The following is a 50,635-nucleotide window of genomic DNA, read 5'->3' as shown; positions in this document are numbered from 1 at the left end:
CCATCCTGCGATCCTCAGTTCTTCCTGAATCCTACAAACCCCACCCCGGAAAGCCCTCGGGAGCCGTGCGGGCGACCCCACGCATGCGCAGTAGCACCACGCACGGGGACGACGGAGGGCAAGGCTTTTTCCGTAACCTAAAGCAACATCCTTCTGAGTCTCCATAAAAAAGGCGGGAACTAGCCAGCAGGCTGGGGAGTGATGGGACGCGCGCCTCCGCACGTCCCGCCCATTTCAGCCTCTGATTGGTGAGTGTACTGGGCTCGTGGCGGAGGGGCCTGCCACATAGGTTGTCAGTCTCCCGGGGGCGGATCCGGGACGCCGGTCCTGCTCCCTCCTCCCACAGCCCCGGCTGCCGACGTGGGGAGGGCGGCAGCAGGCCGTTAGGGCCGGGGTGTGGGTGCCGGGAGGGAAGGAGGGGGATGGGGGCCCTGCGGCTGCTGGCGGTGGCCCTCACTTGCTGCTGGTGGCCGCCGGGCAGCCAGGGTAAGACCCTGCGGGGCAGCTTCAGCAGCGCCGCGGCCCGAGACGCTGAGGGCCAGAGCGTCGGCCACTTCGAGTTCCACGGTAGGTGCGGGGGCGGGGAGCGGGATGCAGGCGCGTGGGCCCATCCCGCGGGCCGCACCTCTCCGCCTCGCTGGGGGAGGCCTGGAGCCGGCGGCGGCGACGCGGGGGACTGACCCCAGCCCCACCTGCACTTCCCGCGTCGCCGGCGGCCCACCCCCGACCGCAGCTGCGGGAATCGAGGGATGCATTAATGCCAACCCTGCTGTTGCTGCTCCCCACTCCCTGGTCAGCACCCTCCCGTCCGATTAGTGATTGTATTCTGCACTTGAAACACCATTTCCCCCACCTTCCGCACACGAACGAAAGTACGGAGGACTTCCTCTGCTGCATCTTTCGAGATCCTTCCCTCAAGGGAGCATCGTTTGCTCACTCCTGTCTCAGCCTGATTATATACACTAAGGCACTGTACTTAACGTGTGCATTTAAGCTCCAGAACTTAGATTTACTGGGTTTAGTCTTTGTTTTTAAGATAATTTGCTAAAACCTACTTGAAGCAGAGAGGTTTTGGAAACCAAATAAAATACCTGCTAATCTAGTGGTCACAATTGCTAGGACAGTTTGGTTACTCCACTACTAAAGGAGTAGATTTACCATGGACCAGGAGGCCTACCATTCACTTGACAGAAATGCATGTAGGTGTGTCCTGGAAGCTTCATCATTTGTATCTGGCCCTTCCGAAAGGAGAACTGCATTTGATTCTTACTTCCTGGTCTCCCTCAAAAATCAGTAAGTCTTAAAAAATGAATGAATTCGCAATTCATTCTAATTTTTGCTTTATTTGCACTCTCGAAATTTAAGTGATTTTCTTGGTACATACTTTTGGTACTGAATTTGACTGGTATTGTATTGCAAATAATTATTTGCCTTGATGAGGTTGGTATCCTTAATACAGTTTTTAGCATTAAAAGATGCACTGTCAGATTGTTGTCCCAGGGAGGATTCTTAAGAGAAGATAATAGAAACAAGAAACTATTTTGGTGTAGGAAAGGAATTTAAGGTATTGCAAAATTACAGAATTGGTGGTGTAAAGGGAGGGGAACCTGAAATTTTTTTTAAAAATCAAAGTGTTTAAAATAGTTCAGTAAAGTTTTCCAAAATCCAGTGTGGCACAGACCTTGGGTGAAGAAGAAACTCTAGAAACTTTATTATTTTTTAGGTCACATTTTTAGTTTTCTTAAATCAGCTGTCTGTAACTGTACTTTGAATATTGACAGTGATAGCAAAGACAGTACAATAAATGGCACGAGCTGGACAGTGCTGGAAATCCAGATATCTCAAGGAAGATTGAGGAATTGAGTGTTCCAAGTATATTAACACACATACGTGCTCTTTCTATGTGTGTGTGTATATATATATTTTTTATTATTACCAGTCTTCAGTGAATTTGAATTCAGTAAAATAATTAAATTATACTGAAATAATTAACTCAGAATGCGATTTAAGATGTTAAGCCTTCGAGTCACTTCTAAAATTTTGGATAATTTATAATGTAATCAATTTATGTAGGAGACTTGGACATTCCTTGATACATACTATACATTTAAATTTATTTAAAATGTTTAACAAAATGGTAATTATAATAACAAACATGACAACAGCACAGAAGAGATCTTAAAATGAAAACAGTCTCCTGCTTTACTTCTCCTCACCCAGAATCCCTTTCCCTAGAGGCAACTACTTTTTGCCATTTCTGTTCAGGGCCTTAAATGTACTCAGTGTGTGCAACCAGGCTCATTCTATAATGTCTCACACCATCTATTGTTCTGCAAGTTCTTTTGTAAAAGTCACAGATGTCAAATTTTTTATCAGGTGTAAAATGTCTATCCCCAAACTAATTTGTTTAAACTTTCTCGCTATTAGCTATGCCAATTTTTTACATTAAAAGTATAATATTAACACACATGTTATATTAGAAAACAAGAAAAACTTTGGTGGGAAATTTCTATAGATAGTTTATGAACAAATATTAAAGACGTGGAGTGGTGGTAAAATGAGGCAAAAAATCTGTTACAGTGAATGTCCAGATACAGCAGAAGTTGCCGTTTATTCAGTGAAATGGCATCACTCTTCATTGGAAGTGTAAGGAGATACCACACATTAATTTGGATAATTAATATGAATAGTCTTTTGATTTGCACCTGAATGGGATGCTCATTCCAGTATGATCTACCTAGTTAAGTGAGATTTAAGAAAAACTGTGTTCTGGGGCGCCTGGGTGGCTCAGTCGTTAAGCGTCTGCCTTCGGCTCAGGTCATGATCCCAGGGTCCTGGGATCGAGCCCCGCATCGGGCTCCCTGCTCCGCGGGAAGCCTGCTTCTCCCTCTCCCCCTCCGCCTGCTTGTGTTCCCTCTCTCGCTGTGTCTCTGTCAAATAAATAAATAAAATCTTAAGAAAAACTGTGTTCTTGGGTATTCTGTAAGACTGATAAATCACTGAGCTCTACCTCTGAAATTAATAATACACTATATGTTAATTAACTGAATTTAAATTTAAAAAATTAAAAAAGAAAAACTCTGTGCTCTTTAAATTCCTATTTTGATAGAGGTGTTGAATTGTCTTACCGTGTCAGTTCCATACAAGACCAAACTAGTTAATAATTTTTGTTTTAATGTCAAGGTGACCATGCTCTTCTGTGTGTCAGAATCAACAATATAGCAGTAGCTGTTGGAAAAGAAGCTAAACTCTACCTGTTCCAAGCCCAGGAATGGCTAAAGCTAAAGGACAGCAGTCATGGTTATAGTTGTGGTGAAAAATTATCCAAAGCTCAGTTGACAAGTGAGTATATCCTTTTTTCTTTGATCATTAGATACTTTTTTTTTCCCCTCCTGAATGTTGAAATCTTTGTTTTCATACCAAGATGTTTCATGACACATCACACTGTGATGACATTTTGTCTAGTACATTTTAAGCTGAAATTTTCCTTGATCAAGGGATAGAATGCCTCTCCCCTCCCCTTCTCATTAAAAATTTTTGAAAAATGTCCAGATAGTGTATAAAGGCATACTTTATCTCATTCGGACTTCTTACCAGTAAGTCACATAATTCATACCAGTATGGCAAATATATTTTGGCCCAGTGGCAGCATGGAATGAACAATAGCATTGGTTGAATGCTTATTATCTGCTAGCACTGAGCTAAGCACTAAATATGCATTATCTCATTAATTGTATGATTTAGCCCAAGTGATGCTGTTTTGCAACATGTTATTGGAACATGGGACCTAGTCATGGTGACAGAGTGTGTCATTTTAGGATGTACCAGCACCACATCATTTGTAAACTTCCAGATTTGTTTCTGGAGAAGCTCTAATTTTATTATCCTAGTTGCCTGTATCCTTGAACCCTTCCATTCTCATCAACACTATCCCAAGTATTAGGGTGCACTATCCAGAATTAGTGAAACTCTTTTTAATTTCTGTAGAAATGAAGGGCATATACTATGCTACCCATTTTACCCCTTGGAAGTTAATTGGTTGTAGGCGATACTAGAAGTGTGAAGCATCCATGAGAAAAAGTAGGAATTATCTCTCTCCTCTCTTTTCCCCCTATTTCACCCCCTTTTCCCCTACCATATTCTGCATATCAGTGACTTTTAATCTTCTTTTAATGTAGTCAAGTAAAACATTGCCATTTTCTGAACTTTTAGTCTTCCTAGTCTCATCAGCTCTCTGGGTCCCTCATAAGGCAGCTAGCTGAATAGGGATAAGAGTGGAAGCCCCTAGGGTGTGGGGTGCCTGGGTGCTCAGTTGGTTGAGCATCTGACTCTTGATTTCGGCTCAGGTCATGATCTCAGGATTGTAAGAGCGAGCCCCACATTGGGCTCTACACTTAGCCTGGAGTCTGCTTGAGATTCTCTCTATCCCTCTCCCACCCCCATCCCCCGGATCATGTTCTCTCTCTCAAATAAATAAATAAATAGTTTAAAAAAAAAGAGTAGAAGCCCCCCAATCCTTGCCACCTCTTGTGGGGAACTCTTATCTAGATTAATGAGATGACATTGACAGTATGCTGAAGAAGTCTTGAATGACTAGATTCAGACATCAAAGAGATAGTTACATAAACTCGTTTTTCCCTTCCCCTGATTTTCAGAACTTACCTGGGAAATTCGTTTTGTTTGTTTGTTTTTTTACCTGGGAAATTTGTGCAAATGTTCATTATCAATTATCTTTTCCTTTCCATACCAATTTGGTCATCTAAATGTTCCATATACGGATAAAAAGTTCTAACCTTCCATTCCCACTCCTTATAATGTCCAAAACCAGTTCATCATCTTGCCCATCCAAACCTGGTCCTCTTCCTCTTCCAGCATTCCTTGTTCAGGACCTGGCGCCACCATCTGTCCAATAAACAAGCTAGAATCCAGGGAGTCTTCCAACACTCCCTCTTTGACCTCTCCATCCTCTTCCAGTTTGTCAGTAAGTGACTTCTGAATATCTCTGGAATTCATCTATTTTTTTTGTCTCTGCCCCCACCCTGTTATTCTAGGCTGCCATAATCTTTTGCCTGTTGCAGTAGTCTCCTCTCCGGCTACTGCAGCCATGCTCGTGCCCCCTGTAACCAGAGTGATCTTTCTAAACAGCGGATTTGATCATGTCACGTTCACTTCCTCACCACACCTTGAAATATTCCAGTCATTTTCTTTTGCTGTTAGGACAAGACAGATCTCCTTAACCTGATCAGCAAAGCCATCAGGGTCTAGCCATTGTTACCCCCCAGTTCCATCTCACAGCACTGTCCCCTCCTCCCTCATTTTATTTGTAGGCTTGTTTTATTTCAGTGCTATCCTGGGCCTTTGCACAGACTTTGTTTGTTCTTCACTTCCTCTTTGGCCCTTCCAATACTAAGTTGACACTTGAGTTTTTATAGCTTGTTTTCTCCCACAGCACATATTATAGTTACCACTTTACATCGTATGTATTTGTTATGAAATCAGTCAGAGCAGCAGGGCTCTTTTGGTCTACTCATTCACTCATTCACTGAGCACTTCCATTGTTTCATATACTAGGCAAGGCACCTGTGATAAATCAGGGACCAAAATATACTCTTAAGGTTAGTGGGGGTGACAAATGAATCTGATCAATGGAATAAATGTGAAATTGCAATTGTGATAAGTACTATGAATGTTAGTTACATGGTAGTATGAGAATGAAAATTTACCATACCCTAGTGCTTAGTTTACTAAGTGTTTGTAGAATGAATTGTCATAGAGCTTAGGGTTGAAGGGCTTTCATTTTTGTTTTTTTACTTTAATTCCAGTATAGTTAATACAGTGTTATATTAGTTTCAGGTGTATAATATAGTTATTAAACAACTCTGTACATTGCTCAGTGCTCATCATGATAAATGTTCTCTTAATCCCCTTCATCTTTTTCACCCATCCCTCCACCCATCTACCCTCTGGTAACCATCAGTTTGTTCTCTGTAGTTAAGAGTCTTTTTTTGGTCTTTTTTTTTCTTTGTTAGTTTGTTTTGTTTCTTAAATTCCACATATGAATGAAATCATATGGTATTTGTCTTTCTCTGACTGACTTATTTCATTTAGCAGTATACTCTCTAGATACAGCCAGGTTTTTGCAAATGGAAGATTTCATTTTTTAATGACATTTTGTGTGTGTGTGTGTGTGTATCACCTCTTCTTTATCCATTCATCTACTAGTGGACACTTGGGCCGCTTCCATGTTTTGGCTGTTGTAAATAATGCTGCAGTAAACATAGGGGTGTGTATATCTTTTCAAATTAATGTTTTTGTATTCTTTGGGTAAATACACCATAGTGGAATTACTGGATTATATGGTATTTCTATTTTTAATTTTTTGCGGAACCTCCATACTGTTTTACACAGTGGCTGCACCAGTTTGCATTCCCACCAACAGTGCATTGAGGGTTCCTCTTTCTCCAGATTCTCGCCAACAGTTGTTATTTCTTTTTTTTTTTTTTAAGATTTTTATTTATTGGGGCGCCTGGGTGGCTCAGTCGTTAAGCGTGTGCCTTCGGCTCAGGTCATGATCCCAGGGTCCTGGGATCAAGCCCCGCATCGGGCTCCCTGCTCCGCGGGAAGCCTGCTTCTCTCTCTCCCACTCCCCCTGCTTGTGTTCCCTCTCTCGCTGTCTCTCTCTCTCTGTCAAATAAATAAAATCTTTAAAAAAAAAAAAAGATTTTTGTTTATTTATTTGACAGAGAGAGAGCGAGAGCAGGAACACAAGCAGGGGGAGTGGGAGAGGGAAAAGCAGTATACTTTATAAATGCATCCAAGTTTTTGCAAATGGAAGATTTCATTTTTTATGACATTGTGTGTGTGTGAGAGAGAGAGAGAGAGAGAGAGAGAGCAGGGAGCCTGATGTGGGGCTCAATCCCAGGACTCGAGGATCATGACCCGAGCCGAAGGCACACGCTTAACGACTGAGCCACCCAGGCACCCAACAGTTGTTATTTCTTGTGTTTTTGATTTTAACCATTCTCACAGGTGCAAGGTGATATCTCATTGTTTTTGATTTGCATTTCCCTGATGGTGCATAATGTTGAGCATCTTTTGATGTGTCTGTTGGCCATCTGTATGTCTTCTTTGGAAAAATGTTCATGTCTTCTGCCCATTTTTTAATGGATTATTTGTGGTTTTTTGGTGTGTTGAGTTGTATAAGTTCTTTATATATTTTGGATACTAACCCTTTATCAGATATGTCATTTGCAAGTATCTTCTCCAATGTTGTCTTTTTGTTTTGTTGATTGTTTCCTTCACTGTGCAGAAGCTTTTTATTTTGATGTAGTCCCAATAATTTATTTTTGCTTTTATTTCCCTTGCTTCAGGAGACGTATCTAGAAAAATGTTGCTACAGCTGAGATCAGAGAAATTACTGCCCGTGCTCTCTTCAAGGACTTTTATGGTTTCAGGTCTCACACTTAGGTCTTTAATCCATTTTATTTTTGTGTATGGTGTAAGAGAGTGGTCCAGTTTCATTCTTTTGGTTGTAGCTGTCCAATTTTCCCAACACCATTTGTGGAAGAGATTGAGGGGTTTTTTTGGTTGCTAGGTTGATTGCTTTGTATTTGGTACCTTTCATATCTGGTTGGTAGGTTGATTGCTTTGTATTTGGTCTTTTTCTTCCAGTAAAAACTTAGCAGGCAATTTAAAGCTTTGAGCTGTAGGAATTTAGTTTTTTATATTATGTTGTTAATGTTATACTATATACTATGTACACTTGCAAAAACATAAATTTTGTATCAGTCATATACCTTCAGTCACAGACCTTATGTGTGCAGGGAGAGAGCACAGTGCAGTGGAAAGACTGCTAAACTGAGAATCAGTGCCTGTTTTCTTTGAGCCTCACTTTACCTATCTGTACAACCAGAAAGTTGGATAAGTTTTCATTAAGGTTCCTGAAAGTCCATTTTAATTATAACTCTTTAGGATGGAGTTGCATATATATACAAGGCTGCAGCTTCCAAAAACCTCTTGCAGTTGTTTCTTAGGCTATTTTTCCTTCTTCTCTATTCTTCTGTTGAGTGCGAGGGTATTCTTTGGAATTATTGGAATGGAAGATCTCAGGAAATAGGAATTTGTGAGGAATGAAGATTGTTAAATTTTGGGACCTGGAAAAAATTAAATACTGGTGATATATATATTGCTTTCTGCAAATTTCATCAACTCTTTTCCCAGCAACAAAAGCCAAGTCTTAAGAAATATTCTCTAACTTTTATATATTAGCTGCCATATTTATAGTATGTTATTATTCAGGAGCTTTGGTGCATTGAAACAAAAAGCATATCCTTAAATTCATGACAATGTAGTAGTACCACATATTTTTAAATAATTTCTTGTAGAAATAATTCTCATTTCCTGGCCATTAATGAGACTTTTAGGAATTAGTAGCCATGGGACGCCTGGGTGGCTCAGTCGGTTAAGCGGCTGCCTTCGGCCCAAGTCATGATCCCGGGGTCCTGGGGTCGAGTCCCACATCGGGCTCCTTGCTCAGCAGGGAACCTGCTTCTCCCTCTCTCTCCCTCTGCTTGTGCTCTCTCTGTCAAATAAATAAAATCTTTAAAAAAAAAAAAAGAATTAGTAGCCTTTCACCTAGTTGGTAATGAGTTCATTAACTATGCCAAACTCCTATGTAAAATCTTACTGCTGCTGTGAACTATGAAAAGACTAGCAGATTTGAAAAATTCTGTAGTGTCGAATGTTGCTTGTGTGTATACATTCCCCCAAATTAATGTTTGAGAAATTATTTTTCAGTCTTCCTTTTTCCTCTTTCAGTAAAGTCATAAAACATCAGATTTTTTAAAAATGACAAAAGCTATTTTGTAGGTTTTTAAAGAAAGCAAATGAGACATTTAAAAGCACTGAAAATTATGACTTTATGTAAAAAAATTTAACAAGGAGGTTCAGGTTACAAGAGCTAAATATTTTGCTTACAAAACATTTTCAGTATTTTTATATCACACATAATAATTCCTTTTGTACATTTGGTATATTTTATAAATCATTGAAAGCTGTTAGCATTTTATTATTCTGTGCATTTTCTTTTATAACATGATTGGGCAGCTAGCCATGTGACACCATTCTCTGCAATTCAAGTTTTGTTAATATGTGAGATACTAATTACATCAGCATGGACTACGTATGCTGTGTGGTAGTGTTTTGTCTCAAAAACAATGAACATACAGTTTTGTCAAGATGCTTGTTTCCCAGGCTTGCTAAAAAAGGCCACAAGACAAATAACTGAAGGCCAGTATCACTTTTTAAAGCACACTTTTGTTTTTATTTTATGTAAATCTGCATAATTGAAAATGAAACATTAAAAAGTATATTGGTGAAAAATGTAATGGTTAATTTTTATGTTGTTTTATCTAAGAAAAAAGTGCAAGTGATAAAACGGCAACATATCAGAACCTTTCTATTAGAAAGTTCGGATTATGTAATTGTGAGCTGCACATTTCAAAAGCCTAATTTCTGAGCCACTATTGCTCATATATTGAGTTCTTATTAAAGGTCTTCAAATATTTAACAGAAACTAGAGTCTTTGCTACATTTTTCAAGAAGCTATACAGTAAAAAAATAAACCAAAAACAGTAGGATAAATATCAGCTAAATTAATATAGCCCCCCCCAAAATGCTGTGGCATTGTTAATAAAAATCATCTTGTCCCCTTTAACTACTGTTAATGAAATTCCCAGTTGTAAAGTCTAAGTCCTCAAAATTTGAATCCTGACTAGATAAATCCGTATCTCATTTATAAAGACAACTTAAAAATAGTGTTTTTTAACATTTTATTCAGGAAGTTTTCAATCATACAGGTAAGTTGAAAGTGTAGTACAACTAATATCAGTATATCCTTTGCTTAGATTCAATAATTGTTACTATTTTGCTTCATTTGCTTTACATTTGTGTGTGTGATTTTTGTTTTTAATCAAGGCATGGGAAAATAAGCTGTAGGTGTCATGAGCAATTCTCCATAATAACAGTACCATCATGACACCTAAGAAAATGAATAAATTCATAATGCCCCAATGCAGAGCCCCACGTTTATCTCAGAAAGTGTCTTTTGTTTATTAAAAAGCATTTTTCTGCAATTGAGAAAAAGATCAAGACTAACTGGCATGCTATGGGGGCAATCTAGAATTGGGAATAATCTTATATTTTAAGAATACTCTACTTTGTATAGAATTAAGCTCTTCATGTAGGATTTTCAGATACTGTCTCATTTGCTCCTCACAAGAACTCTGTGTTAAACAGGTCGGGTATCTTAATTTTACTACTGAAGAAACAGATTTCGAGAGGTTAAGCAATTTATTTGCTGAGCTGCAAGGTTATTAAGTAATAGCACCAAGACTTCCTCTTTTAACTCTTCTACTCTTTGTATTATACATAGCATTTGAGACACTATTCTCCTACTACTTCGTGGTAGTGTTAGTGAGTGCCTCAGAATCATAGTTTCAGATTTGGAAGGCATCGTAGACATCATTAAGTGTTTCTCAGAGGGGGTACTATTGGCATTTTGGGTGGAACAGGTCTTTATTGTATGAAACTTTACCTTGGATTGCATGAAGTTTAGCACAGCCTCCCTCCAAGGACCTTCTTAACTATTGTGACAACAGAACTGTCCCTACACATTTTCAAATGCACTGGAGGGGAGCACAATTACCCTGGATTGAGAACCATTTATTATGCTCAACGTCACTACCCATCAGGGAAATACAAATCAAAACCACAGTGAGATACCACCTTACACCAGTTAGAACGGCAAAAATTAACAAAACAGGAAACAACAAATGTTGGCAAGGATGTGGAGAAAGAGGAACCCTCTTACACTGTTGGTGGGAATGCAAGCTGGTACAGCCACTCTGGAAAACAGTATGGAGGTTCCTCAGGATGTTAAAAATAGAGCTACCCTACGACCCAGCAATTGCACTACTAGGTATTTACCCCAAAGATACAGACGCAGTGAAAAGAAGGGGCACATGCACCCCAGTGTTGATAGCAGTAATGTCCACAATAGCCAAACTGTGGAAGGAGCCAAGATACCCTTCAACAGATGAATGGATAAAGAAGATGTGGTACATATATATACAATGGAATATTCAGCCATCAGAAAGGATGAATACCCACCATTTGCATCGACATGGATGGAATTGGAGGGGATTATGCTAAGTGAAATAAATGAATCGGAGAAAGACAATTATCATATGGTTTCACTCATATGTGGAGCATAAGGAGGACCATAGGGGAAGGGAGGGAAAACTGAAGGGGGAGAAATCAGAGAGGGAGACAAACCATGAAAGACTCTGGACTCCGGGAAACAAACTGAGGGTTTCAGAGGGGAGGGGGGAGGGGAGATGGGGTAACAGGGTGATGGGTATTAAGGAGGGCATGTGTTGTGATGAGCACTGGGTGTTATACACAACTAATGAATCATTGAACACTATATCAAAAACAAATGATGTGCTATACAGTGGGTAACTGAACATAATAAAAAAAAAAGAACCATTTATTAGTATAACTACCTTGTTTCAAAGAAAGGAAAAGGAGAATTAACCTTCATTCGGCAATTACTATAGGACAGGTATTGTGGTAAATGACTCATGTAACTTAGTCCTTCCACCAACTCTTTGCTCTAAGTACTATCTTCATTTTACAGATGAAGAAAGTGTCATTACTTACATAACTTGCCCAAGTTTACACAGAAGGCAAGTAAGTATTGGAGCCAGGATTCAAACACAGATCTGTGTAATGCCAACATTCATGAGCCTCCCCATCCCCCCACTGTGTAGACCTGACCCAGTAGAACAACTCTTATATTCTGGTAATTTCTACTTTTCTCCTTTCAGTACCTTTGTAAAGAATAATCAATGAGAAAAAGATTTGGAAAATCTTTTGAAAGTATTTGTGGGTCATAGTTTTTAGATCTAATGAATCCCTGAGTTGAATGCTCCATTTTAAATTTAACTCAAATATAATTTTCAAAAATGTCACTGTAGTTGTTACCCATTGTCATGAAGTTGTTACATTGTGAATGTACTTAATGCCACAGAGCTAACTGTATGCTTCGAAATGGCTAAAATGGTAACTTTTGTGTTTATGTATATTTTACCACAATAAAAAATTCTTAATGTTACTAATCCACTTGAAAACTTTGAAATATTTAAAATTCAGATTCAAAACTTCATTGAAACCATTCTACTCATTTGTGGTGTTTCACAGTACTTTTATAGTGACCTCTTTGGTGAGGATACATTATTTTTTATCTGCCTTATGATTTACAGGCCTTATTCAGTACTACACCAGGGCTTCGATTTTCAAGACCGAACAAAACAAAAGAATCTAACTCTTGAGTTGATTATATGACTGAAACAATGAATATATTTGAGAGTTTTGCTTTGAAAGTGCTATTTTCTTTCTCTTTAAAGTGACCATGAATCAGACTGAACATAATCTGACCGTGTCCCAGGTTCCATATCCACAAACGTGGCACGTGTTTTATGCTGACAAGTATACATGCAAAAATGACAATGAGAATTCTCAGGCGGAAGATATCCCATTTGAAATGATGTTACTAAACCCGGATGCTGAAGGGAATCCATTTGATCATTTTAGTGCTGGAGAATCTGGTAAGAATATATACTTAAATAGATGTCCTAAATATAGAAAAAACTTGTGCACAAATATTTTCATGTTATGTTTTTTGAATATTAAAAATTGAGAACAACTTGTGTCCAACAGTATGCAGATGGTAAGTGAATCCTCTTATAGCATTTTAATAATAGCCATACTATTAAGTTAGAAGAGCAGAACACTAAATTTTATATTTTATGATTTCAAGTATGTTAAAAAATACAGAGAATTAAGCAGAAAGAAGTACAAAAATATTAGTAGATTGTTTCTGTATTTTGGGGAGTAGAATTATGGATTTTTAGTTTTCTCTATGCATTCTAAACGTTTTTGTGGTTTTTATGATAACCTAGCACTATTTTTATAAACAGAAAAATGCTAATAAATTGAGCAATCTAAATTGGAAAATCAGGGTTTTTTTAAAAGATTTATTTGACAGAGAGAGATAGCGAGAGCAGGAACACAAGCAGGGGGAGTGGGAGCGGGAGAAAGGAAAATCAGTTTTTAAGTGAGATGGAACCTGCACTATTTTGTATGGCTGTCCTTTCACCAAGTTGTTTAAAGATAGTAGGGATTGTCTTCATGGGAGCTTGCAACCATTTTAGGAATGATCAAAGTTTATAATGTTTTCCAAAATCTGTTTTACTCCCATAAAATATTTCATCAGAATTTTAGGGTTGGCTGCGTATTGTCCTACAGAAGTAAGATTCATAGCCCAAACAGAAATGAATGACTTCTTTTGATTAATGGTAAACGTGCGCTACAGTATTATAGCAGATTTGTAAATTGACATGTCAGAATGAAGACTAAGATTGTAGGATGTCTATCAAAGAAAAGGACTAGGAGTTTGCTTCTTAATGAGTTCATTACCCATCTGGAAGAATCAATCTGCTTAGAAATTCAGTCCCATTAAATCTCATTGGCCATCAAGGTGAGTGGGTGCAGGTAGAAAGAAATTGAGGCTACATTAGATGAAACCGATTGTTTAATTCAAAGTGTAAATTGCCACAGCTAGAAATGTAACTCAAGGGGCATGTGTTATGGACAGGAGGTCACCAGTAACTTAATGTATGAAGAGATAAATATTTTTTAGTATCTTCTAGTCTGAAAAAAATATTTATATAGCAACAGAATGGAGAGCCAAACATTCTTAAATAGTTAAATTTAAAAGTTCTTTCTGTGAAGGAAATGACAGAAGGGTAAGCTACTCAAGTTACTTTTGAATGCAAGCGAATTTAAAGGTTAAATTTTACCTAACAGTACTTTGGATCAGTATGGATCATTATTGGAAGTCAATTCAGGGGCACTTGGGTGGCTCAGTCGGTTAAGCGGCTACCTTTTGCTCAGTTCGTGATCCCAGGATCCTGGGATCGAGCCCCACATTGGGCTCCTTGCTCAGCGGGGAGCCTGCTTCTCCCTCTGCCTGCCGCTCCCCCCTGCTTGTGCTGGCTCCCCCACCCCGCCGTGTCGAATAAATAAATAAAATCTTTAAAAAAAAAAAGAAAAGGAAGTCAATTCAGTCCTACCATTTCTTTTATCTTTATTTATTATTATTATTATTATTATTATTATTTTAGAGGGGGGAGGGTGGGAGAGGCAGAGGGAGAATCCCAAGCAGACTCCAAGCCCCCAGCACAGAGCCCAGCATGGGGCTCGATCCCACGACCCTGAGATCATGACCTGAGCTAAATCAAGAGTCAGATGCTTAACCGACTGAGCCACCCAGGGATCCCATTTTTTTTTATCTTTATAAAAGATGTTGACATTTATTTTCTGTAGTTTGGAAAGGCATCGATGAAACCCAGGTCTAACTGATAGCTTTGGATGGATAGGTGGACTAAATTGCTTGTAAGGTCCCTTTTAACCCTAAGTCTTTATTATTTCATATGACAGTTATTTTTAGGACTGGTAAAGGCTCAGCAGGAAGTAATACTCTGCTGCATTCACTGTATGTGCAAACACTACAGCCTATAGTGTAGTCGGTCCAAAAGCCCTTCCCCCTCTTGCCTTCCTGGCAATTTGCCTGTAGCTCAAGAGGTGGTTTTATTTATTTTGTGGACCCATGAGACTCTACTAGATCCTGATATACTTTTTTTTGCTTCCTTATCCAGGCTCCCATTTTTGGTCACTTTCCTCATTCCCAATTATAGACATCTGAACATAGACTGTAGGCCATAGAGTGATCACATTTGTGGCCTGTACCACCCTTGGGCCACTGAATGTCAGCCATATTTGCCCAGGCTCACCCTGAACCTTGCCCACGTCTTCCAGTGTTTTTTCCAGCATCCTGAATTATGGCTAGCTTTTTCTTTAGGGTTCACAGGAACCATTCTAATTCAGCTCTTAGTCCGGACTCTTTCTGACCTGCCTTCTCCAAGACTGATTTTGATTTGATGCTTATGTTTATGTTTAAAATCTGTCTTATACTAGAATGGAGAAAGTTACATGGTCATGTCACCAATAATATTTAAATGAGGGATAAAGCCTCACTACAGTATGTATTTTCATTAAGCATGATTCTGTGCAAGGCTAATCTGTGGGGATTGATTATTTACAAGTGCCAGACGTACTCAGAAGTATTCAGTTGTTATATGGCTGGCTTAATTCCTAGGGATCACATCATTTTATTGATTAAGGTACGTAAAACCCTTAAAATATGATTAATTCTACATTGCCATGACTAGTATGTCATATGATTAGTTCTACATCAAAGTCTAAATCAGTGGTCTTCAACCCATCACTGTGCATCTGGAGAGCTTTAAAAAAAATACAGATCTCAACCCCCTGAGACTCAGATGGATTTGGTTTTGGAGTGAAAGCCAGGCAGCTGTGGTTTGTTGAAGCTCCAGGTTGATTCTAATGTGCGGAACCAGTGATCTGAAAGTCCATATCCCAGGTGCCTGGGTGGCTCAGTTGGTTGAGCGTCTGCCTTCAGCTCAGGTCATAATCCCAGGTTCTGGGATCAAGTCCCACATTGGGCTCCCTGCTCAGCGGGGAGTCTACTTCTCCTCCCTCTGTTCTTCCATCTCGTGCTCTCTCCCACTCTCTCAAATAAATGAATAAAATCTTAAAAAAAAAAGTCCATATCCCACATTGCTTTGTTATATTGGTTTTACAGTAGAGCCTTGAGAGGGATTCTTCCTATTCTGTAGCCTCAGGTATGGAATTTCTTTCTAGGAAAGAATCCCCAGTTAGTTTATTTTAGAAACTTTTGCTCATTTGTCTAATTTTCTGCCCTAAGTAGGGAAAATTGATTTGCTATGGTTTTTAGTGATAATTGACTATTAAGCTATATGTCTAAGGAGTTTGAATTAGAATAACCTGGTACAGATAGCTGCAATTAATGTTACATGTTATTCTGGTTAGATTTTATAATTTGTTTTCTTTCAAACAAATTATGTATTTTTTTTTTTTTTAAAGATTTTTATTTATTTTTTTGACAGAGACAGACAGCGAGAGCAGGAACACAAGCAGGGGGAGTGGGAGAGGGAGAAGCAGGCTTCCCGCAGAGCAGGGAGCCCGATGTGGGACTCGATCCCAGGACCCCGGGATCATGACCTGAGCCGAAGGCAGACGCTTAACGACTGAGCCACCCAGGCGCCCACAAATTATGTATTTTGTATCTATCAGACTTTGGTTAATCTCATATTTTACAGATTGGTCTAGGTTTAAAAAAAACACTAAGGCAAGGATGATGCCACTTGACAAAATACTACATAGGAATATTATGTTTTAAGGTAGAATAAAGTAAAACTGCTTTTTAAAAAAATTAGAATCTTCATTGACTATATTTGTGCTCTTGTTAGAGACCAAAAGAAGTACTCAGAATCCCAAAAGTTAAAGCATTATCATCTAAAGTAGGCTGGTTTTCATCAGAATAATATTGTAATATTATTCTTTGTCACATCTGCTATCTCATTGTTTTTAAGATTCCAGATATTAGCTCTGGTAACATGTTGGAATGCTTTTGATTTAAAATAATGGAAAACTCTCATGCAAACGGTATAGACAATAAGGAAATTAGATTCTTAACGTAACAAGAATTTCTGAGGCTTCTTCACAGTGGTTTATTCAGCATCTCTGTACCCTCCTATCTTCTGACTGTCAGCTTTGTCGTTAGGCTAACTCCTTCATGTTCAAGGGTAACTGCAGTTCACTTTGTGGGCTTCACACCCAGATAATGACAATATACAGTAGCTCTTTTTTGAGAGGAAGGAAACCTTTCTCAGAAGCTCCCTCGTCAGATTTCACTGGCCAGAGCTAGGTCACGTGCCCTTGCTCTACAACATCATAAGACAAATATAAGTGAAGGTGTCAGAAAGAGATGAGGGTAGATTAGTATGTCCGAGTACAGGGTTAGGCTTACCTCTTATTGGCAGGGGTGGTGGAATTTTCTGTGGTCAGTTGAGGCTAATCAGGATATATCTTGAAACACTTGCGGGTGGCATGGGCATTGGGGTAGGCAGGAGTGTTCCAGTGACTCTCCCCTTTTCTTACCCTCTTTTCTCCCATCTCCCATCATGTAGCTGGAACTGTTTTTTGAAGCTGTCCTGTAAGTTTTCTTCCTGCTGAATTTTGCCAGTGCTTCTTCACGTTAAGCTTGCCTTAAAATCTACACATTTCCTTATAACATACATGTTTGCCACCTGTTGCATGCTCATTTGACAGTATTTTTCTTCTTTTGTATATAGGTGAGAGTTAATACTTAGTTCCCACCTGTCTTATAATTAGAATTTAATTTCACAGTGAACAAATATAGATTGTTTTTTTGTGAAGCATGGTGACAGAATAAAGTAAAGTTGATCACTAAAGAGAAAAAAACAGACTTCTTTTTTCTAGAGGGGATTTATTTAAGAGAACTGCATGCAAAATCAGCATTTTATCTTTAGACTATCTTGTGGACAGGGTCAAGGTAAGAATAATGAATGAATAAAGTATAGGATACAAATGTCCTGAGCTAGTTCAAGTTATTTAATATATCATCTGAATGAAAAAATTTGTTGCTTATAATGTTAGCTTTTCTGGAAGGTCCATTTCATACTGAATAGTCCTGTTTTGTGCAGCTGACATGGGTCTTCTTTCCACAAGTACCTTCCTCTTACATTATTCTGATTACTCAGTAAATAGTCTGAGGATTTTCTTTTCGTCATAGATTTGTAACCTGATGGAGTCTGAAACTTTATCTTGTAATGGATACTCTGTAAAGTATTATAAGTAAATAAAACAAAAGAATGCCATATTTAATTCTTTATACTAAGAAGGAAAAATAAAAACTAAGATTCAAAAGACCGGACCACATAAAGAATTTTACTGACACTCGGTGATAATATGTTTAGTGTATTTTCTGTCTTGTTCTATTACTATAACAATCCCAGGCTTATCATCCCATTATTTCTAAAGCTGGAATACTTTCTATGTAAGGAGTTTAAAAAGAGATTATGCCTTTTCAGTTATTTGATCTTCTCTTCCTGAAGTCTAAACATGCTTTTTCACCTGGATGAGAGAAGTAACTAGTGACATTTTTGTGTGTAGAGCAGGAGAGACACCCAGTGGCTGAAATACTACTTCTCTCTTTTTTTTTTCCTCCTAACCATTCCAAAAACATGATTGAGATTGAAGTGTTTAATGACTGTTTTTCCTACCGTTTGCATCTTCTGGATTGCTTTTTCAAGATTAATACGCCCTTCTCTGCCTGTTGATTGGAGCTTACCTCACATGGGAAACTGGAGCAGATTCAGCACTCGCAATTGGATGGGAGTGATCGCAGTTTAGACTGTTCATCCACAGATTCAGCAGAGGCAGCCCCCTTCACGGCCACCGGCACTGTACTCCAGTGTTATGTAGATACAATATAAAATCCTAATATTAGGGACTAGCTTTAGATGTCACCAAGTCAGTGTAAGTAAGCTATTCAACTCAAAGCTAGCCCTCTAGTTTATGATAAAAATTTTCTGAAATTTCTGAAAAATGAAGACACAGTCAAAAGATTCCAGGTACTGCAGAAAAAGGGGGTGTCATCCATGTGAATGCATGGACACTGCACTAGAAAGCTGTTAGTAGGAACTAGAAGCTGCTTAATGACTGGCACCGTTTTTAATACAAAGTCTGCTCGTTTACTTTGTTCTTGTCTTTACCAACCAACTCCCTTTGCTTATTCGAAATTTCTGCTTACTCAAAATATTTATTTCACTGTGGCCTGATCTGATGTCTTTGGTCTGTCCCAACATCAGCTCCTTTCAGTTTCAGTTTCTGTTGCCTAATTCTTTCCATGTTTTGTGGTTTCATTTCCTGAGAGAATATGATTAGCCTGACTTATCTTTGAGACCCAAATTACTCTGGTGGTCAGTGGCTAGTCTTCAGATTGGTGGCCGTTTGGTCAGGTCTTAGTTTTAGTCAACTGTGGAATGGAGTCTCATGGTCTCCATAGGATTTCCTCTTTGACAAGAGCTAAAGACAGTTGACTTCAGAAGGGGACTCTGGTCATAACAGGTATTTTGAAACTGTCTAGCTGGAAATGTAAGGTAATGGTACATCCCAGAGCTGTGCTTTTGCATCAGAATCACCTGATGGGCTTATTAAAATACAGTTTGCTGCTCCCCTCTCCCAGAATTTCTAATACAGTAGAGCTGGGATAAGGCCCAAGAATGTGTGTTTCTGTTTCTAACAAGTTCCCTTTGGATGCTGCTGGCCCAGGGATCGCACTTTGAGAACCATTGTCAGGGTGTATTTAACTATTGTTGATGAAATCTGTTCCTAAATTTCATACTAAAGTCATCCACTTTGGAGGCAAAAAGTATGTCTAACTGAATGCTAAAATCCTTGTTTTAATTTCCTGTTTTTTAACAAAACTGTGCTCTTATGGTTAGTCTTCTGGCTTATCCCCTGACCATGATTATAGACCATTTTATAGATTGACTTTATCTACGTTAGTTTAATCTGCCTTCTTATATTTAAATCTTTATCCCAAAGTAAAAAATTGTTTACATTTTAAGTTTCCCTTTTTTCCGTACAAAAGGGAATGCTATGACTCCCAATTAAAAAAGCAAGTTCTAGAAATATATTGAAGGAAGATTTGAAAGCAACCCCACGCTGTCGCTGGCTTTGTACTGAAGCAGACTCCTTTCTTCTCTCCACAGGGTTACATGAGTTCTTTTTTCTCCTAGTCCTGGTGTACTTTGTGCTTGCTTGCATTTATGCTCAGTCATTGTGGCAGGCTATCAAGAAGGGAGGGCCCATGCACGTGATCCTAAAGGTTCTGACAGCCGCACTGCTGCTACAGGCCGGCTCGGCGTTAGCTAATTATATTCATTTCTCCAGGTAACTCGAAACCACTAAAACTGTGTTCGCCATTGCGTCTAATTAATCCTAATTAGTTCGCCAAAATTGTGCTCGCTTTGATTATGAACCCTCTTCGCGCATTTGTAATTTACACTAATACTCTTCTCTTCAATTCCTCAGTTACTCCAAAGATGGAATAGGGATACCTTTTATGGGAAGTTTGGCAGAATGTGAGTATCCTTCTGAGATGTGTTTTTTGAAACCTAACCTTGCTCTCTGCTTCTGGCTTGTTTTCCTTTTTTTGTAAATTATTTTCGTCCTGATAAAATTTTTCTATCCAGGGTTGGTTAGAATTCAGCCCAACTGTAAAGAGGGTTACAGATTTAGTTCCCATCTGTCCCATTTAGTTTCTTCTTGATAATAGGTAAAATGTGTAGTTCTTCATTGTTTTTGAAGCTTACTTATATGCATTCCCTCAGTTTATCTCAGGAAAAACTCAGTGATGTGGAGATGTTTATCCCTAGTTTGCACATAAAGCATCTGGGCTCATTGACAGGAAGCGCATTTCCAAATGTCAGCAGCTGTTATGTGGTAGAGACCAAACTCAGACCCAAATTTTCTGATCCCAAAGCTGAAGGTGGTTTTCCTATTTTCATCCCTTTCTTTACTTTTTCTGCTGCAGAGCCAGAGAATATACCTATAATTGAATTGATCTCATAGCTTCTTTCCTTTATTTATATGAAGAATTCTGATGAAATAATTTTTCAACTAAGCATGATGGGAAAAATATTTAAAAGTTCCCATGATCTATAATGGCATTCTCAGTCCCAGAAAAGTAGTCAAGATATGCTCTAAAAAAGCAAATTCTGAATATGAGACCATTCCAGGATTTACTTTTTAAAATATTTCCATAATTCTCTTTTAGTCTCATCTCTATTTAATAGGGTAGCTCATGGTAATCTCTGTAATGATCTCAGGACTCATTTATCTTCATCTTGCTGCCTATTTTAAGATTTTAAACCTACTACCTTTGTTTTCCTCCTAAAGAGGATGTGTACTGGTCACCTCTTGGACACGAACGCGAGTTGCTTCTCCTTTTTGAACAGTATTGAGAGCGCTGGTTTCTCCTGCTCTTGTCTCTTAGGTGACTCAGGATGTTTAATAGAACCATAGAATTTTAAAGCTGAACAGAACCTCAGAAATAATTTAGCTTATGCCTTTTGAGAAGCAAAGCGCACAGAAGCCCATCAGTGGAAGCTACTACTAAAATCAAGGACTTTTGAATTTTTGTGAGTGTTTGCTGCATACAAAATAGTGTTTTAGGTTGTCTGGCATCTTCACTGTAGGTTAAAAAGCAAAAGTTTTTGTTTTTTTTTTTAATTAAACTACAATAAATGCTGCTAAATTTTGGTGTTCTGATAACAGGTTTGATAAGTTAAATGATTAAAACGTCAAGATTTTTAGTAAAATCACACAGAATGGGATTTTTGTGTGACCTGTATATTTTGTCTACAGTTAGGTATTTTTCAGTGACAGCAGATAAGCAGTGTCTTATCTACCCATGCTTACAGTTACAGTATTCTGTCAATATGTGTCTTACTTAGTATACAGAGAATTGAGCCAGAACATCAGGGGTTCCCCCCCCCCCCAGGTATTTGTTTTTGCTAATTAGCAACTTATGCAGGACTATTCCTTTGGCTGACTTCTTTAAATAACTGAATATTTATTTGTGAGATGTTTAATAAAAGTAATTGGCATCACAATCATTTACAATCTGTGATGAAAGAAAACTGTGCTTGATCTGAAAGGCCATGACATTTTGTACCATTCAAATGTAGTAACAGTTTATTATCAGAATTTACTATTACAAATATGTGAGCACAAATGTCGAGTATCCAGTTTTAATTTGCATGGCAGAGTAGAGGGAAAATGGTCAAAATATATCTGGAAAAGTGTATCATTAATAGGTTTTCAGCTTGTAACTTTTTAATATATTATAGTACAGCTAGTTTTACCTGTTTTTGCAAGAATATCTTTATATAAAAGAAGTAAAAGTTGTAGACGTCAAAGGTGGTATGGCTGGCAATTTGAAGAAAGTTTCACTTTGTTAAATTTTGATCACGTTTATTCCAAAATCCTCATCAAAATACCCTATGATGAGAAAGTGATCATCTTTTTTAAGTCAATAAATACTAGTTTCCAAAATAAAAATGCATGGAACTTGGAGTATTTATATATACTGTTGTTTTCTCCGAGTCTGGAACTGGATAGGTGGTCCTGTTGCCTCCGTTTTTGAAGCAGCAGGCGTCCCCTGCAGTGTCAGTGGTGGCCACCTGGTGGCGTGTCACACTAACACACGGACCGTTTCGTTCGTCTTCGGGACTCCAGCACCAAAGCCGACATCATTGAATGTTACAGTAGCCATGTGTTTTATTGTCATGCTATTTCTGATTAATAGTTTTAGAAAATAAGTTCACATTATATAGTTCAACCATCAAAAAATAATTAACAGCCTGGAAATGAAGGCACTAGTATTCTCCACATTGCAGAAATTACATTTAAAATGTGTTTATTTTTAATAAGCAGTCTGTTATAGAGAACAGCATTATGTAGTTAGAAAAGCTAAGAAAAATGGGAAGCACAAAGAGATTTAAAGTTGGTCTTAATAAAGATATATGTATGTATATAGAGAGAGTATTGCCAATGTTCTATTTTAAGAAATGTTTACAAACTTAATGGCAAAATTTTAATTTTTAGAGCTCTACTTGAATATCTCTTATTACTGAGTTACTGAATTTTATCGACTTCTCTTTGAAAATGCCTATCTTTTTGTGTTTAAAAGAATAATTATATTCTCAATGCAAAAAGGACCAAATCCTTTGTAATATGAAAACTTGGTTGACTTTGGTTTTCATTTCCCATTAGTTTTTGACATTGCTTCCCAAATTCAAATGTTATACCTGCTTCTGAGTCTATGCATGGGTTGGACAATAGTCAGAATGAAGAAGTCTCAAAGCAGACCTCTCCAGTGGGATTCTACTCCTGCATCCACTGGCATTGCTGTATTCATTGTGATAACACAGGTGAGTATTGATACTCAGTGTTTGTACTTTACAATACGCAGAAATGCAAACTTGAACAAACCTCATTTCAAAAGTGAAACTTGGGACTCATGAGGAATTTGTCATTTTGAAGTATGAATTTAAAGAGTGATAGATCTGGGGCGCCTGAGTGCCTCAGTTGGTTAAGTGGCTGCCTGCCTTCAGCTCAGGTCATGATCCCAGGGTCCTGGGATCGAGCCCCCCATTGGGCTCCCTGCTCGGCAGAGAGTCTGCTTCTTCCTCCCCCTCTGCCTGGCTCTCAACTTACTTGTGCTCTCTCTCTATCTCTCTGTCAAATAAATAAATAAAATCTTAAAAAAATAAAGAGTGATAGATCAAATAACCTGTAATCTTCCGAGTGCTGGTATATGTAGATTGCAGAATTTAGTTGTAATTTACTTGAACTTGAGCTTTCACAATCAGCTTATTTAAAAATATGCAGAATGCTTAATATTAGGATAGATTCTTATTTCCTACTTAATAGCTTTCTTTCATATTTTCTAACACATAGTAAGAACTCAACATTTTAAATGAGTGAATCAGTGAATTTGAGATTCATCCAGGGGCAAGGATTTTTTTTTAGGTCCAGTTCTGTTACTTTATACATGAAAGAATTCAAATGAATATCTGAGGTTAATGAAAAAGCAAAATACAGAATGAGAAAGAAGGGGATCTAGTTTTTGAAAAATCCAAAATCAAATTTAATCTTTTATTTATTTATTTATTTTTTTAAAAGATTTTATTTATTTATTTGAGAGAGAGAGAATGAGAGACAGAGAGCACAAGAGGGAAGAGGGCAGAGGGGGAAGCAGACCCCCCGCTGAGCAGGGAGCCCGATGTGGGACTCGATCCCGGGACTCCAGGATCATGACCTGAGCCGAAGGCAGTCGCTTAACCAACTGAGCCATCCAGGCGCCCCCAAATTTAATCTTTTAGAAAATTTAGTTCTCTTAGCCTTTTTTTATTCGTTTTCTTCTCTTCTAGGATCTCCATATGCCTATGTGCAATGGATTTTATAAAAATTATTAAGGAAAGTATAAACAAAAATTTATACTGAGCTTGTGACCATCATTAGCTATAGATGAAAATGAAATATATATGTGGGCTCTACAAAGGACATTATAATCTTAAGTTTTAATGCATTAAATAAAGTGAAAAATTCATTAATGAAGTATAAGTCCTGTGCTTTATTCATCTTTATACTCATTGTATGTATTTAGTGTAGTAGGTGCTAAGTGAAATAGGTATATTGAATTTCATGATTGAGTTAGAAAGAGACCATATCACAGGTGGTGATATTGAGTTAGCAAATAATGCCTTTCTAAGGCATTAGAACAAAGGGCTAATGACAATTGAATTAGAAGTGATTAAAATAAGGGCAAGATTCTACCGACTTGATGTTTTTGATCCAGGGCTTATGGAGAGTAGTGTTAATGTTGGGTTAAATTCTCATTTCTCAATAAATAGCTTTTTTTTAAATTGAATTTTCATTATTTCATTGTAATTTTAACCCATTATCATAGACAAATAAGAACTGAGATGATGACACTAATCTAGAGTTTATGTAAGCATCTGGGAAGAATACATGAGACACAGCCCTGGTCCTCAGCAACCACCCAGGCAAGGTGCACGCAACTACATAAATACATGCGTATTTTCCACAGGTCACATGTTATATACACATCTGAAAATGTGGAGTCTGAATCTGTAAAAATGTGAATCATGGGAAGTGATAGGGTTTTTATTGGCTTTATTGGGGTATAATTAACAAATAGAAATTGTACATATTAAGATATACAGCTTGATGTTTTGGTATATGTATACGTTGTGAAGTGATTGTTCACCAAAATCAGGCTAGTTAACATATCCATCATCTCACATAGATATCAGGAGATAGTAGTTGTACAATAGCACGTCCTTATTCCAAAAGTTAAGTTTAAAAATAGAGGTTAAGGAATTGTGAGGGTATAATAATTTGGGGGGGTGAAGAAGTAGCCCTTCGGTAATGGAGAGCAAATATTCAGCCTAAGAAGGAAACGCACTTGTCCAGTATGACAGAGGAGTTCAGCTGTTGAGCATGGTAGTAGGAGTAAGACCAGGATGGAAGATTTGAGAGTGAGAAGAGGAAGGGGTTGCTGACAAACCCCATAAAGCCTAAGAATTGGATTTAATGACTGAGTTTTGATCTGAATTCTTTGGAAGCCGCTGCAGACCATTCTGAGGGCTGAGTTGGCAGATGAAGGAAACACATGGCTACTGACGTGTGATGGCAAAAACATTATGGTAATTTGTGATTGACGTTTGGTAGAGATGGAAGGAATGTGTTTCCATTGAATAGCAATAAACAGAACAGCTAATGAGGAATTGCTGAGCTTTTTACTTTAATGGTAACAATATGGGGAAAGGAAGTCAACAAACAAAAGAATGAGTAACTGCTGGTTATTCATAAATAACCTGGTTGCTTACAGTGAATATTAAAAATATACTCTTCTTCAGGGCACCTGGGTGGTTCAGTCAGTTAAGGGTCCGACTCTTGATTTCAGCTCAGGTCATGCTCTCAGGGTCCTGGGTTTGAGCTCCCTGTCTGGCTCCACACTGGGTGTGGAACCTGCTTGGGGTTTCTCTCCCTCTCCCTCTGCCCCTCCCCACTGCTTGTGCGTGCGCAAGTACTCATATTCTCTCTCTCACACTCAAAAAGAAATACACACACACACACACACAGTTCCCTTTACCCTGGGGAGTGACATCTGAAATCAACAATTCTGACTTGTTCCCTTCTGGATTACAGAAGATACTGAGATATTTCAGAGTTATCCTGAGATAAGGGGCTTGAATACATTGATTCCTAATATGGTGCTGAAGGAAGAGAGATTTAGAAGAAAGTTCGGGTTTCTTCTCTTAGTATTTTCAACTTATTTTCTTTTTTTTTTTTAAAGATTTTATTTATTTATTTGACAGAGAGAGACACGGCGAGAGAGGGAACACAAGCAGGGGGAGTGGGAGAGGGAGAAGCAGGTTTCCCGCCGAGCAGGGAGCCCGATGCGGGGCTCGATCCCAGGACTCTGGGATCATGACCTGAGCCGAAGGCAGACGCTTAACGACTGAGCCACCCAGGCGCCCCTTCAACTTACTTTCATCCTTAGAGATGTCTTACTTGAATCGTGGTCGCAATTGCACTTTTTATCTTTTGTGTGTGGTCTTATTTGATAAAAATCCCTTTTCTCTAGCTTAGGGTATCACAGAGGAAAAGTCTATCCCTGATGCCTGTGCTTTATTAGTCAACAACCTTTATAGTCTGGTAAATCTTAGAACCTCTTAGGAATGTTTATATACTCTTTAAGGGGATGTTTGAAAAGAGTTGACAAAGTATGTATGAGTAGACAGGATTTTTTTCCTCTAAATGTAATATTGTATTTTGCAGAGTATTTTGCTACTTTGGGAACAGTTTGAAGATACCAGTCCTCACAACTACCATTCACATCACAACTTAGCAGGGATCTTGCTAATCATTTTAAGGATTTGCCTAGCATTGTCATTAGGCTGTGGACTCTACCAGATCATCACAGTGGAGAGAAGCACGCTAAAAAGGGAGTTTTACATCACGTTTGCCAAAGTATGGGTTTGGGTAGAAAATGGCTTCTTCTGATTATCACGTTTGTTCTGCTGTTTTGGGGAGGTTGAGCAACCCCGTGCTAATGTTGGTTAAGTTTTTATGATGTGCTGGAGCACTAAGATATGCCCTTTATGTGCTTTAACTCATTTAATCTTTACAACCTATGAGATGTAAATGATATTATCTCATTTTACAGAACCTGTGGAATAATAGTTTCCATGTAATCTTAGGTAGGTCGGTTTTGCCTGGACCATAATTTCTTTATCAATAGGAATTTCACATTTTTTTCCTCTAGTATCAGAGTTTTTAAAAAATTAAATTAGAAAACAGTTTACATTTCTCAGAAAACACTTCCTAATTATGAACTGTTACCATCAGAGTTATGCAGTGTTTTCTAACCATGAGGAGCTGTCTTTAGCATAAGCAGATGAAGCAGGAGGCTGAGGACATACTGTGTTTCAGCCATTTCAGTACCTCCGTGTGAGGTCACATTGACTTTATTCCTCCGTTCTATGTCCTTCTTATACAAGTGGGATCTCAAAGCAAATTTGACTTCTTTTCTTTACCCATTTAACAAAAGAAAAGATGAGGAGAGAAGTCGGGGTAGTAACACTGCAGGAGCCTACCTCCCTAGAAGGTTCTATTTTTCTGTCAGATTGAGAGAATCCGTACACCTTCATCCTGGCACCTCAGAACGGCATTCAGATAAGCTGTTCGTCAGCATCCCCCCAACCCGGGTGCGCAGTGCTCCGCATTCCAAGGTGGCTGTGGAAGGAGGGCCAGATTCCTTATTCCCAGCGTTCAGCATTTTAAAGCTGCTCCTGCAGCCCCAGGAACCCACTTCAGCTTTCTGAGTACCAGACAGGCAAGAAAATGCCACTTTGCTTTTTAATTTTTCACAGGGATGGGAGTGCTTTTTGTTTGGAAAGATAATATATATTTAAGATGTTTTCAAACTACATTTCCTGTTTTGTTCTGTGTTTAAAATTGGTCCAAACTTTTTTCTTGAACTTAAGAAAATTATTTTTATATGTTTTAATTTAACTTTTTAAATGGGTTCAAACATCTGAAATTATTTAAAAAGAACCAAAAGTATTTTTTACTTCTCTCCCATCTACTCAGTTATTATCTCCTCATATAATCACTGCTCTTAATTCCTAACTTATCTTTCTAGAGAATTTTAAATATTCCTGTGTATTTCCCTCCGTATTTACACAAACAGTAGCATGCTAAACACATTTTTTTTTTTTACATCTTGTTTTTTCCTTTATCTTCAATGTACTGAGCATCTCAACAGCTACTATTTATTAACTTGTTCTTTTACTTCAAATTTAATTTTGGAAAAGAAAAACATGGCCATTCTTGGAGAAATAGAAAAGAGATGCTTGAAGAGTATAATGCTAAAAAATTTCCCATTCTTACTTGCCCAGTTCCACTCTCATATACTAACCTGCGGACGGGCCACCACTATTACTCAGTGTTTCGGGTATTCTTACAGAATTTCTTTGTGTATCTCTACATGCAAATACGATTGTGCGTTCTTTTTTTTCTTTTTATAGGAATATTACACATTTGTACCTTGCTTTTCTCAGTTTTTGATGTTGCTTATATTAATGTATTTTCATGTTTAAAGATGTAATATATACACTGTAGTATATTAAAATGTGTACATATAAGAGATTTACAAATGCAAAATTTAAAATCCGCATTTGATTAGAAACAAAATATTATCATAGCAATAGCAAATTTATTTTTACATTTTATTAGGTAGAACTTTTAAAGACCAATTGAGGTCAATCAGGACCTCCTAAATAGGTTAGTAATGTTTTTTATCTGGCACATTCTGGAAATAAACATACAGCTGTACTCATTTGACTTATTTGTCATTTGTTTCAGGGCTGTATCTTGTGGTTTTTATGCCATCCAGGTCTTGCATGTATTTCTGTCATTTTTAGTGACTACCAAAGAGATAAGGTAAGTAATATACATGATCACAGTAGTTTTTTGTTGTCTTTATTGAGAAATTATTAAAGTAGAAAAGTCCTATTTATCCACTGATCAGGTTTTCTGAATTCTTTAAAACAAAACTTTGAAGCAAAATAATTGAACTGGTGAGTATATAAATAAGAACTTCAAAATATAAAAGAAAAATGTTTAATTTTAGTTAATTAAAAAAGGATAAAAATCACTTTTATTATTTCAGCCTATTTCATAATACTGTTTTATAAATTAGGCAATTCATAATCCATCTTTGTTAAGAACAATTGATTCAATTTTTGTACGACACAGTGGTTACAAGTCAAGACAGATTTATGAAAAATCAGTCTAGCTGCTTTACAGACTGCGGACTGGAGCGCCACGCTCGAGGGGCCCCACGGGATGGTGTTGAGCCCCGCCTTCTTAGGTCACCGGCGCCATCATTTCGGCAAGCTCTGCCAGCCACCTCTTACAAGCGACACCGTGTGGGCTTGAACGCGCAGGGGGCTCTTGGACCTGAGGTGTCTGCAAAGGGTAAATAGATAGGAAGGTAGTCTGCAAAACTAAAGAAGCAACTTGAGAATATTTGAAAGGGCTTTTAGAATACTCTTCAGGATTCAGGTGGGGCCTGCTTTCCTCCTCTTACCAGATTAGCCAGGAACCTGATTTTTCTTACCACTTTCTGTAGCGTGTGCACCTGAGGAGAGAATGGTTTAGCAAACTGAATGTGTCTTATTTTGGAGTCTGTAAACTTAACTGTTCAATAAATTTTGGTTTGAACAATTACAGTTCTGAACATCAGTCATATTTCCTATTGAAAATTTCTTTAATAAAATGTACCCATGGTAAAGATAGAGGATAGAGCAGGATACCTACATATGTGTTTTGTATGTAAATGGGAAGTATATAGGCTCCTGATAAATTGAATATAATTTGTCTGTTTTTGCATGCAGTAAAAGCATTCCCTTTCTTTCCTTTTCAGGTTATTACAATAGGTGTTATCCTTTGCCAGTCTGTTTCCATGGTTATACTCTACAGACTCTTTCTGTCCCACAGTTTATACTGGGAAGTTTCTTCACTTTCTTCAGTAACACTACCACTGACCATATCATCTGGGCACAAAAGTCGGCCTCACTTCTGATACTTGATTTTCTTTAAAGGAAAAGTGAATTGATTTAAGAGTGCAATAAGGATCCAAATACAGTGACTTTTTTTTTCATACTTTTGGTATGAAAAATTGAACAAAGAAGGCAGAGCATGTTATTTATACAACTGCATTTAAGCAGTATCAAACTGAAAAAAGGTAATAAATGAAATGTTTTGAAATATGCTTAATAAACTTTCAAGGAAGTGTGTTGTTATAAGGTGACTTACGCAATTTCTCTGTGGAAATTAAGATGAAAAAGAATTATATGATATTTTGGTAAGAGATTCACCACTTGTAATGCCTCATCTTATATCAATAGTTAACTCAGGTTTGATAGTCCTATAAGAAGTAATCAGTTAAATGATTACTTGCTTATGCATATCTAAACTAACTCCAATTATGAAATCAGTGTAATGCACTGATTAAAAACTGCTTCTTATGCTTTAAGGAAAATGCATTTCATATTGGAGTTTAAAGGAATTGAAAATGAAATTGAAATTACTTCAGAATGTGAATGTAAAATATATTTATAGCTAAATGAATAAGTTTTTGTTTATTTATGTGTGGGGTTCTTCTCCATTTTCTTCGATCACTTTTGGCTCTAGTTCAGGTTCTGGCTTGATTAGCAAAGGGTTTTTGAAACCCTTTTCATAGTTTATGAAAAATAAAGCTTAGATACATTACATTGGTTGTTCCTTACGAAGAGTTTTAAAATCTGAGCACTTAGGTGAAGGGACAAGCAGGGTAACGTGTTTAAAAAGAAAGAAGAAAAACGTACTATATGATATGGTACTAAAATTTTAATCCTGATATAATTCATTTCTCTTACATTGAATCCCCAATCATAATTAAGCCGTATACACAGATTAAATTAACAGAAGCATTTCACATAAATGTTGGTTTCAGTCATCAACTATCCATGAATTCCTGCCCAAGGATACTTAATCAGGATTAAATTTTCTATGAATAATTGAAAAACAAAATACTCACTGGATTTGTTATAATCCGTGTTGGCACTGGATTCTAAGTAGTTGCCATCTTGAATCCTTTGTAATAAAGCCATATTTTTTTGTGTATGTGATGCCCCAGTATTGAGTATGCTAGCGACAAAATACTCTATCAAGTGCCTGTGTAAGGAATTGCTAAGTGGTTGTCGATACCTGCTGTATAAAATGAGTATTCCCGTTAGTAGTCACTGATTGGAAATTATTCTGTTTCTGTGTGTCATGCTGTTCAGGCCTTTTCATTTTTACATCTGGCTTATTTTTTGTTTATATTTTTTATCTACTTCCAAAGGTATTACATTTTTAAGCAAGAAATGGTGTGCTGATCTGGTAATTAAAGTTTTTAATTAAATAGTTAAAATAACACAGCATAACTTTAAAGTACCTATGGCTTCATCTTTGTTCTTACATTACACCTAGTCTCATTGGAAATGAACAGTATTCTGTTTCATTTTAAAGGCAAAATATATATGTTCATGAGTGACAGAGGTGACAGAGGTCAGCCTGCTCGTTAAATCATCCTTTAACGGTTCTTTGTAAGTTATTTAATAAATGAGGGCTACACGTTACCTCTAAGAAGTCTGAGGTATATTTTAGGTTTACATGATCTGTTGTGTGATCATGACCCTTCCTTTTAACCACATCTCACTCATAACCCCAGGTACTGTCTGTTGTGTTCAACTGAGGTACAGTGAATTAAGCAGAATAAAAAAGGGGAAGCCTTTTCATAAATTTTATGAACTTGGCACCAGTAGAAATAGGGAACAATTTTTCTGTTACCTTACACAAAGAACATAGAAACTGTAATCCAAATACATGAAATGTGTTACTGCGCTTGTGTATATGAAACTCTTAACAGGTCTTTTTTTTTTTTTACTTTATTATTTTTTAATTTATGGTTGAATTTGTTGGTTATTTTGTTATTCAAGAGCCATTGTTAAATGAAGGAAAACAGTTGTTAATAATTAATGAATAACATATAAGACATTGTTAATAAATTTAGTAATCAGAGCTGAAAATTTATAGTCCGTAAGTCACAGCACAGCATCCACTCTTCTCTTGCTGAATGTTTGCATGGAGCTCTGTCGGCACAGAGCCTGGAAGGATAAGCATATACTGCAAACTGTCATTAAAGATCAAAACTTTCCTACTTTTCTTTCTGTCAGATCATGCTTTTTTAAAATCTATTTTTACATTTTTTTCTTAAAGAAGATGAATGGTTGTGTGCAGAGCTCTTTTTTTTCTTTTTTTCAGAAGCATTTTGTTTCTTTTCTTAGGAAGGTGTAGAAGATACTTTTATTGACACATGTAATATTAGCTCCTACTTAACTGAATGTCTGTTGTGCATCAGGCACTTACTCTCGTCACTGAGCCCTACTGTGCTAGCAGAGATCCCCTTTAACTGAGTATAAGAAGAAATGATTTCTCTAAATGCACCAGACTTCTCTTTCACTTTTCTGCTTTTTACCCTCATGATTTAATGAGCACCTATTAGGTGTGTATGCTTTTAGTGAAAAGGCATGGCTATCCATAGTTAATTTTAGTTGATTTTAATGTTAAACCGGAATTGTACCGGAGCCAGAAATGAGCTTGTGTATCTCTCTGTAAGTGTGCACCTCAGCACATTTCAATATTTGAACCTTGGCTTTCAGCTAGAGGGAGAGAGAATCTAGGCAGAAGAGCTTGTTTTAGGAAGGTTTTCTGTGGTCGCAACTTGTAAGCCAAGTCTACTGAAAAGACAAGATCTGTAAGTCTGAGGCCAACTATAATGTAGAGACTGGAATGTATACCTCAACATGAACGGTGGCCCTTCAGCCTGTTTCCCTTAGGAGGCTGTGCCTATTCCCTAGAAATTCTTAGGAAATCTGGAATTATTTGTGTAACATTCTCTTTTTTTTTTTTAAAGATTTTTATTTATTTATTTGACAGAGAGAGAGATAGCGAGAGCAGGAACACAAGCAGGGGGAGTGGGAGAGGGAGAAGCAGGCTTCCCGCGGAGCAGGGAGCCCGATGTGGGACTCGATCCCAGCACCCTGGGATCATGACCTGAGCCGAAGGCAGACGCTTAACGACTGAGCCACCCAGGCGCCCTAACATTCTCTTTAAATAGCTTCCGTGGTATCAAATCTGTGAGATTTTCTGTTTGTTTTTGAGAAGTAATGCAGTAACCAATCAATTTGAGACCAGATCTAAGAGGTAATACTGGTTTTTGTTCCAACATGAAGTCAGGAATTGAGACAGATAACAAGATTGGTTTTCCTGTGAAATCTGCAAACTACTGTGGAAGCACACTGGCCTGAACTCCTTGCAGTAGTCCTCGAAAGAATATTCCTGCCTCCACACTTGGGCAGCCTTTTCTGCACAACCCCCAGGGCATCATGCACATTGCCCTGTAGGAGTGTTGTTCACGTAGGACACCAGGAGATGGAGGAGTCCTAGAAAGGAGTGGCACTGCCCACCAAAGCCCATTCTCTGCAAAGGGAAGGGAAATCAGTTGGATAATGGAATTCTTTGTGCTAATCTTATGCCTCTTTTTAAGTTTGAAATTATTTTAAAATAAAGTTAAAAATATATAAATCTGATCAAACTACTACTGGCTTGTTAAAAACTCTCCATTTGCTTCCCATTGCACTTAGAAAAAAAGTGATCCATGCTCATTACCGTGGTCTACGAGGCCCCACATGATCTGGTCCCTGCCTCTTATCTCTGATCTCATTTTGTACCACTCTCCCTCTCACCATACTCCAGCCTCATCATTAAAAAATACCTCATTTATATCACTGCCTCAGGGCTTTGCAGTAGCTACTTCTTCTGCCTGGAATACTTTCCTCCAAGTCTTGGCGTGATTGTATGGCTGAATCCTCCTCACCCTCCAGGTTCTCGGCTCCAATATCTTTCAGAGACTTGACCGTCTGTAGTGGCTTTATATAGTGCCTATGGGGCTAAGCTGGAGATACGTTCCTCTTAATTCTCCCTGCATAATTTTAGGATAGTGTGGGTCACAAGAGATGGGTGGTGTGAGATATAGAAGGCAGAAGTTAAGTAGCCAGATCCAGCTTCTTTTTATAATTGAAAGGTCCAAGCAGGCCATGCATTTTTGCAGCTCACCCACATTATTGCTTATCTGCTGGCTTATCTTTTTGGTCTGTGGGCCAACAACCAGGCACACAGGAAGGGCAGCTCCTACTTGATCACCTCCTTTATTTTCTCCCTGGCCAGGTGCGTGTTTCACTCTGTGACAAAGGGTGCCAGGTTCTGCAGCACAGCCCCGTCATTGAGATTGGAGGCTTGGAGACAGTGAGAGACTGGCATGAATCCCCATGGGTTCTACTTATCCTGGCAGGTCCCAGTATGTTTTCGTTTCCCCCACTTCACACCCATCTTCCCTCCCACCTGCCTGACACAAAAGAACAGCCTCCTATAGTCCCTTATTTTATATATTATTTTATATATTAAAATGGTGTATGTGTGTGTGATATCCTCGTGGTTCTTCTCTGATCAGCTGCTGACTGATAGATATCCTTTCTATGGTGCTACCCTGTCCTAACTGCTCCATCGCATTTCCCCTTTTCTTGTTACAGTACTTACCACTTTTATCTTTGCCTGCTGCCTCTCTACTCAGTTAGAGTGTAAATTCTGAGGAAGTTTGGCCCATGTCTGTATTGTTCATTGGGTGTATCCCTAGCACCTCGAACATTCCCTGATGCACATTAGATGCTCAAAAGTATTTCTTGAATTAATGAATGAAAGCAATTTTGAAAAAGTTTCAGACATGTACTTAGCAATATAGTGTTAATTAAATCATAGGACTTCCCGTAATGGCTTAAAATAATGCCTTGTCTGTTCTTTATTCAATTACATGGAACCAAGAATTTGTAAAAATCTTGCGTAGGAAGTTTAATCTCTAAAACTCACCAATTATGAGAGGCTTCCTCAAGTTGTCAAGGAGGCAGTTTTCCTCTATATAGTATTAGGACCATGTGCCTTGTTTCTTAGCCCACAACAACTAAAAGTACCAATGTAAAAAGTTTGAGTCAACTAGAGGAAGAAGGTTGATGGTAGTGAGAAGTAGCTGGGAGAAGTCAGAAAAATTAAAAATGACAATAACTCATATCACAGGAGTCTGGGGTCATTTAGTGTGGATGAAAACAGCTCTGTGTGCCTGAATAGACTCTTAGAGCCTTATTGTTCAATATAACTTACGACAATGGCTCTTAGTACATTAAATTATAAATTACTGAACATTATGTTCAGTATCCTCAGAGAAATGTGCAAATACATTGTAATGTTTTATTCTCAAACAGGTAATGTATGCATGTTGTGCAAAAATCAGAAGGTTGAAAAGGGTAAAAAATTAAGTTCTTTCAGCCATCCATTTCCTTTCCTTGGATCCAACCTCTGCTATGAGTTTCTTGTTTATTCTTCCGGATGGCCTCCTATATATATAAGCACACGCATATATATGAAACACAGATTATAGTATACCATACACAATGTTTTGCACATTCAGCAGTTTATGCTGTATCCCTATCTACAGAATTACTCCATTTTTTTCATTGGCCACATAGAACCCCATTATATGGGTGTATTTTAATTTTTTAAAATCGGTTCTCTGTCACTGGACAGTGTTGGTTTCCACTCTTTTGCTATTACAGGTAGCTTCTAAACAGGAATAAAATGAATAAAAAATTTGCCTGGCCCTCTTCCCCTCTTCCCAGCACCACAGCCCACCCCCACCTTCCCAGGATGTAAATCCTTGGAGTTTCCTGAGTGTGAGAAGTGTCTTTGTTATTCATGGTGGACCTGATAGTTTATGCTAATGAGATGACTCAGGATGAAGACTGGCCACACCGGAAAGACCAACCTTGTGATTAGAAAGTTGGGCCTTTGAGTCGCAGTGATAGCAGCCTGACCCCTGGGGAGGGAAGAGGCACTGGAGATTAAGTTCAGCCTTGTGGCCAGTGATTCAGTTGGTCCTTCGTATGTTTAAAGTTTTGATCCACCTGGAATTTATTTTGCTATAAAAATAAACTAGGGATCCAACTTAATTTTTTTCAGATGATTGCCCACCTTTACAACATCATAGATTGTGTATTCTACCTTTTCCTTATCGATTTGTTGCTAGTCTATTTCTGGATTTAAGGCTGTTCCGGTGAACTGTTTGGTTCATGATCTAGAACCACACCATTTCAATTATTGTAGCTTTAAAATATGCCATACTGTCTGGTAGGGAGAGTTACCTGTTAGTGCTCTTGCTCTTCTTTTATAATTTTTATGATTATACCTATTTTTTTTAAGATTTTTTATTTATTTATTTGACAGAGAGAGACACAGCGAGAGAGGGAACACAAGCAGGGGGAGTGGGAGAGGGAGAAGCAGGCTTCCTGCAGAGCAGGGAGCCCGATGCGGGGCTCGATCCCAGGACCCTGGGATCATGACCTGAGCCGAAGGTAGATAGATGCTTAACGACTGAGCCACCCAGGTGCCCCCCTACTGGTTTCTTATATGAACTTTAGAATCAACTTCTGATTTTCCAATGAAAAATCTTGCTTACTATTTTTAGTTTAGTGAATTAAATTTCTTTATCAATTTAGGGAGATTTGACTTCCTTAACATGTTGGATGTTAATCCCACAGATGGTTGCTGATCTTTTCGGCTCCTTAGCAAAGCATTTCATTAACTGTGAACCTGTGGTTGCTCTCAGAGTGATCTAAAAAACTGGTATGAAATACCTTTCTATTTCTTTAATGTGAACATGTGTTTGTCAGTCATGTTTTAAGGACTTCCTTATATAGACCTTATACATTTCATGATACCCTCTGGATATTTTAGTGTTTTCTTTCATTGTATCTTGCAAATGGCTGTTATTTAACACATGAAGCCTGTTGATTTCTGTATTTTAATTTTGCTTCCAATCTAACTGAATTCTCCTAACAGTTGTAATAATTTTCTAGCCGGTTCGCTTGTATTTTCTAGGCAAACAATTGTGTCAGCTGCATATAGTGATCATATTTATTCTCTCCTTTCTCTTTTTTACCTCTCATTTTTACCCTCTTATTGCTAATGTCTTCAAACCGTGTTAGTTTTGGTAACATGGCAGTAAGATTTCTACATTCCCCATGATGTGATTCCAAGTAGACTTTGTTAAAAGTTAAATATATATATTGTGATCCCTAGAGCAACAACTGCACACACACACACACACACACACAGAGCAATTGTTTTGTCAAAATTACAATATGAAAATTTAAATGGAATGCTAAAAAAAAAAAAGTTCAAATAACCCAAAAGAAGAGAAGAAATGGGAAATTAAAAACAAAATAAATTTTGTTTTTTGAATTAAAAACAAAAATAAGCAGAAAACAAATAATAAAATGATAGCCCCAAATCCAAACATATCAATAATCACACTAAATGTAAATGTTCTAAATTTAGCAAGTAAGAGGCAGAGATTGTCAGAATAGATTTTTTTTTTTTAATGTCCCAATGGTATTCTATCTACAAGAAACTCACTTAAATGTAAATATAATGTTAAGATGACAGGAAAGATATACCCATGCATACAATAATCAAATGAAAGCTGGAATGACTGTATGAATACCAAAGTACACTTCAGAGTAATGAAAATCACCAGGGATAAACAAAGGATGGAAAGATAGAAGAGATGATTCACCAAGAAGACCTCACAATCTTAAATGTATACACCAAACAGCAGATCTTAATACATACAGCAAAAACTGACAAAGCTGAAAGGAGAAATAGACAAACCCATATTTGTAGTTGGAGACTTCAACACTCATCTCTCAGTCATCAATAGAACTAGTAGAAAATCGGCTACAATACAGAACTGAAAAACACCATCAATGAGATCTACTTGACATTTATAGAGCACTCAGCCCAACAGCACATAATATAGTCTTTTCAGGTACACACAGACCATTCATCAAGATAGACCATAATCTGGGTCATAAACCATAACAAATCTAAAAAAAACCTGAAATTATGCCAATACGCTCTCTGATCATAATCCATAACAAAAACATAGCTGGAAAATCCACAAATACATGAAAAACAATACTTACTAAATATATTTTGAACTGACAAAATGAAAATACACCATATCAAAATATATGGAAGGAATAATATTGCTTAGGAATAAATTCATAGCATTAAATGCTTATAAAGAGGGGTGCCTGGCTGCCTCAGTCAGTAGAGCATACAACTCTTGATCTCAGGGTTGTAAGTGCATGCCCCACATTGGGTGTAGAGATTAAAATAAAAAAAATAAAATCTTTGGGGGTGCCTGGGTGGCTCAGTCAGTTAAGCATCTGATTTTGGCTCAGGTTATGATATCAGGGTCCTGGGATTGAGCCCTTCATCAGGCTCCCCACTGAGCAGGGAGTCTGCTAGTCCCTCTCCCTCTGCCCTTCCCCCCACTCATGCTCTCTCTCTCTCTCAAAATCTTTTTTAAAAAGTAAAATAAAATCTTTAAAAAACAAAAATGCTTATAGAGAAAAGGAGAAAAGTCTTGAATCAATAAGCTTTTAACTTAAGAAAACAAAAAGGAAATAAAAAATAAACCCAAAGCAGCAAGAGGAAGAAAATAGTAGAGTAGATATCAATGAACTTGATCACAGAAATCCATGGAGAAAATTAATGACTGGTTCTTGGAAAAGATCAATAATATTAATAAGCTTCTAGCAAAATTGAAAAAGGAAAAAAAGGGGTGACATGAATTACTAATATCAGTCATGAAAGGGGATGTATCAGACTTGGCAGACATTAACAGGACAATAAGGAAATACTGCAAAAAAAAAAAAAAAGTCCTCTAGACAATTTAGATTGAATAACCAATTCTCTGGGAAGTATATGTCAAGAACTATGAAGACTCCAATATTTTACCATACTTACAAGCTAGGTAGTTAACCTGTTACTGCTTCATAAAGGCTGCAGAACACACGAGACTCCTAGGTCGGAGATGAAGGACTTTGTTACTCCTAGTATAGCAAATATCATGAGCTTGCTGTTGGTTGGCATTAGTTACACATAACTCCTAAGTCCATTGGGACAATAGGTATAGTCTGTGGTGAGACTAGATAGATGTTACACATACAGTGAGATTCATGTGGCCCCCAAGGAACACCAAAGTTGGGAAATTTATCTCTTTTATAACTGGCACCGTGGGGATGCCTGGGTGACTCAGTGGGTTGAGCGTCCAACTCTTGATTTCAGCTCGTCATGATCTCAGGGTCATAAGATCAAGCTTCATGTTAGCGCCACACTGGTCATGGAGCCTGCTTAAGATTCTCTCTCCCTCTCCCTCTCCACCTCCCACTCTCTCTATCTAAAAAAGAAAACAAACAAAAAACCCTGGCACTGTGTTGAAAGGAAAATGTTACCTCATCCTGTTCCCTGCGAACACAGCCCTGAGAAAGGGCCCAGAGAAAGAGTGGTTAGAGCTTTGCGTTCTTGGCATACCCAGCAAGGGCATGCAGGGATGCCTGGGACCCAGAGCATATCACTACAAACACCAAACTACCGAAACCCACTCAAGATGAACTAAATGTCCAAAATAGTCCTGTAACAACTAAGGAATTCTTGTTTAAAAGACTTCGGAAACAGAAATCTCCAGGCCCAGATGGTTTCACTGGTGAATTCTACGAAATATTTAAAGAAGAAATAGCACCAATTCTACACAATCTCTTCCAAAAAATATAAGAGGAGGGAGAGAAAAAGTAAAGGCAATTCAGTGGAAAAGTGAATGCCTTTTCAACAAGCAGTGTTGGAACTATTGGACATTCATACGCAAAATAAATGAACCTCGACTGCAACCTCCCATCTTATACAAAAATTCACTCAGAATTAATCAAAATTTAAATGTAAAGCATAACACTATAAAACTTTTGGAATACATAGGATGAAGTCTTTGTGACTTAAGGTTAGGCAAAGAGTTCTTAGACACCAAAAGCCCAAACCCCAAGAGAAAATATTGATAAATTCAACTTCATTAGAATTCAAAACTTTTGCTCACAAAAGACACTGTTAAAAGGACAAACAGACTAACCACAGTCTGGGAGAAAATATTTGGAAATCACATATCCAGTAAAGGACTCTACATAAAGAACGTATGGAGAACTCTTAAAATCCTACAGTGAGAAGATAACCCAGTTAAAAAAAAATGGACCAAAGTCTTCACCAGACCCTTCACCAAAGAGAGTATATAGATGACAAATCAGCACATGAAGAGGTGTGCAACATAATTAGTCATTAGGGAACTGTAAATTAGAATCATGGTGAGATAGCCACTATGTACTTATTAGAATGGCCAAAATAAAAATACCAAAAATACCAAGTCCTGCCAAGGATGTGGAGCAACAGGAACTCTCGTACATTGCTGGTGGGAATGCAAAATTGCACAACCACTCTGGAAAACAGTTTTGCAGTTGCTTACAAAGTTAAATAAATTACTGTATGACCCAGCAACCCCACTTCTAGGTATTAACCCTAGAGAAGTGAAAAGCTATATTCCCACAAAAAGCTGTATGCAAATGTTTATGGCAGTGCTATTCACAATCATGAAAAATTGGAAACCCAAATGTCCTGAATTGACAAAGTATAATGTATCCATACAAAGGAATATTATCAGTAGTAAAACAAAACAAAACAAAAAAACAAGCTATTGGTTTACACAACTTGAACGAGTCTCAAAGACGTTATGCTGAGTAAAAAAAGCCAGTCTTGCCGCACCTGGGTGGCTCAGTTGGTTAAGGGTCTGACTCTTGGTTTCAGCTCAGGTCATGATCTCATGGATTGTGAGATCAATCCCCACATCAGACTCCACGCTCAGTGGGGAGTCCACTTGAGATTCTCTCTCTCCCTCTCTGTCTGCCCCTCCACCCCCAAATAAATATATAAATCTTTTTTTTTAAGCCAGTCTTAGGTCATATATTGTATGATTCCATTTAGATGGCATTTTCAAATAAAGAAAACTGTAGTGATGGAAAAAAAGATCAATAGTTGCCAGGAGTTACAGGTGGGAGGAAGGTATGACAACAAAGGGGTAACCAAGGAGTTTTTGAGGGGTAATGGTACTTTTCTCTATACTGATTGTGGTTGTGGTTTCATTGAATCTATCCATGTATTAACATGCAAAGAACTGCACACCAAAAAAGTCAATTTTGCTGTGTCATAATTTAAAGAATAAAATAAAATTTTGAAAATGGATGTTGGATGTATTACCTAATCCTTTCTGCATCCAAAAATATGATAGTACAATTTTTCTTTTGTTCTATTAATATGGTGAGTAGTGTTAACAAATTTCCTGATGTAGAATTATCATTCAATATATTTTTGGAAGTTTTACCACCCCAGTCTGATAAGATTTTTAAAAACCTGGGATCTCAGGCCACCTGGGTGCCTCAGGGAAGCATCAGCCTCCGACTCGGGTTATGATCCCAGGGTCCTGGGATTGAGCCCTGTGTCGGACTCCCTGCTCAGCAAGGAATCTGATTCTGCCTCTCCCTCTGCCTCTCCCCCTGCTCATGCACTCTCCCTCCCTCCCTTTCTGTCTCTCTGTCAAATAAAATGTTTAAAAAAATAAAAATTAAAAAAATAAAAATCTGGGATCTCTAAGAGGGTAGAAACTTCAGGCAGTTTAGAGAATGGAAATATTCAGATCTCTTACTCCTTTAGGCTGTCTTGGAAAGACAAGACTTGTGTTTGCTCTGAGAAGTGCATTTAAAGTCAGGTGTATTATTTTGAATGTTTGCTTTATGTGTCACTTACATTTGGTTTATTGCCAGTAGGTGCTTTAGAGTATAGCTGGTTAGGTATAAAAAGGTGCTGAATTCTTTTATTTTTAGGAGGTATTATGACCCACTGGAAAGAGTGGGGACTTTTTGGCACAGCAGACTGATTTCAAATCCTGACTCTGCCATGTTTCATTGATTTTCTCATATGTAATCTGGTTTTGGAGCAAACAGTGGCTCTTTTAGCACAGAGAAGGGGTCCTCCTGACTAGAGTGAGGAGTGGCCAGATGTGAGGGACGGGTTTTAATATTACTAACTCACGGGATTGTTGTAAAGATTATGTATGGTACTCGTGCCTACTCAGTACAACATTCTTTATTTACAGACCTGAAGGTTGTGTGCAAAACTTTGAGTGAACCTGAGGTTCTTCCTAATCTATTCATTCATGGAGATAATATTTAAATGTCCATGAGATGAAAGTGTTTGCTTTAAATAATCATACATATGTGGTTAGAACAGAAAGTAGGCTTGATTGGAATACGTTCAAGATTCTATCTAATTTACACACGACTACATTCCAATTTACACCCACACAAAATAAACTTTTAAATCTCTTGCCTAGCCTGTGAGCCTTATAGATCTTTCAGAAGATAAGTTTTTAAGACTTACCCAGAAGTTTGAGTGTCTGTAAAAGGTTTATGGGGGCTTGGGGGAGGGAGGTGAATTTTTTAAGTGAAAAGTGGTTTTTCCTCAGATACACCAATTGTAGGACTGAAGTTCCTTATCAAATTAGTAAACTGTAATATTCTTTATTTCCTTTCGTAAAGATGTCAGGTTTTGTAGAAATAAATGATATTCAATAGTTGTTAACGTTTAATATTTCTAAACCAACAATACTTTTAAACCCCTGGAGAGTCTACCTTTGATGGTTCCTCAATGCATATAAAATTGTTCATAAACTTAACCTGAGAACTCAAAGAGAAAGCGCTTCTGACATAGGTAGGGATTTAAACACAATAGTAAAAATCACAAATTACGGCTCCCATCTGGATTTCAAGATCATAGATCTCTCGCCTCCTCAAATATCGAAATTCCCTTACAGAGAACAACACTGCACTGCCTGGTCTTCAGCTTCTGGGTCTCCGTCTCTCACATGTGGTCAGCCCTCACTCTCTCCAGCAAGACCCCCTCACTGCACTGAAAGGATCACTGTTTGCTCTGAACCAGATGTTTCCCCCCAGGGCTCTGCTTTAAGTCGGTAAGGTAGTATTTCCTGTCCTTTGTCTTCTTCTTATTTTTCATACTTCTGCTCTTTATCATAATGTTGTTTTGGTGTTTCTGGTGCTTGATGATACACCACTGTCAGCTTAAGCTTATGCTATGAGTTTCAACAGCTGTGACATGTCTAAACTGCATTATCTTGAAAGTGTTGGCACTAGTGAGAAATAGAAGGAGCCAAATTAATAAAACAAAACATCTCAAAGGGTTCCTATGGCTACATCCTGCAACCAGGAAGTACCCATTGGGTTGAGTTGGCTCGTTCCTTCTGCAATAGTCTGTGCTGTGCTCCTGCATCATTTGTGTACACACTGGGTAATATGGGCTTGGGGAGATTGGAGCATCTGATGATTGCAATCACATCACTAAAGGTGTGCCTTTTTGCCTATAAAACCCATTCTTAAACGGCTTATTGTGTTTGAAGTGATTTATTACAATCTTTAGAGATAAAATATGAATACTGTACAAGGGGTGTGGAAACCAAGGTACAAAATGGAATGTTTTATGGAGGGGAGTAATCAGAAAATAATGAGTATGCATTCTAATAAGGGCAAAGTCACTGCAGAAGATTGAAAAGACTTCCTTTTATTGCAAGTTGAACCTGTGCAGAGTTGGACTCAGGCAGTAATAAAGTGGTGCTACGTTCCTTTGCATCTGATTTTATGAGAACTTTATGTGTCAGTGTGACTGTCCTCTTTATGTATTCATATTTTAGTTTTAATATATTTGCATAGAGTTTGATTTTTTTTTAATGAAGTAAAGCTTCAGGGTATGAATGTAAGTGCTATTGTATAACCCCTGAGTTATGAGTGGCAGGGGAAGAGTCTGGAAAAGAGGAATACATTCTGAAGTGAAGATCAGCTTGTTTGCCATTTAAGAAGGAAATGCTTTTTATCTCCATATATGTAGTGACTTTTTTTTCTGGGTGATTTACCTATACCTAACCTTTTCTGTTCTTCATCTTTTCCTTTATCCTTCCTAAGAGTTTTGCCTGTAGTATATATTGGAAATATTTTTTCTACTTTGCGATTTGCACTTTGGTCTTGTTTGTGATGTTTTTCGGCATTCAAAAATTTAAAGGTTTTTATGTAGCTAAATATGAATATTTTCCTTTGGTATTTCTGCCTTTAGTGTTCTTTAGTACCCTAAGATTACATATACAGTTATATTTTAGTTATATTTTTATTCACTAATTCCACAGGGTTTTTTTTTTTAACAATCATTTCTTAATCTATTTGAAATTTATCTTTATGTAAAGCAATAGTTCTCATCCAGGACTATGGCTTAGAATTAAATGAGAAAAAGAAAAAACAAACAAACAAACCAGCAACTCATGCCTAGATCCCATTCCAGAAAAACTCGTTTAGAATCTCTGAGGATAGGGTCTGGCCATAGCATTGTTTTAGAATTCCTGCAAGTGATTTGTGACATTCAACCAGAGTCAAGGACCAGTAGGTAGACTCAGGTATGGATCCAGTGTTTTGTTTTTCCAAATTGTTCCAATCCACCTCTTCAGGATGTTCTGAAGAATATTTACTGATATGAAAATGGTCATGATAAAATGAGCATAAGTGAAAAAATATTGATATAAACTTTATATGTATGCACATATGCCAGTACTCTCTGATTCTAATTTTATACTAATGTATATAGTACTATGTAAAAGACTAAAAAATACATTCAAATTTTAATGGCGATTATCTCAAGGTAATGAGATTTAAATTTTCTCATTTATCTTTTTCTGCATTTTCCAAATTCTCTATAAGCAGCATGTATTACTCTTTATAATGAGAAAAAAATGGTTGCAAAAGAACTTTAATTTTTTTAAAAGATTAATTTCTAGTCATTTTTTAAATAGTACATAGACGAGTATGAGAAATGTTTTAATTGTGACAAAATCATAAGGCTATAGTTTGCAAAGGTGGGTTGTTAGATGAGGACATATGCACTGGTATACATAAGGTTTGCTTAATGGATGTTTATCCATTTTATATACACTTATTGATTTAATTATAACTGATTTTAAATTTATTAAATTTTTTACTTCACTTATCTCTGAGAATGAAATACAGTTTGGGGATGATTGATAAAAAGAATCTATATATTTCAGTTTTTGATTGCTTTGGTCAATGAGAGAATCATAACAGTAGGTATGGTTTTATCTTAGCTTGTGTTAGCACATTTGCTCGCTTTGTGTAGGGAAATCAATTTAATAATAAGATCTTACATTCATATAGGATTTCTAAAGGCACTAGGGACTAGGAACTTTAGATAATGGTCAGTCCATTCTCCTGTTTACAATTGAAAAAAACTTGTTCAAGATCATTTATTTCCTCAGAGCCTTACAAAAACCCCTGTATTAGGTTGGCAGGATTTTACTGTATTTAACTCAATCTAAGATTCCATTGCTTTTAAGACTCACCATTAATTTTACTAAGAAAGAATAAGTGTTGCTAATTAAATTATGATGCAGTGTTTTCTAACACATTGACTGTAGATGCATCCAATTTCAAGATCTTAAAATTTGAAAAATAGATGCATCTTAGAATCAATGAAACATAGACGTTATTCTTTCAAGTGAGAATACAGAAAGATGAGGAAACTTTCTAGTCCAGTACATCCAGGATTTGAACTTTAATATCCAGACTGTTCTACACACTAGAGTGAAATTGTAGATGTTATAACTGAGATTAGTGAAGAAAGGTTTCATATGATAATTTTTTAGGAGAATTCTTTAGTTCAAGTGATGATAAAGGTATTATGTTGGGGGATGAACCTGAGACTTATCAGAGGCCATGTCTTCCTACCAATCCGAGTAACATTCGAATGACCTGTTTGGAGACATTTGTTTTGCCATATTAAGTGTAACGTCTTATAGCTAGCAAGAGTTCTTCTGCCAAAGCATTGAGATTGGTTAAACAACTCTGGCGCCTGCTTTGCCATAGCTTTGGCACCTTCCCCAAGTGCTAGAGTAGAGTGAGGATATGTGAGATATTTTATCCTAAATATTTGACTTGTTAGAGCTGAGCACAGTAGCAATTCTATTACTTAGTCAAATCTTAAAATCATAGATTCGAAAAGGAGTCTTAGAGATTCTCTTGAAACAATCCACTCATTTGATGGAAAAGGAATCTAGAGAGCCTCCCGGGGTAAATAATTTGCTGAAGATCACGTGGTCACATAAAGGCAGAGCCCAGATAGAAGTCAGACCCCTGGGTCCCATTCTAGTATGCCCTTTCTGCTATTTCATACTCCTGGCATTCAGGGACATGATGAAGATTGTGGTCATTAAGTAATTTTGAGAGTGCTGAATTTATAAACTATGTGGGTTATTTCACAAATGTGTTTTTAAGTGTTTGCTTTATCTACTTTGGGAAAAATCTGGGAAAAAAAGCTAGCATTGACGACTTATTCATCACTTGGAGTCCAAGGCAGTGACCAAGTGCACATTATTTAATATAATCCTCTCAACAACCTTGAGAGGAAATGAGTTCAAATAGATTCAGTAATTTTCCCAATGTTACACAGGTAAGACAGAATGGAGACTGTGTCAGGCTCAAAAGCTTATGAGCTGTGGGCGCCTGGGTGGCTCAGATGGTTAAGCGTCTGCCTTCGGCTCAGGTCATGATCTCAGGGTCCTGGGATCGAGTCCCGCATTGGGCTCCCTGCTCCTTGGGAGCCTGCTTCTCCCTCTGCCTCTCTCTCTCTGCCTCTAATGAATAAATAAATAAAATCTTTAAAAAAAAAAAAAGCTTATGAGCTGCTACACTCTACTCCCTTCTTGTAATTAAAACAAACTTTGAGTGAGCTATTTTTTACTGCATGGAAATGAGCATCCTGGGCATCTCGTGTTTGCACGAGATACTTTGAAGGACTTGCCAGAACATCCACAGTCCCTTTGGGGAGAAGTAGGAGGGGAAACACTTGATGGGAGGAATCTGTCACTGCTTCTGTTTGCATTCCATTTTCCCAGGTCACTGTATGTCTGATTTTTATTGGTAGCATGGCCTCTTTCTCATCAACCGGGTCATTTTTCATTAAATATTATCCTTTCCTTGAGTTATGTTAAAGAAAATTAGATTCTTTTCTTACATTTTCTTACATGTTTTTAAGTTGTATATTTCTTCATCCCATTATTAACAAGTGTAGCTTTTCAGCATTCTTTAAATCTCTTGGCAAATATGTAACCTTGTATTCCATAAAGAGGTTGATCATAGCCTCAAAAAGAGGTGTGTCACTTGCCAGGGCTGTAAAATACTCCCTTCAGCAATAGCACATCAGCATTGTCACGTGCTTCTCTCATCACAGTTGCTTTTTAAAATATTTTTAAGTGAAATTCTAAAATTTAACTCAATGTTTGTTCTGTTCACACCCATCCCTGAATAGTTTTATGTACAAATATCAATGTGGAATATAAGGCTGCTAATCTATTTAAACAGACTTGGCAAGACCCTCAGGACATTATTTTGGCTAAAAGAAGCGTCTTGGAACTGTTTGTTTATTAAAATTGACTTTTTTTCAAAGATTATATTTATTGTATTAAACAGTATATAATTTATTTATTTATTATTTATTTATTTTTAAAGATTTTATTTATTTGTTTGACACACAGAGAGAGAGAGCATAAGTAGGGGGGATCAGCAGGCAGAGGGAGAGGGAGAAGTAGGCTCCTTGCTGAGCAGGGAGCCCGATGTGGGGCTTGATCCCAGGACCCTGGGATCATGACCTGAGCTGAAGGCACCTGCTTAACCGACAGAGCCACCCCGGGGCCCCTTAAACAGTATATAATTTTAAAGATGTAGAAAAAATAATCTTGAAAAATAAGAACAAAACTGAACTCAGATGATTTTAAGACTTACTATAAAGCATCTGGGTGGCTCTGTCAGTTAAGCGGCTGCCTTCAGCTCAGGTCATGATCCCAGGGTCCTGGGATGGAGCCTGCCTCTCCCTCTGCCTGCCACTCCTCCTGCTTGTGCTCTCTCTCTCTCAATGTCAAATAAATAAAATCTTTTTAAAAAGTTTAAAAAAGACTTACTATAAAGCTAGAGTAATCAAGATGATATGGCTTGCTGTAAACATAGATCAATGGAACAGAAGATAGAGTCCAGAAACTGACCCACACTTACATAGTCAATTGATTTACAACAAAATGCCAAGGCAGTTAAACGAGCAAAGAAAAATCTTTGCAACAAATTCTACTAAAACAACTGCACAGATGTGCAAAAAACCCCAATGAACTAATGAACCTTGACTCCTATCTCATACCACACCCAAACAACTAATTTGAGAGGAATAATATGCCTAAAATATAAAAGCTAAAACTACAGAACTTCTAGGAGAAAACTTTGTGCTCTTTGGGTAAGCAAAAAATTTCCTAAGACCCAAAAAGCCCTAAGCATCAGAGAAAGTTGATGAAGTGGGCTTCATCAGAATCAAAACTTTTGCTTTTCAAAAGACACCATGAAGAAAATGAATGGCAAGCCACAGACTGAAACTATTCACAATACACATATCCATCATAGGACCTTATCCAGAATAAATAAAGGAGCCCTACAAATAAATAAGAAAAAATACAATCTAATTTATAAAAACAGGCAAAAATCTTCAACTGACACTTCACAAAGAAAGTTATATGCGTAATGTATAACCGCATAGAAAGATGCTCAACAACATTAGCTATCAGGGAAATACAAATCACAGCCAAACACTACTTCACATCCACTAGAATGGCTGAAATTAGTAAGACTGACAGTTTCTAAGTGGTGAGAATGTGAAGCTCAGACTCACATACATTGCTGTTGGGAATGCAAACTGACACAGCCACTTTTGAAAATTTATTGTCCGTTTCTTGTATAATTAAACATATGCTGATCTATGATTCCACTCATAGGTCTTTGTCTTAGAGAAAAAGCCTATATGTCCATAAGACATTTTACTTGAATAAGAATGTTCATAGCAGTTTTATTCATAATAGCCAAAAGCTGGCAAAAACCATAAATAGGGGAATGAATATATAAATTATGGTATATTCACATTATGGACTATTACTCAGCAATGAAAAGGAACAAAGTATTGATATACGTAACCACATCGATGAATCACAAAAATATTATGGTAAACAAAAGAAGACATACATGACGTGTCCTCACATTCATACAAAGCTTTAGAATGGGCAAAACTAATCCATGGCTATAAGAATATGAACAGTGAGAATTGGTTAGAAGGGGACACAAAAGAACTTTCTGGGCTGCTAGAAATACTCCTATCTTGATTGGGATGTTGTTATGCAGATGTGCACATTTATCAAAATTCACCAAGTTGTATGCTTAAGATCTGCACATTTTACTCTATGTAAATTTTACCTAAGGAATATTTTTAAAAAGCCAGCATTGTATTCATAGCTATGAAGGTAGCAAACAAAGTTGCTTCACATAAGATGGGGGCACAAGTCAGTAGACATAAGGTATAGAAGCACAGTCGTATTGGAGTGCCATGGAATATGACCAAGCAATGCAGTGGATTCCTCTACAAGACCCGGATATGTTTAATAGAGGCATCATATGGGAAAGCTGGAAATGCAATATTTTGTTTTGCAGAGTCTAGGTGTCAGGTAGGTTCCATTGGATTTTAGTATTTTTAGAGGATGCAGATATATTGAAGAGGGTGGAAGAAACTTAATTAAAACAAGGTGAAGTCAGTGCTGTGATGAAGGGTGAAAGGAGTGACAATTACAAGCGTTCAAGCAAAGCCTGAGGGGGCTCCTTAAAAACAAACAAACAAGCAAGCAAACCTTGTAAGTAAAAGAGAGACTGTATGGGGAAAATAGCTCTTCCATGTTTCACAGATGACACAATGATATGCAGTAATTCAAAACAACAGTAAGAGCAACTTAGGTTAAACTTTTAGTCAGAATTTAGTGATTGAACATGCACATTCCCTGCCAAAAGTATGACACGGGAGCCTCAAAGCTCTCTGTTGGTGGGGCCATCTGCAAACACAGAAGGAATACTAGCACCTTGAGAGCTACCACCAGGCCCAGCCTTGAACTAAGGCATCTAAGAGTTCAGGTTAATGGCCTCAGTTAAGTCAGTACACATCCTCATTCATTTTGGTTTTCATGAACTATGGAAGGAAGGAAGGTGTTATTTTTTGTATTAAGAAATCTCCTGACTTTTGATCTTTGGGGCTCAATTTAAGTGTTAGTTCCTCTGAGAAGCCTCCCCGGCTCTCCCCCTCCCAGGCTTCATGCTCCTATATATGGGGTCTTGCCTTCCTACACTACATTGCATCTTCCAAGTGTCTTCCTCCACTCTACACTGTGAACTTCTTGAGGGCAGGAATTTTATCACCGGTATATTGCCAAAATTAAGTAGTAGGCCTAACATGTAATAAGTACTCAGTAAATATTTGTTGAATGAGGACCACTTATCTAAAGTTTATCTGCAAGAACACTGATCTCCTACTGGCCATGAGCATGTATAGAGAAAAACATGTTATTTTATTTATTTCTGAGAGAGAGAATTCATGAGCAGGGAGGGGCAGAGGGAGAAAGAGGGAGAATCTCAAGCAGGCTCCATGCTCAGTGTGGAGCCCAACGTGGGGCTCCATCTCATGACCCTGGGATCACAACTTGAGCTGAGATCAAGAGTAGATGCTTGCTTAATTAGTCAGACTGAGCCACCCAGGTGCCCCATTCATGTTATTTTTTTAATCAGAAATTCCTTTTTTTAATATATTCTGCTTCAAAACTAAATATGTAGGAAAATTAGAGGAGTTTAAGGGAAGAAAATTTTAAATATAATAAAAAAAGAATATTCCA

At 37.6% G+C, this 50,635-nt stretch overlaps 1 protein-coding gene across 1 annotated transcript; it reads left to right on the top strand.

The window, feature by feature from the left end:
• Positions 1-397: 397 nt before the first annotated feature.
• On the top strand, positions 398-30,800 carry GPR180 (G protein-coupled receptor 180). Its single transcript, XM_021695993.1, has 9 exons — positions 398-567; positions 3,184-3,342; positions 12,468-12,668; positions 19,806-19,986; positions 20,128-20,177; positions 22,873-23,030; positions 26,470-26,661; positions 28,558-28,635; positions 29,621-30,800. The coding sequence occupies exons 1-9, from the start codon at positions 423-425 to the stop codon at positions 29,777-29,779; spliced, it is 1,323 nt and encodes a 440-aa protein (XP_021551668.1). The 5' UTR covers positions 398-422; the 3' UTR covers positions 29,780-30,800.
• Positions 30,801-50,635: the final 19,835 nt, after the last annotated feature.

The sequence above is a fragment of the Neomonachus schauinslandi genome, chromosome 3 (genome assembly GCF_002201575.2).
Source record: "Neomonachus schauinslandi chromosome 3, ASM220157v2, whole genome shotgun sequence".
Lineage (NCBI taxonomy): Eukaryota > Metazoa > Chordata > Mammalia > Carnivora > Phocidae > Neomonachus > Neomonachus schauinslandi.
Note: the sequence above shows the minus strand (reverse complement) of the source record. Positions and strands in the feature narration are given on the sequence as shown.

Bases quoted from the DNA above. Each gene is read 5' to 3' on its own strand.
- GPR180 (XM_021695993.1), top strand. From the start codon at position 423: ATGGGGGCCCTGCGGCTGCTGGCGGTGGCCCTCACTTGCTGCTGGTGG. The intron at 3,343-12,467 runs GTGAGTATATCC...TTCTCTTTAAAG, and splicing joins ATCCAAAGCTCAGTTGACAA to TGACCATGAATCAGACTGAA. The intron at 20,178-22,872 runs GTGAGTATCCTT...ATTTCCCATTAG, and splicing joins TATGGGAAGTTTGGCAGAAT to TTTTTGACATTGCTTCCCAA.